This window comes from Henckelia pumila, chromosome 4 (assembly GCF_033568475.1).
Source record: "Henckelia pumila isolate YLH828 chromosome 4, ASM3356847v2, whole genome shotgun sequence".
NCBI lineage: Eukaryota > Viridiplantae > Streptophyta > Magnoliopsida > Lamiales > Gesneriaceae > Henckelia > Henckelia pumila.
In genome coordinates, this window is record NC_133123.1 from 82858782 (window position 1) to 82930870 (window position 72089).

The following is a 72089-nucleotide window of genomic DNA, read 5'->3' on the forward strand; positions in this document are numbered from 1 at the left end:
CAAAACGTCGTCTCTAACCTGGAATTCAGACTAATGCCCAGATCTGACTTTTCCTACTGAAACCTGAATGCTCGGATCAGACCTCTGTGCTTCTTTGATCGCAATAAACAACTCCGGCTCGGCTTGAATAGCAAAACTCTGATAGTCTCCCTATCTGTTTCAAACTCTAGACCAGAAGTGCAACATTCATCGATCAACTGAGAAACACCGATAGTAGAAAGAGATAAAGAACAAAGATTTCGGCTCAAGGCATCTGCAACTGCATTCGACTTTCCCGGATAATACTTGATTTCATAGTCGAAATCCTTCAACAGATCTAACCATCTCCTCTATCTCATATTCAGCTCTGCCTGTGAAAACAAGTACTTAAGACTCTTATGGTCAGAAAAGATCTCGAAAGACTCACCATACAGATAGTGATGCCAGATCTTCAAAGCAAATACAATCGCAGCTAGTTCAAGATCATGAACTGGATAACGAGTCTCGTGCGGCTTCAGCTGCCTTGATTCATACGCTATCACATGCTTATGCTGCATAAGAACACAGCCCATGCCTCGACTTGAAGCATCACAATAGAGGGTGAAACCTCCAGTACCTTTCGGAATAGAAAGAATCGGAGCACTGGTCAATCTCCTCTTCAGATCAACAAAGATAGCCTCACAATCTGCAGTCCAGACAAAAGGCACATTTTTCTGTGTCAGCTGGGTAATCGTCTTGGCAATAGAAGAGAAACCCTTGATGAATCGGCTATAATAACCAGCTAAACCCATAAAGCTTCGGATCTCAGGTACTGATGTTGGTCTAGGCCAATTCATAACCGCTTCAATCTTGCTGGGATCGACAGAAATTCCATCTCCATAAATAATATGATCAAGAAAGACGACTCGATCCAGCCAGAACTCACACTTAGATATCTTGGCAAACAGCTGCTCAACTCGCAAAATTTGCAAGACGGCCCTCAGATGCTCTGCATGGTCAGTACGGTTCTTCGAGTAGATAAGAATATCATCGATGAAGATAATAACAAACTCATCTAAAAAGCGCTGAAAGATACGGTTCATCAAACCCATAAAAACTGCTGGAGCGTTAGTCAAACCGAACGGCATGACTATAAACTCAAAATGACCATACCTTGTTCTGAATGCGGTCTTAGGAACATCTTCCTCTCGCACTCTCAGCTGATGATAACCTGACCTCAGATCAATATTCGAATACACAGAAGAACCCTGCAGCTGATCAAAAAAGTAATCTATTTGGGGTAAAGGATACCTGTTCTTGACTGTAGCCTGATTCAGTTGACGGTAGTCAATACAGAGCCGCCTAAAACCATCCTTCTTCCGAACAAATAGAACAGGAGCACCCCAAGGCGATACACTAGGTCTGATGTATCTCTTGGCAATCAAATCCTCAAGCTGTTCCTTCAACTCTCTCAGTTCAACTGGTGCCATACGATACGGAGCTTTGGAAATAGGTTGAGTACCTGACACCAAATCAATGCTGAATTCGACCTCTCGAATAGGCGGCAATCCAGGAACATCTTTCGGAAACACATCAGCAAATTCTCTAACCACTGGTATATCAACCAAATCAGGGCTAGATTTCAGTACATCAATTGCATAGACCAAAAATCCCTCTGGACCTCTCTGTAACAAACGAGTCATAGATAACACTGAAATCAAAGGAATTCTAGATCGAGAACCCTTACCAAAGAATTTCCACTCGTCTGCCATTTCAGGTCTGAACCTGACAACTTTCAGAAAACAATCGACTGTTGCCCTGTACTTGGTTAAAGCATCTATACCAACAATACAGTCAAAATCTGATAGCCCAAGTACAATACAGTCGAACTCTAGAAAATTTCCCTCAGAACAAAGTTAACAGTTCCTGACTAATCTGACAGAAACAATTCCTCCACCCAAAGGTGAAGTAACAGCTACTACAGTAGGCAACAACTCAGTAGGCAAAGCATGCAATAACACAAATTTCTCAGAGATAAAGGAATGGGAAGCACCTGTATCTATCAAAACATGAGTAGAATAACCAAAAATCGAACAGTTACCTGCTATAACATCGTCAGGTGCTTCCTGAGCTTGATTCTCTGTTAGAGCAAAGACTCGTGCCTGTTGTATCGGAGGCTGGTTCGCACTAGGATTACCTCCCTGTCTGTTCTACTACTGAGGCTGGAAGGAGTGAACTGTATAAGGCTATCTCTCAGGCTGAGCTGTAGGTCTAGATGAACTCCCACTCTGAGCTCGATCTCTACTACGCTGAGGGCATACCTTAGAAAAGTGTCCCGGTTGCTGACAGGTGTTGCAGTTCCCAAAGACTCCTACACACTGATCTGGTGAGTGTCTACCTCCACACTTGCTGCAATACAAAGATGATGATCCAAAACTCTGTCCTGAACCGAACTGCTTGGAACCACTGGAACTAGAAGAACTGTTCCCATGCCTCTGGAACTGTTTCCCTCTTGCTTTGTACTAATCCTTTCTGTTTCCCCCACTGCTTCCACCTTCATACCTCTGCTTCTAGTTCTGATACTGAGGTGGCTGATTCTGATACTGAGACGGTTGGTTCTGAGACTGTCTCTGCGTTTGAGATACCATCTGATTTCCTCTCTGTCTCCACAAACCCGCTTCAGCTCCCTTTGCGTGATTCATGGCATCCGCAAAGTTATCAGGTCTAGTAGTGTTTACCAACGTTAAGATGTCGGGATTCAAACCGTTGATAAACTGATCGACTTTGGCTTCTTCGCTGCCATCAATGTGCGGTGCAAAGCGCAACAAGCTGTCAAACTTGGCTACGTACTCCTCAATGTTCAGATTCCCTTGCCTCAGATTGGCAAACTCTGCTCCCTTGTCCTTACGGTACGAAACAGGGAAAAACCGCTTATAAAACTCAGATTTGAAAAGAGTCCAATTAACAACTGTACCTCGGTTCTCCATGGATCTCTTTGTCGTGATCCACAAGTTCTTAGCAACACCACGAAGCTGATGAATGACTAACCTGGTTCGGCGGTCATCTGTATAATCAATGGAATCGAACAACTGATTAATGTCGTCCAACCAGCTTTCACAATCAACCGAATTTTCTATACCCAACAACAAGGGCGGATTAAACGACTGAAACCTCTTCAGCAAGGTTTCGGCGTCGCTGTAGCATCCAAATGATCGACTTCAGTACTAGCTTGCTCAGTCGTAGGAATAACTGGCGGTGGGTTTCTGTTTATAACTCGATGAGGACCCATCTGATAATCAAAGGTTAGAACACAAGATATCTCAATCGCTACAATTCGGTGCCCTTTACAACCTCTCAGAAATCGGATACCCGCCGATAACAAAAACAGTTATAACTCAAGTAGTCCATGCTTTATAATTTAAATCACATAATCATGTAATTCAAATACTTCTCAATTAATAAAGCATGCTCGCATGGAATTAAATAAACAATTAAATAACTCAAACACATGCGAGGAGCCAATACATGCGGAATCAAACTACCCCGCTCACTCTAGTTCAACCAAGAATCTTAACTCTCTGATACCACTTAATGTGAGACCTCGGTTCTAAACAACTAATCTCGGATTAAACAACAATTAAGCATACAAGATCCAAGACTAAAAACAAGGCAAGAATTTTTTATTTTTTTTAAAAGGGGGTGCGCTCGGTCTGCTAAAAACTTCAGACCGGGCGCCTCCAAAATCCTAAACCCTCTGTTTTGCTCAACAGGGGTTGCGCTCGGTCTTCTAAAAACAGCAGATCGAGCACGGCCAAAATAGCAGACTTTCTGGTTTGCTCAAAAGGGGGGCGCTCAGTCTGCTAAAAACAGCAGACCGTTCGCACCCTGCTCCAGAACAGAAAAACTAGAAATCAACTAGCCAACTCAAACCAGAAGCCATTCCATACATTCAAACCATAATCATGCATTACAAACACAGTTCCTCCAAATAATACATGAAGTTTTAGAGTTGATCAACCACTCATAAGGATAGAACATGCATCGGTTCTAGCTATTACAATCCGAATACGAAACATAAGAAGTTCGATTTCTAACATGCCTCAAAAAATAAACTAGGTAAACATGCTGGTTCGACTTGTAAACCGAGTCCCACTACTAACTCTCCTTTTGATGCTAACCAGGTCTTCACTGACTTGATCCTGCCCCACCTGTTGCCAAGTACACATACAAAACAAAGCAATAGCCAGATAATTTCGGTGAGAAAGATATTCCCAGTAAAAGAAACATAACAAGTAACATATCAACAACATTCTTTCAAGACAACATAATCAAATCAGACGAATGATATGCATGTCTTTAAAATAGGGATATCAATTCTGATAAACAAGGGATTGTTGCTGTGCTTTCGGGATACCGAGGATGAGATCACGTAACGACTCACCGACTCTCTCAATCGAGGTGGTGCCACGTATCCCACTCCTCTAGACTTTGGTGCGACTAGAAGGAGTATGCTGACTCTAGGTGAACCTCTACACCCAGGCCACTCACAGTATAGCCCCCAAAATGTCTAAACAAAAAGGGTTGTTCTGCCCGCTGAAATCAAAGGTTTGGCTCAAGATGAATGCATAATAAACCATAAACATTAAGCCATATAACAAAAGCTAGAATAACACAAAACACAAGTTCCACGTGCTAGAACAAGTATTGATGCAAGTATGTGATTTTAAGGGAAACTCGAGAACCAACTGTCCCGAGTATTCTATCCCGCTAACGATGACTGCTTTTACCTTTCAATGCAAGTAGCTCCAACTCTGGATAAGCTACAACAAAAGATTGTATCAAAAACTATACAACCAAAACAACACAACTGCTCAAGGTAATCTCTTTACCGCTCTTCGTCCAACTCTTGACGATCAAATTCTGCCAACACAGGGCTCGACAAACTCCAAACGAATCTGTACGGAGGCAAAGAAGATCAAAAACGACGATCAAAACTCAATAGCCAAAGTTCTACGATTCAAAACGGTTCAAAATCTCAAAACTCAAACCGGCGGCATAACGGCTATAAACTGATCAAACCGGAAACGCAGACAGCATTACAATAACGATACTAACTCATAACAAGGCTAAGACAACAATAACAAGGCAATTCCAACACATCTCAAAATCTCATTTCAAAAATAGGCTTCCAAAAATCATAACAAATCCGAACGTCGCTCTATTTCAAAACCGACTGAGTATAAACGATCAAAACTCTGCCAAAAACAACATACTTGAAACTCAATCGATTCTAACAACATCCAAAAATTATAATGTATCTGATCGTAGAAAAACTTACGATATAATGAAGCTCTCGCTGCAGTGATTGCTAATATGTCTTTAGAAATAAATTCTAACGGCCGGATCAAGCTCGGACTAAAATCCGAAAGCTTGAAGAAATCTTGGAGGCGCTTCAATGGAGGAGCTCGGCCAAAGGGAGGAGAAGGAATGAATAGACCAAGTCAAACCATTTTGCATAATATATAAAAACTCAATTTTGCACTTTAGTCCCTGAAATTTCCAAAATTTGTAAAATAGATCTTGATCAAAATCAAGTCGGCTCTTGAACTCTGAAAACTCTGATTATCTCAAATAAGCTCAATTAAGATAAAATCGGGGCATTACAAAAACTGAAACGACCCTAACCTCTAAACTTAATTAAATAATAAAGAAAATACGGATTTTTAAAAATTTTGCCATGACTTGTTTGAAAGTAAACAAAGTCACCCTGTCGCACACATCAATTATAAGTAAACGTGATAAAAAGACATCCAAACTGCGATAATCATAAACTGCGAAAGGAAAGGCAACCCCACACGGTTGCAATAATAGCGATAACAAATTTCAAGACTAATATTTAGGCACAGGGAAAACACATCCTGGCCAATACTGAAAGTACTCAGACTAAAATTCTTTATTTCAAACATATTCTTATGCGGAACTTAAAAGTAGCAACGGTCATAGGGCCTTGCACCGCCGGCGACCTCAACCTCAAGGATCCTGCCCCTCGATCTCTAGATACTCCTCCTCACCTGACAATCAAACAAGCATAGTAATTCTAATGACTCAGCAAGCATAAACAGTGTAATAACAAGGGTTTAAAAAATACCTGCAGTAATACTCAAAGTACTGTACATAATATACTTTGCAACTTAAACTGAAATATGCATGATACAAGAGAATGAGACAACCTGTAAACAATGAACTCACGCTATGAGACTTTTGATCTTTCTTAACCTAACATGAAACTGAACTTGTAACTGAACATGATACTTTCATAAACTTTCCTTGAACTTTACTTTCTTTTCTGAGAACTTAGATCATTGATTGTGACGTTTCTCCTTTAATAATTTGATCGATCATGGCTACAGTGCACTATGCCGGCAAGGACATTGAGATTACTCCCGATGCCGCATTGCCCCTTTTTTGTTAAGAAAAATCAGGATTTCTCCCAACTCCTCCAAACCCCTCTGTTGGCAAGGGAAATCAGGATTTCTCCCAACTCCTCCAAGCCCCTCTGTTGGCAAGGGAAATCAGGATTTCTCGCAACTCCTCCAAGCCCCTCTATGTCACAAATCAATTCATTTTATTCAAAACTTCACTTTCTTTACTTGTAACTTTAACCTTTCTTAAGATGCAAAAGAAGTGATACACTTTGCTTACTTTACTCGACTCGAAGACGAGAACTCATGCACACGAATATGCAACTATAGGAAATGAAACTCAACTAAAAAAAATGTGGGTGTTAAGTGTGAAAGTGGCTGCCCCTAGGTGGAAATACCCAACCTTAGCTCTAATTCTCACAAACAAGGCATAACCCGAGCAATCAAACCGAAAAGCCCTTATCTCGACCTTACCTTAACCGAATTCTACCCCGCTCGAACCGACACTCTCCAAACACTAAAAACTAACCATAGGACTAGGTTATGACTTCATTTGACATCCCAAGCAACCCAATCAACAAACATTTTCGGACAGCCCCTTTTTCCCTCAAAATTCTGCACAAACACCTTAGACTTAAAAGACCCTTAACCTATCCAAATCTTAACCGAAATGAGCTAATTTTATATCGACGCGACCACAACATCATAACCTTGATCTAGGACCATTCCATGACACGACCATACCTGATTTGATGCCTCCCCTGCCCCGAATTCAGACACCCCTGCCCAAAGAAAACATCACCCTACATCACTTCTACTTTGAGGAAACAATCCCAAGTCCTTTTTCCTTACTTCTACCTCCTTCCAAACCACCATATACACTTACTAACACCTCTTGGGACTTAACACAAACACCTAGGCAGCCCTCAACCTCTCTTCAACCCCACAATTCGAAAACACCAAGATTATGCACCAATGTGTCTTAAATTCTTGAACAATCAATGAAGCCAAATGCCAAACAACAAAATGCATACACAACCTTCAAACACAGCCCTAACACCATATAAATTCAAAAATTTAGGGCATGAATTTCTGAAAAATTCGAAATATGGTAATATGCAACAAAACCCTTCATGTCTCAAGACACAATTTACCATACAACTCTTTAAAACTCATGCATAACCAAAATTCGAAAATATAACATGACCCCTTGCTGAAAATTGTTAAAAACCGAACACAATATGTCAAAAACATAGGCATTTCAAAAAATTTCAAAAGATTTAGCTCAAGAACATAGATAGCTAGCTTGAATGCCCAACAAAAGTCTATACTTGCCTCTACCAAGAAAACTCAAAGAAATGAAGGAGAAAGGGTGCACAACTCGGCCCTAACACCAAGATGCACCTCCTACACACAAACACCGTTCAGCTACGGCGGCTTAGGGGCGGCGGCCGGAGGGCTGGAGGAGACGGAGGCCGAAGGGGAAGAGGGAAATGAGGAGAGGGGGGTGGCGGCTCAAGGAGAAATGGGAGGCTAGGGTTTGTAACAAATGATTTAATTTGTGTTTAAAAGTTTGAGTGTGTAGTGTGTACATGTGTGTGTAAGCATAGGTGTAAGTATATAAAAGTAGGTGTGAGTGTTGCTTTTAAGAAAGTACAACTTTAAAGTACTACAACTTTTGCCTACTAACTTACACTAATAAAATCCCTAAGTTTAAAAACCCCAAATTAAAAATATTATATTGGGTTTTACTTATTCGGGTTTAATAAAATTCTAACTTTTGAAAAAGTTAAAGAATAAGCCCAATATTGCGATATAAAAAAAATGATTTTTGATACCCGAAAACTTCTAACTTTCAAACTCTCATCTAATTTTCCTCCTTCCTCCCTACTTAACTTTTTAAAATAAAATCTTGGAATTTACCGCCGAAATCCACCATCGCCGAACACCGGAACCGGAAGTCACTGACTCAAAAATCTCAATAATAAATAACTTAAAATATTTGAGCACTTAAACTTTAAAGAAAACTTAAACAATTAATTCCAAGCAATTAAAAAAAATCATAATTATTGAAAAATAATTTAGGCATGAAATTTAAATTATTAAATTCTAGGTGCTACAAAAACATACTTGAGATGTTTTGAAAGCGTCTTCAGTTCGACCACTGGTGCCTGCAAAACAGATGGAAGGCGCCGAGTATTAGAGATTGGTGAAGATATATAAGAGACATTACCTGATTGAGGTAGCTCAGGAGCATTGTTCATAATTCTCTCAATCTTTTTCAATTCTTCACTGTATCCAATTCCATCATCCTGCTAAATGGGTGCAACAATAGCCACCTCTAGCTCATCTTTTCCTGCATGCTCACAATAATCTTATGCCAAGTAATCCACAATATCAACGTGATATACACAATCATCACTGTTGGAAAATTTCATGGCATCATAAATATTGAATTTCACAACCTCTCCATCAAATTCCATAGTGAGTGTGCCACTGTGAACATCAATTTTAGTCATGGAAGTTTTCAAGAATGGTCTGCCTAATAAAATAGGACTATTGTGATCACCGTTTTTCATGTCAAGCACATAAAAATCTGCAGGAAATACCAAGTCATTTACTTGCACTAACACATCTCCCACTATTCCCCTAGTATATGTATTAGACCTATCAGATAACTGAATAACAATTCCAGTTTTATTCAATGGACCAAGTTTCAAGGATGCATAAATAGAATATGGAATAACATTGATTGATGATCCTAGATCTAACATGGCCTTTTCAAGTCTAACATTCCCTATAGTGCATGGGATAGAAAACATACTCGGATCCTTGCATTTTGCGGGCAATTTTTGTTGGATCACAGCAGATACATTCTCACCTAGCTCCACTTTTTGACAACCCTTCAATGTCTGTTTCCTCTTTGATGTGCATAATTCTTTCAAAAACTTCGCGTATTGAGGTATCTGCTTAATAGCATCTAGCAACGGAATATTCACCTCACATCAACGAAAAGTATCATAAAGTTCCTTTATCCCTTCATCTTTTCTAGACTCCTTAAGTGCTAAGGGAAAAGGTGCAACAGGCTTATATTCAGAAAGGGGAGGAAACTTACCTCTTGGAGCTTCTTCCTTGGATGCTTCTCCATCATTCGCCTTTGGTTCTTCTTGTGGCTTCTCCTTGGGCGAAGCCTCAACTTCTTTCTCCTTGATTTTCAACTCCTTCCCATTCCTTAGAGTAATTGCACTTGCGTTCTCTCAGGGGTTCGAAATTGTTTGTGATGGTAAAACGTTGGAATTCTGTGCTTCCAACTTGTTGATTGCAGTGGCGAGTTGCCCCATTTGGGTGTTCAAGTTCTGGATGGTTGCTTGAGTTTCCTGTTGGAAAGACAAAGTATTAGTTACAAGATCCTTAACTGTGTTTTCAAGAAACTCACCTGGAGCTGGAATCTGTGGACGCTGTTGTTGTGCAGGATATGGTGGCCTATACGCTTGATTGTGCGGTGGTGCTTGAGGTCCAGGTTGATTTGCCTGAGGGTTTTCGTATCTCAGATTTGGATGATCCTTCCAACCAGGATTGTACGTGTTGGAGTATGGATCATACTTCCGCTGTGGTGGTCCAGGAAATCCGCCAGTGGAATTTACCTGTTCGATCGATTCCTCTTGAAGTGTAGGACACATATCAGTGGCGTGTCCCATTGCAGCGCAGATACCACATGCCTTTGCAGTCTGTCCATTCCCTACAGCCATCTGACGCACAAGAGACGTCAATTCAATTAATTTTTGCTCAAGGGAAGAGACATTTACCTCACTGTTCTTCTTTGGTACATGATCATTCCTTATGGTGCCAAATTGTTGAGAATTGGCAGCCATGTTCTCTATTAGATTCCTCGCTTGTACCGGAGTTTTGTTCACAAAAACTCCTCCACTGGCTGCGTCTAGCATACTCCTGTCATGAGGTAACAAACCATCATAGAAAAATTGAATCAATTGATTTTCACTTATCTGATGTTGCGGACAGCTAGCACACAGCTTTTTGAACCGCTCTCAATATTCATGTAGTGATTCCCTTGAGTATTGCTTGATTCCATAGATTTCTTTCCGGATGTTCGCGGCTCGCGAGGCTGGGAAATATTTTTCCAGAAAGATTCTTTTCATCTCCGTCCAAGTCGTGATAGAACCAGAGGGTAAATAGTATAGCCAATCCTTAGCAGCACTCTTCAAAGAGAAAGGAAAGGCCCTCAGTTGAATTTGCTCCTCTGTCACTCCATGGGGTTTCATGCTTGTGCAAACCACATGGAATTCCATCAAATGTTTATTAGGGTCCTCACTTGCAAGACCATGAAAAGCAGGTCATAAGTGAATCAAACCAGATTTAAGCTCAAAAGTAGCATTATTTTCTAATGTAGGAAAAGTAATGCATAAAAGCTGTTGATTGGGATCAGGAGTGCCCAATTATCTAAGACTCAGATTCGCATTAGCAGCCATCTCTTCTTCCAGAATTACTGTTCTAATCTCTTCCTCTTCTTGTTGCCTACAAAGTTCTCTCCTTCACCTGTGCAAAGTCCTTTCGATCTCCGGGTCGTAGAGAAAGTCTTCTTCAGCAAAATCACCTGAAAGCATGAACGAGAGAGAACTAGAAACAAAGAAAAGAGAAGAGAGTGAGATTAAATAAAACAAAATAAAAAGAAAAAGAACACAATAAATTAAACATTGTTCCCCGGCAACGGCGCCAAAATTTGGTAGCGCTAAGTCGCGTCACGCCCAAGTTACCCAACTCAATCAGATAACCAAGAATATGTAGTAGTGTGAGTAGGGATCGTTCTCACGAGGAAAGGAAAATTTAATGTGTTCTAAATAAAAAAAGGGGTTTTTGAGTTTTGGGATTAGCTACTAAAAATTTAAACAATTAAAGAGAAATATTATCACTATCATGCAAGATTGAGAATTAAACTGAAGAAATCAATAAGAGACAAGCTTTGGTATCGGTTGACTACACCCTTGATATTTATTCATTCAATCATCGATTGCCTAAAAATAATTAATCCTATCAAATATTCATCATTGAAAATCAAATTCCTGTTTCACATTAATCTTAGTTAATTAGACACCAGCGTTTCAAATTAACCCTTACCAATAAATTAACCCGGATTCCAGCGATCTAGATTTAAATTTAAGGTAGCATTCAAACAAGTAAAACTGATAAACCTAGACAACACAAATACCAGCGATTGTATTTAGCCTAGTCAAGAGTTGTTCCTACGACTTAATAAATTCAACAGCAGAAAATATCAAACGTAGTTGCTTCGCAAATTAGTTGATTCAAACAATTACGGATTTGAATTCTAATTTAGTTATAGATTGTATAGTGAAATCCTAAGATGGCCAATCCGAAAATCTCACATACAAGCATGAAATAAAACAGATCAACTATTGATACTCAACAAGGATTAAACCATGAAAATCGAATCTCATGAATAAACAAAATCAAGAACTTGTCTTCCTCAACCAAGTATAAAAGTTTAGCTACAAAGATTCATGAAAAACTCAAGAAAGATTAAAAGAAAGGAAGAAATCTTGATGAAAGTTGTAATACAAAACCTTGCCGCCAAAGAGAGATGCAAAAAGTCTGAGAATTCTCTCTGAAAAATGGAATAAAAGCCTAATAAAAGCTAGAGTCCAAAATAAAAGAGTTTCCAAAAATAACAATTCCTTTTCGAACAGCGATGCTCGCTCGATCGGTTAAAGTCTGCCGATCGAGCGAGCAAAAATATAGCTTCCTACTATTTTCAAAATACGGCAGCCGCTCGATCGGCTAGATCTTGCAGATCGATCAGCCGAAAATTCCTTAGCTTACTGTCTTCACATCAACATCCTCCGCTCGATCGGTTAAATATCGCAGATCGATCGAGCACTTTTCTTCAGAATAAATCCAGCATTTCCATTACTCCAAAGTTCCGTCCATGTATCCTCCAAAACACATAACCTAACCACAAAACCGAGGAACACATCATGCAAACACAGAATATGAAATACTAACAAAATACATAATTAAAACACGTAAACGAATGCAAAACAACAACAAAATAACATTAACATATGCAACAGAAACACAACTATCAGCAACCCAGTGTTTTCTTTCTTTTTTATGTTTTTTTTTTATTTTTATTTTTATTCTCTTTCGCTAATCAAACGCCTTACTCGTCGCTTTTATATGTGCAGTATGTTGCCCCATTAAGAAAATTTGTTGTTGGAGTTTTACAGCCGGAGAAAGAGGATGAATCTAAAATCAAGGGAGTGTTATTTTTTTTTCATTGTGTTTATATTAGTCTTTGCATTTGTGTGTTTGTTTTTGCATTCTGTTCATTGTTTCTGAAGAATTGAGGGCAATGTTTTGGATAAGTATGGGGTGTAGACTAGTTTATTTTATTGTTTGTCATGTTTCTGTTGCATATGTTAATCGTTTAGTTTGTTTGCATATAGTTCATTTCGTGGTTGTTGTGTCTTTGTCGTTTTATTGTTTTTTTCCATGTGTGTTGAGTAGTATGATGAATGTGAGCCAATGATGATATGAAATTATGAATTTTGTGAAAAAATAATTTTGTGATCGCTCTTGACTTGACATGAGATACTGTAGGTTGACGCGTGAATATTTTTAATCACTTATGTTAGACCAGTGAATTGTAGCGAAATATTTGAGGAAGTTTCTGTCTGTTTGATCATTGTACAACAATAGGTGTTTTGTGGAGCTTAACTGTGTTCTGTGAATTTTGATGAGTCTTTTACATTGCAGTTATGATCTTGGGTGCACCAAAATTTTTGAAAAAAAAAATTGAAAAAAAAGTTAGTTTTGAAAAACTCAACTCCATCCGGGTCATGGACGATGAATTAAAATCCTAATTATCACGTCCAAGGCTAAGTATGCGGATTCAATGAGGTTGATACTCCATCCGGGCTATAGACGAGGGGATTGAAATTCTAATCCTATCTAGTTATAGCTAAGTTTGCAGGTAATTATTGGGGCTTAAGAAAGTATGGTGCAAAATCCGGCGGTGTGTAAAAATAATCTCAAGGAAGGTGTGTTTGTAAGGGGTCGTTGGAAGAAATGAACACTTGAGAGTGAAACTTGAACTAATATGTCATAGGTCGCTAAGCAGTCTTGAAACTGATTCTCTCTAAGTTGCATTAGATGGAATAACATCGCGCACACACACATTCACGCTAAATCAAGGGTGTATTGTGAAAAGTTGAGAGTGTTTTTAATTTTGGAAAAGAAATTCACTGAGGCTGTTACTTTCCATGAATCGTTCCTACTTTTGTTTGTGCTGTGTTTTTGTAACATTGTTTTTCTTGCTCGAGGGCGAGCAATGTTTAAGTATGAGGGAATTGATAAGTTCATTTTGTGTGCATTATTTAGTGTTATTTTTATGTCTATTTTGTATGCATTCATATTGTTTTATGTGTATTTTTATGTGTTTTATTGCATGTGTGTGCATTTCACTATCTGGTTTTAATTGTAGGAAAGATGAGAAATTAAAGGAGTTTTGTGCAAAATAAAAGAAAAGAAAAGAAAAGAAAATAAAATAAAGAATGAATGAAGCACAACGCCGTGAAGATGAAGAAGTAGAGATGTTGTATATAGCTACAGCTCTATACAACAACTCTAGGAGAGAGAAGAAAGTAGAGCTACAACATAGCGCTATTGCGCTTTGAAGATTGTGTACAAGTAGCACTATTGCGCTAATGAGGGAACTACTGCGCTTGATGATGTGCTATGAAGAAAATATCAGGATGAAATCATCTCGCTCGAGCGCAAGAACATCTGCTCGAGCGAGAGTTGTGAAGCGTGAAAAAAATAATTGAGGCAGAAAGTTGCTCGCTATGCGCTTGAGCGAGAGATCGCGGAGCAGAAAAAAAACAGAATTTCCGAAAATAAAAACTCTTATTTTGCGGGCTTTATTTCATGAGCTTTTGTAGCCATATAAAAGGAGATTTTCAGACGTGAGAAACGAGGGATTCACGCAGACAGAAGGGCGGCTAGGCGGAGGCTTGGAGATTGGAGATCTGCTCCATCTTCTTTAGAGTTTTCTTCCTTTCTTCTTTAAATTTTTAAACTTTTGTTTGAATATTGTTTTCATTATTTGATTAGTTTTTATTCAACCAAGGCCACGTATTGGGCCGAGCAAATCTATGTAGAAAACTTGAATGTTTATTTGAGAATTTTCAGATTTGGTTTTATATTATTGATTTTTGGATTCAAATTTGTCTTGTGAATAATCTGGCCAATTGTTACTTGCATATTAATCGATTCCAAGTCGACAGAGGAGGAATTGATTTCGATCACTCCATATATCAACACGAGGTTAAATTGACTAGAAATAGTATTCGATTTCATTGTGCGGTTTTAGGTGCAAATTGAATTCTCAAGATTCTCAATGCATTCGAATTTGATTTGAATTAAGAAAGATTGATCCGTCAATATTTGAATAGGTTTAATTATTTTAGAAATATACCTTTAAACAAGTTAAGAGAATTCATAGTAATTTAAGATTTAAATCTGAGTCCTGAATTGACTATATGTTACAAGATTTGATCGGTACCTGCGTGTGTCTTGGTTGGCTTATTTTAATTATAATTATTATTGAGTTCTAGTTTTTAGTTAATTACATAATTATTTATTATTTTAAATTCTTATTTTATTCAATTCATACTCTTTTTTATTATTTTGTCTAAATTAAGTAAAATAATCAAATTTTGAGAATTGACAACAGTCCCTGTGAGATCGATACTTGGACTCTCTGTCCATTTACTATAACTTGACCTAGTGCACTTACTAGTAAATACCGAATTAAGCGGTCACATACATGAACATTGTCCCCTACTCTAGTGGAGTTGGAAGCTTGATGTATATCATGGTATGCTCAAGGCCAGATTTGGCATATGCTGTAAGTATGGTGAGTACATTTATGGCAAATCATGGGATTGAACACTGGAAAGCTCAAAAATGGATCTTTAGATATCTTAAAGGGACTCTGATGTTGGTTTGAAGTTCAAAGGAACTGAACGTGAAAATGGAATTATTGCTGGTTATGTTGACTCAGACTTCGCGGGTAGTATAGATACAAGAATGTCACTCACAGGGTATGTTTTCACCGCATATGGCACATCAATAAGTTGTAAAGCTATGCTGCAACCTATAGTGGCTTTATCTACCAAGAGGCGGAATATATAGCCACCATATAGGTTGTCAAGGAAGCTATATGGTTGAAGGGTTTGTTAAAAGATCTCGGGTGTGAACAAGAGACTGTGATTGTACATTGCGACAATCAAAGTGAAGTTCATTTATCAAAGAACCAAGTCTTTCACGAGAGAACAAAGCATATTGATGTGAAATTTCACTTTGGATTCCAACTGAATTAGCTCACGCTAAAAAGTCGGTCGCTTCATGCATGTTCTAGATTTTGATTTGTAAGAGAAATTATTGAGTCAGGGGTTGTACAAGTTTAGAAAATTAGCACCAACCATAATCCAGCGGAAATGTGCACCAAAAAACACTATCAGTGGTCAATTTCAATTACTATTTGGACTAGATAGATGTAATAAATGGTGCAAGGCCCTGAGCAAGGGCTTGAGAAAACTCTATCAAGAGCATAAGGATTAGTGACAAGGTGGAGAATTGTAAATAAGTTTCAGAGTAATCCTAAGTGTTGGTTAATACTAGAGGTAGCCACTTAAATAATTCTATTGGGAGTTATTGGGGATCAAGATTTTTCCATCAATTAACAAGCTCGTAAGATGATTATCAACTGTTTTTGGTTCACTTGCTATAAAAGGATAATGCACTGCTGAAAGAAGTATCTCTTTCAATGCTGTGAGTTGCTACCGGAGAAGTGTTGAACAATTCAAGAGAATTCTGGAGAGTTATTTTTGTTTATCATCGAAGAATGACTGAGTGAATTGGAGTGATTTGTTCTTGTATCTAAAACAACTAGTATTGAATCAACGATAGAGTCTCAGGTGGATGTAAGCATCTTTTTTGGCCGAACCACCTTAAGTCTTTGAGTTCTTTATTTTTCTTGATTGATTTTTATTGATGTGGGTGATTGCATGTTGGATTTTTGTACGTTGCTTGATCTATTTAAGATTTGGTTCTTGTGAACACTAGATTGAAGAGAAAATTCAACTACAGCCTCCTCGCCAAAATGTAACTAAAAATTGACATTATAAAAGTTCTGCTGTAAATCAAGTGTTATGAGTCCTCCAATGCCTAAAATAAGGCTAGAATTCCTCAAAAGATTGGCAAGTAAAAGAGGAAATACAAGGAGGCGTATTTATCAGCAAACACGACGATCCAAATGTGTAGCACCTTGTGGCTTGAGCACAACGTGACAAAATTCAATCTGAGGGAACCAGCGATATTAGGGAGCCGAATATATAAAGAAATTTAAAGGCATGCAAAGTTCGGGTGTTCAATGATATTTCTGAGAGTACATTTTCCCTCTAAAGTGCATCATAGTTGGTTCAAGGGGTTCTTGTTTAGAGATACAGAGCCACAAGTGTGATCTTGCTGGTCAAAACTTGAGACAAAAATAATCATCTTTATCAAAAATGATAATTTACAGATTTCTACGTGCCTGAGTATCCTTAATTTGAAATCAACAATGTTCTAAAAAGCGGTAGGCGGACGGTCACCCATCGCCTAGCATCTAGACGCTTAAGTGGTCGCCTAGGCGGGGCCTAAACGATTTTAAGTCTAAATATCTAATTATTTCTGTTCATCTTAATATTTTTTCAATAATTTTTTGTTATCGAATTCAACTTGAAAACATGACATTTCTCGTTTTCATCCGATACAAATTGATAGACAAATATGTCAAATAATCTTTTTAAAAAAAATTATAATTAAAAAATATATAAAATATTAGTTAATCTAGCGGCAAGCTAGGCGGATTTTGAGACGTGTAAGCGGCGATTAGGCGGCCTAGATAGTCAATTAATGTAATAACTCCAAAAATCTTTAACTGTCTGAAAATCGAGAAGGTGGACAACCGCCTACTACCTTGGCACCGCCTTTTATAACACTGAAAATCAAGATTTTAAATTTGTGATTTAAATTAATTGTACTTGTTTGGATTACTATGAAAACTTTGTAGTCGATTTTTTTTTGGCACCGTTTCAACTCCACCAGTTAAAATCAATTACAGCCTTTCACATATCCTTTGGTCCAATTTGAATCCACCAAACCAAACGCATCCTTGTGCAGCATTTAGATTGAGCTATTTTATTTGAAATGACTTGAATAATCGAAAATTAAAAAAGACATTTTGAAAATTACCCAAAGAATTTGAGTTGATTTGAAAATTTCAGATCCAAATCAACATAACATTACATAAAGTTCCTGTACATTGAATTAACCCTTGTCTAGATTTTGGGACCCTCCATTTTCAATCTGTTTGAGCTGCTGCTAATGGAGCAACGGTTAACTGGAAATGATTTGTGCTGGTTGCTGTGAAGGAGATGATGGGTTGTATTCTCAAAAAACAGATAAACATAGAAATGCAGCGTATGATGAGTAAGAGGATCATCTCAGGACTGCATCAAAAGATGATAGGAAAAGAAAACCTATTCGGGCTGGCCGGTTCTCTTGCAACGATCAACCTTTCCAGCTCACGGTCTTCCCCAAGTAAATTTGGACTGCTGTTTAACCTTGCCATGGTCCCAAAGATTGTAGGATTAGGTGTTCCTTCTGGCATTTTGCAGGATCATGCAAGAAATCTGTGGAATTCCAGCCAGAAAAATACGGCAAAGGCTGAAAGTACTCACAAGTGATCAATGGTGTGAAGTTTCTTGTTACAGTAAAAACAATCGATGGTGAATATAACAAAGGCAGCTTTTAAACAAAATACATCAAACTTGGCAACCAAATGAGAACCGCCAAAACTCCAAGCAATACAGCCAAACAAGTCTTTACATTGCGCAATGAATCAAAGCATGAAATACAACCAGTACTAACTTCGGGTACGAGATTACATAACTAAAACAAATCTCTGTATCCCTGTAATATATACCAAAACAGCGCATACATGGTCATCCTTTATTCATTTCACATGAACAGAAAACACAGAATATAGTACTTGTAATCAAGTGACTTCCTAACCGGTCCATCCTCTCTGAGAACCTCCAGAAGAGTGCCCATTCAGCCTATCGAGTACAGCATTGAAATCAATAGGCTGACCGCTCTCCTCCAGCCTTTGAATGACACCAACGACATGATCACCCCTATAACCCATGCTAACCAATTTCTCAATCAACTCGTTGTAGGGATGATTGCGGGTGGACTGAGGGGCAACCAAGTTGGTACCAGGAATGCGCTGTGCATTCAGGGGGATACTGGTAGGAGGATAAGCACCTTGTTGAAAATGAGGCTGTGGAGGAGCATGATGTGCCCTTCCTCCTTCACCGTCAAACATCATATAAGCAGTTCCAGGGGGAAGAGCTGGACGAGACCCACTATTCATGTATACGTCTCCTGATTGAGCAACAAAACCAGTTTTGAGATTTTGAGATGAAGGCTGTGGTTGAATTGGTCTGCTAGCAGTACCATAACCATATGATAATGCATCAGGACCAACAGAACCAGGCTGAGCTGCCCCCGCATAGGATACTTGCACAGGTATATTATTGGGAGTCATTTCTGTAGGAGTCTGATTTGATTGATTAGGAAGGTAGGATGAGTAAATTGCTGGCGACGAGGACCTAATCTGTGTTTGCATAACTGGTTGTTGGGATGGTTGAAGAGGCTGCTGCTGTTGCTGTAGCTGTTGCTGTTGCTGTTGCTGTTGCTGTTGCTGTTGCTGTGGCTGTGGCTGTGGCTGTGGCTGAGGCCACTGCTGCTGATATGGAGGTAACGACTGAACCTGGGGTCCCTGGTTAACATGAGATTGTGTTGGTTGTGGTGACATCCTAGAGAATTCTTGAAGTTGAGCTTGTGGAGGTATATATTGAGTCTGAGATGGATGGGAGGGGACAGGTTGATTAGTCATTTGTGGAGGTAAGTAATATGCTTGTACTTGTGGCATAGTTTGGGAAGGCATCGATGGAGGTGCCATAGATGGCTGCTGATACTCGACTGGTCGGGCAGGTAAAGACGGTTGAGGGGCCACTTGGTGTGGCACAAGGGCCAGTTGCTGACTTTTGACATCAGACGAGTTCACATTATTCTTTTCTTCAGAGGCAAGTGGAGAAGATTTCTCTTCATTACGTGCAGCTGAAGAGGAATCCTTCTGTGCAAGTTGAAGCTTAGCTAGCTCCTTCTGAGTATCAGCAAGTTCCTGCTTATCCCTTAAGATCTGCACAGACCTGTGAACCTGCATGTAAAACAAAATAAAAATGTGAATAAAAAATTAACATAGTAATAGCGAAAAACATTTATGATAAGGTTGACACTAATAAGACAATGTAAATAAAGCTGAAGTCAAAAAAATATAAAGGTATGATTTAGTGGGTCAAAAAGCATAGAAATAGAACATAATTTGCACCGTCATGATGCACCGTAAATACCATCTTTTAGCAAACAAACCTGTCTCTAGAAGTTCTATGAATTTCCAGAATACAGTATTCCCGTCACACCAACCTAAACATATAGAAGACTCGCATCATGCACAGAACAAGTGTTCTAAAAATTGCCCTAGGCGCTAGGCGACGGCCGACCGCACTGAAAAAGCTAGTCAGCCAGCCTTGGCATCCTTGGTATCGACTAATCAGCTGCCTAGCCCTAGGCGCCAAGGGACTGTAAGGCTTTCATTTTGGGCTTTCAAATTAAAAGCCCAATTTAAAAAAATTGAAAGTAATTTCCTTTAACTTTCAAGCCTATTTTTCTTTATTTGTGCTGGGCTTTAAACAACACCAAACTTCATCTTCGTCTTTCAATTTTCTGTTTGCCCAACTTTTGATCCAAGGGGGAGAAATCGATTTGCATCGACATATGGTGTGTGTGTGTTAACTGCATAATACAATTGATAATGTCAGATAATGCTTTAATTTCTGCTTAGCCCGTGGAATCCGCCCGGCGGCGCCAGGCACTGATCTGCTGCCCGACTAGCACCTAACGAATTTTACAACCTTGCACAGAACCTTGAGAAGTCGAGATGCATTATAGCAATATACGTGATTCAGAAACAGACCTCTTGCATGTGCTTTTCCAGAGACTTCAGCCTTGACTCCGACTCTTCATGATCACGAACTAGGTCGGTACGCATTTCTCCAATAGATTTGTCAAGATTATAACAATACAATTCCAACTGAGACAGCCTCGAACTAATTCCCTCAAGGAAGCGCATGAGATCATCGGTGTATTTCTTCATGGTCTTCTCAACAGTCAAGACAACATCTTGGTTAAATGAAGATTCTTCTGGTGGACTATATGTCGTGGCAGGATACACAGATGTCCTAGCCATTCTGCTTTTGTGAAACTCCTGCTTAATTTTGAGCAGAGACTCATGAATAATTATATATTTCATCAACAGTTTAAAAGTAATCGTGAATAAACAAATCAGGGCACAATAAAAAGCCAAAAAGCAAGACCATGGCAATAAGTTTACATGCAAGTTCAGGTAAGTGGCACTAAGATGAACTCATCTCTCATCCTTTTCTCATTGCTAGTCCATCACATAAGATGAAAACATAACAAACCTTCTTGGTTGCATGACTATAAAACTTTTTACGTCAAAGGAAACCTAAAACATGGAATACTCAGACATACTTGTTCCAGTAATCAACCAAGGAAAACAAAAGCACAGTTCTACCCAAGAAAAATAAAAATAAATAACTACTCTGAGTTAAAATATAAAAAGATGTAGCTAATTTCAGAAGATTCATTTAAATAAAACCCTAATCCGTATCAATCTCACAAACAAAGCAAAGTCAACACCAAATACCTGAAATGAATACTAAATTAAAACACAAAACCTTGACAGAATGAAAATAAACGATAAAGAATTAAGAAACAAACTGCCCTTTCCCCGAGAAAAGATCACAATAAGATAACAAGAAATCCAACAGGAGTTTACCTTATTGGGATTCGTTCCGATCGAAGAATCGGAGAGGGTTCCATTATTCCCATCCTGATTACCGTAATCCTCGTAGGAGCAGAGGATGTCATCAGATGCGAAATCGAATCCTTTCGAGCCCGAATTTCCTCCCCGACCCGATGACCCAGATGCCATAGCTGCTGAAAAACGCAGAGAAATTCCTCTTTCTTGCAGAAGAATAGTATTAATGCCAATGGTTTGCTTTTGCTTAGCCCGGAGGATTTGAAAACGAGGGTTTTCGTAAGGGTCTGTTTGGGGGTGACTGACTTTTATACACGCGGTTGGAATTAAGAGGAAAACGCTTAGCATCCAAAAGTCGTAGCCGCGATCTCATCAACAATTTTATTTATTTTTGTAGGGAACAAAAACGAATCATTGGATTTATTTGTTGTGCTTCAAATTTGAATTATTTTTTTGTTAGTATACTAATTTTGTACATTAACAATTTTATTCATTCTTATATCTGTACAACTACACTAATAATCGATCTATTATATCCGATTTAATTACATAAGAACCGAATAAAATAAGAAAATTTTATCTTGTGCAAAAATAACACATGTTTTCATATATTGTCCTCACGAATCGCAAAAAACTATCCAAACAATAAAATAAAATTCAAAATTCAACATTTCACCTGATTATAATTAACTTTTGCATTGATTTGATAAGTTCAATAGATCAGAAATTAAACTTCTCGGAGAAATGACGATTAATTACTATCCACAAGAAAAGGATCTACACTAACATGAAGAGTACACATGAGAAGCACAAAGGTGAATGAGAATCCTAAGGTGCTTGTGATAAGAGATGCCAATATTTTGGTGCAAAAATGAGGAACCACACCACAGATAGGTGGCCATTCCACATAAATGTTGCCATCTTTTAGTAGGAAATATGTTTGCCATGCAGCTCCAAGGCCCGTCCCACCAACTAGGATGTTCATAATCTATATATTTCCGAGGGAAGAATAATAATAAAAAAAAGGAATAATCAGAAAATAATATCTAAAATCGATAAGTCTAGAAATTAATCTTTCGGTATATTGCGGACAACACGTACTAAAACGATTTTGACCCCAAAATTATAAGAACATGATTCTTCAACTATAATCTCGCAAAAACTCCTATGAAAATGTCTAACATGTCAATTTGACAAATAAATCTCTGATCCAACCAGACTAATAAAAAAAAATTATTTTTTATGTAATTATTGTAATATGAATTGGATCGACTCGTCTAATTAACATACATACAAGAAGATTTACTCATATATCCTAACAAGAGATTTGAAAAGGATTTGGTAGGTGAGAGCTGGACAATCAATTTCCTTTGTCCAATGGAGAAGTTTTGATTCAAATTTCAAATACGTGTATATATATATATATATATATAGAGTTTTGCTATGCTGCCCACTTTCTGTGTTCACCTTCATGTCAACCTATGAGGTAACAATCATCTAATGGATGAGATGAATCATATACAAATGGTTCATCCAATGGATGATTGTCACCTCATAGGTGGACATGGAGGTGTGAACGAGAGGTGGGCATGGCATAACAAAACCTATATATATATAGATATATATAGCTCCATAAGAAATAAAAAATTTCTGGAGAAATTTTTTCATAAAATACATAAAAAGATATATATTAATTACGTACCACATCTAGGAGAACTATTGTTTTCCAAAGTTGACTACCGGAAGGAATGAATATGATTCCAAGGTTGTAAATGCATCCTATGCTACTAACAACTGCAGAAAACCTGCATATAATATACATACATAAATTTTTAATCAACAATTCTATATCTAATATAAAATTTTGGAGAATGCCAAACTACCTAAAAACAAATACAGATACTTTATGAAAAAGCTGAAAAGGATATGTTATGTTATGTATTATAGATATCATGTTATGATAGTTGGAATGTGATCAATATAATTATTAGATTTATATGTGGCCGGTTTGAATGAGAATCGTGAATTAGTTATAGCTAAAGGTTCTCGGAGAGGTTTCATTTATATCTGGGGGATTGTAACACGAGATTACTAGCCAAAAATTATAATTTTGGTGGGTTCAAAATTAAAATAGTGATATAGCTCGTTGCGCTCATGAAAAAAATAGATACAAGTTGTTTTCGTGTAATACAATTTGTGAGAGACATACTATTTTATGTTTTACGCTCACAGTTTTGGAACCACAAATGTCATTTCAAACGGGACACGTATGGGTTCGGGTTCGAGAAAAATTCAAATTCTCCGAAGTGGGTATACAACAAAGATTATATTGCGATCTCCAACCTAAACCTATCCCGAACCCACCCATTTATTTCTACATACAAATTATATGTATATATATATATAATATGTAATGATGTATTATTATATGTCATCTGGTGATTCCTGAATTCGGGTATGGAAGCAAGCATGTAGATTTAATCCCCAAATACGGAGACGAGGAATCCCGATAACAAAAAGAAAGCAGGGAAATCACAGTTATAACTTAAAAAAATTATAATAAAAATGATGAAATAATTAGGGGTATAAAAAAAATACTTACATGAATCCATTCCAATGGTTATATCTGGCTACGAAAGTTATAGATTCTGCCTCCACTTTTTGGTAGCTCGCAAAAGTCACAATAGCTGCTACCATAAGCGACACCACCGCTATTCCTCTCATTATCATTGTCATTACTGGCTTCTTTCCCTCCATTAGTAACGCTTTGCAACTTCAACTGCATCAACAACACACACAAAAAATAATTCAACACACTCAAAAATTATTACAAAATATATACGTAGAAAGCTTAATTAATACAGATCGATACCCCGATGAAAGCTTGGAATATACGAAGAAAATGCTATAAATTAAATAAATTTTTTTTAACTAGTTTTTGAATAATTGTGTAATGAAGTTCGTTTCTTAATTTATAGATAGATAAATTAGTCTTATGGGTTTTAATTAAATTGGAAACTTTGGGATTGATTGCTTAATTGGGAAATATGATTTAACGAAGTGATTTTCTTTGGGATGGGAAGGAAAGTGTATATTTTATTGTTATTGTTATTTTTCATATATAAGAATAAAAGGAAAAGAAATAAAACTTGGAAATAGTGTTGTTAACTGGGCCGGCCCATTACGAAAAGTTGGAAAAATAATGTGTGGAGAGTGGGATTTGAACCCACGCCCTTTCGGACCAGAACCTTAATCTGGCGCCTTAGACCAACTCGGCCATCTCCACTGCTTTGCTTAATTATTTCATTATTCTATATATACATGTATATGTATATGCATATTTTGTACATTAAAATTGCTAGCACATTAAAAATTATCATAAACTGTGAAGTACGATCAAAAAAGATTTGGATGTATTCATTATAATGCATTGACCGTATAGCACAAAAAGAATTATAAGTTTGAAAATCATTATTTTTTTATGAAAAATCAGATTTAAACAAGTATTTAGTTCTCAATGTATCGATTTCACGGAATAACATGTAATGAAAGATGAGATCGATTGTTTGTTCTAGTTACAATAATTCAGATTTTATACATAATTTTATCGAAAATAAACATTTCAAATGATCTCACGCATCCCTCACATCGTTCTCCCCGGCTCCACATAAACTCTAGATTTGCTCCTCGATCATCCATGGAGCAGCTGATCAAGACGTGATCAACAAAAAGAGAAAGTAGTTGCCGAAAATTGAAATAAAAAATTATATATATAGTATTGATAATTATGTTATGAAGATCAATTATCATGACTTGTTTCATTCTCACTCTAGCTCATTTTCACAAGTAAAAGATTTTGGCATATCTTTTACTATATAATTAAAGTTAAGAGCCTCTTACTCATTTTTTGATACGTTGGTATGACTTTTATTTGTTCTCAATAATACTCTCTAAATATTATGTATCGTTTTATATATAGAAATCTTCACTCGTGTGAGAAAAGAAAAACTTGCCTCCTACTCTCTCGCAAATTGGGTTGAAAACCCGCTGCTATTCTTTGAGAACATTCAATCAGTTTTCTTTTCATCTCCAAGACCTCTTAAATTCCATGCTAACCATATCATGTTTCTCCCTTCATTCTTTTTTTCAGAAGAGCGAGATGACAAAGAAAGCATCCTAAAAGTTGTGCACGACAGTGGATGAGACATTGGGTGTGAATTCATCCTCATGAAATGAAAGAAGCCGCCTCCTTCTCTAGGTTGAGTTTCTCACACTCAAAATTTAAAATTGTGTGTTTTTTAAGGGGTTGAGACCAATTAAATCTCCAAATTTTATTAGTAAATCTCCAAAAATCACGGATTTTTTTACATTAACCAGACTTAGCTTTATATAATTTGTAAATTTTAATGTGTTGTTCTCACACTGTTTGTTTACGGATGGACGACTTAGTCCTTCTCGAATTCATATATAAGATACATTTATTGACTTGCAGGTTATATACATTAGGGAGAATCACCAGAGTGGAGGGTTTGAGTTTGTTCAATGAGTACTGTGCAAGAAACCGAGAAGTCTGTGGAAATTATCCATCTTTATGTAAGTTTTCTGAATTTTCCTTTTATTGCGATGGTCAGTGGCGGTTGATTTTTATCTGCAAGAGAGGATAGGTACAATATAATGATGTAAAGTTGTAAACTTGATGTTGATAACTATTGATAATTGCCGCAGGATTTCTTGCTCTTGAAGATTTTGATGAATCAGAATACGGGTTAGAAATTACAAAGATCGAAGGAAATGTGAAGAAACAGATAAGTGATAAAAGAAAAAGAAATAAGAGAAAAAATAGTGAAATAAATGGTGATACTATGTTTGACGGTGAGAATGTTGGTGAACGTGATGGTGAAAATGATGGTGTCAAAGAGGATGATGGTAAAAGGCAAGGAAAACTGGGAAAAACGAAGAAGAATGTGAAGAAAATGAAAAATGAGGATCAAAAGAATGACAGAGAAGATGAAGCTGTGGAAAAAACAGTTGGTTGGTGTTTACTTACATATTCAAGTTCCTGTATTTTTAATTACTGTAATTATGATGTCGTTTGTTTTTTTAGACCATTGCATACAACACTGTTCGAACTATTTAAGGAATTTTATAGTATGATAGCATGGTATTTGAGAAAAACCAACCACCAAGCACACCTTCTTATCCTCAAAGCCACAATCCCTTATGTTACCACCACAACCAGACCTTCTTTACCTCTCCAGCAATATACCATCGCTCGGAGCCTCCAAGCACACACCAATTAAGGGACATATTTAGTTGATTTTTCTTTCATTAATCATGTTATAAATCTCAATCCTCTAATTATTCTCCTTTATCATTTGTAATATTCATACTTTTTCATAGTTTCTTTAATAAATAAAAAGGCTTCATAATAAATTTTCTTTCTTCATCTAATATTTTACATAAATTTATCTTAGAGTACACATTTTAAAAATGAGGGGAAGATGTTGGGAAACTCGGAGACCTATGTAGATTTTGACGTATGTTATCAAGGCTTCTTCACAACCTTAAAATTAGTGGGCGAAATTCAAATTTGCAATTTTAAGTTTTTGGAATTAAATATTTATGTATCTACACAAAACAACAATTGTCTCATGCAATATGTTACACACGCAATGCGTGTGCATCGATAGCTAGTATATATTAATGATCCCAATGATGAATCTAGGGAACCACATATTGATTTTGGCATTTTGTTTCAATTTGGATTCAAAGTATTTATGGATCCAAATTATTCCACCAACCCCCAAATAATTCACAATTTGAGTTTTGACATGCTATGACCAATTAATTTCGCTTATACAAAAAAGTAAAAAATAATAGATATTGCACATATATAATGTGTATTTGTATCATATAATTGTCTAAATTAATTAAGTAATTAGTGACATGCACTCAGAATCTCAATTTAGGACAAGGTGGTCTTGTTCCAGGAGTCCCAATCTCCTAATCATAGAAATACAAATTACTCCAGACCAGTTACAACATGATATATAAATAATCCAAGAAAAAAGTACAGAAAATTATAGGTACCACAAACATATATGTATGTCTTCCAAAGGAACTAAAAGCTCCAAGTTGATCATCATCAGCTATCTAGCTTAATATAATCATCACCAATCCTGCAATATTGAGCATCATCAATAAAACAGGCCGCACACCATCTTGGAAACCCTTGCTTTTTGGCGGTGGCGACTGCTCCACGGACTGACAATCGAGGCCTTGCTCACCCTCCTTGCACAAAGATGCAAAGAGCCCAGGAGGATATTTTCCATAAATATTCACATAACTGAAAAAGGTATCAGCACAGTTGCTCTTCAAGTCATTCACTTGATCTTTAACTGGGCACAACAACACCTTCAATGGCGTGCAGCATCGTTCCGGCGTGTAATTCGGGCCTTTGCACTGACTTGTGATCACTGAGTAGTTCATTTTCTCAAAGTCTACTGAGCAAGCTGCACATTTTATAAGTATTGTATTAAATGATTGATTGGTATATCATTTTCATTGGGGAGCAATACTTACTCCTGCTAGCTAGAAGAGTGATCAAAACATAATGTGTTTCTCGTTTTTTTTTTATTTTACCAAAATCCTTAGCTAGTGGATACGGTGCGATGGAACTCCAATCTTTTAAATTGTACAGTTGTCCAAACACAATGTTTGAATAGCTCTTTTGACAAGAAAAAGTTTCCTCTCCAGTAATCCCCTTGTCAATATCAATTACACTCATTCAATTAAATCATAATGATTACAAGAACAGGTGACATTGACTCTTAAATAACCAAATGATTATAACATTTTATATTTCCTTTTCACATATACATAATTAAAAGGTTGAAAGTTGTAGGCAGAGACTAAGAAAATTCCTTACTCGTTTTCTGTTGAAGGAGGGAACGACCCAATGGTACATGAGGCTCGACTACATCATCTGCATATATGCATAAACAAAATAAGAAAAATTAAAAACAAAACAAATTAAAATATCTTAACTTGAAATCATCGATGAAGAGATTAATTAGGAAGCAGCACAAATTTTTCTGAGAGAAAAATAAAAGGGTATTTCTCGTGTATATATATATATATACACACACATGCACAATACATAGTTTCTGGATCGGAAAACCCTAAATCAAATTCTTGACGGGTTCTTTCATGAAATCGATACATTTAAAATCGTAATAATAATAATAATATTATGCATGCATGCATGCGAATAATGTAAAACAAAATTTACTTGAAATGTAGGACGAGGAAGCCAATGACAAGCCGACCACAATGAAGAAAATAGAGAAACACAAGGATTCTTTGGAACTCATTCCCTCTTTCTCTTACTTTCTCTCTGGTGTAGTTTCACAAATTGTTGCACGAATCCTTATATCTTCAAAAATAATTTTTTTTAAAAAAATTAATATTTATATTCCTAACAACCCTCGATCTTCAGAGGGTTGATATTCATGTTTGTTTTCCTTTTACTTTTTCTTTAGAAAATATTTTTATGGAGATATTTTTCATTATTTTGTATCTGTGGACATTGTTAATGAGAGACACGAAAGGGTAATTCCGAATTCGATTGTGTTGAAAGATTCTGAGAAAATGACGGAGGAAGAATGGTGAAGGGACCAAAATCAATTAATCTTTTACACACACAAATATAAATAGTTACTTCCTTACTATATTTAATAATTGCTCAACACCTAACTGTTTTGTCCAAATTAATATTTAGACTAATTTAACTTTCATTAAAAATTTAATCACATACATACATCCAAGGCAAACACTTGTATGCAACCGTTGCACGGGTCATATTCGTGTGACGGGTCTCTTATATGGGTTATCAATTAAAAAGTATTACATTTTATGTCAAAAGTATTACTTATTATTATAAATATGGATAGGGTTGACCCGTCTCACGAATGAGACCATTGCACAGGAGTGTTACTCTACATCCAATTAAGATTCACAACCCACGTCAATCTCACTTCCCCTTTTAATATCTCAATCTTCTCTTTAACCAACTATTACATGAACTTTTTTTTCAAAAATTTTAAGAATATTCTTATCCAAAAAATAATGGGAAATCAGTTGATTTTTTCTCACGTTTTACCCCACTACACACATTCTTTGCTTAAATTCATCGTGCAGTTCTTTCTTTTATTTTTATTTTCTCCTCTGTCCAAATTACTCTTCTTCTTTCACAGTCATTTGATCACATTCTCAGGTATCTACAATTCTCATATTCTTTTAACCCATCAGATTTATTTTTTTATTTTCTTTTACTAATAATTTGTGTTGATTCTCCAGATTGACGAAATATAGTAAAAATTTATGCTCCAATTTCATTCAAATTTTCGCAACTGCAATCAAATTCGAAAGTGTTGAAAAGTGTTTCTGCTGACGTCGAGTGTTTGAATTGTAGCAACCACAAGACCTTGGCTTCGAGTCAGATTGTCCAGTTAAGTTATATTTTTGTCCATTGTCTTGCTCCACTTTTTTTTCCCAAAAATTGAAGTCGTTGCCTTCGGAATTGGATTTCTAAATTTTTTTTTTCCAACTGTGTTGCCAGATCTTTTTATTTGTCATCATTTGTGGAGGATTCAAGCCGTGCAAACTTCATCTCAATAAATCCTATCTCATCTAATGGTAATTTTCTTTTAATTGTTCATTTTTATTCTGTTCAAAAAATTTTGAAATATTATTTGTTTGGATATATAGAACACATGTGATGTAAGATAAATAGAATACATGACATTCATTAACGAATTTTTAATCATTTGAATCACACGCAACGCGTGTGCACCGTGACTAGTATATATAAAAACTACTTGTAAGACCATTTCACTGGTTAATTTTGTAAAACGTATATCTAAATCGAACTTATTCATAAAAATATTTTGATGTGACAAATATTTCACGAATAGATCGAACTAGTTGAGACAGTCACGTGCCATTCTTTGTGAAAACTTTGAAGACAATCGTGGGCTCCCTTTAAAGTAGGGAGGAACGCCATATATGATAATCACAAATGGAGAGACCCTAGTATTGACCTCAAGTCCTCAAGTTTGTTATAAATATTCTCCTATAGAAGATCGAGATGATAAGATATTTAGAAAATTCGTTCAAAATATCCTTCCTTTGTTTTTGGGTCTTTCAGATCTTTAATTTGAGCACAATTTCAAATACATACACGTAAAATACAAGAACACATCACTAAAACAAAGCCATATGTAGGGATTTAAACAAGTCGAGCCGAAATCTTGAATGATTGAGTTTGACTCGTTTAAAATCTAGTCTAGCTCGGGTTTTTTTAACAAATATATTTACGACTCACGAATTTATTCGAACTTTTATGCAGCATAAACCAGCTCAATGGATATAAATTATGGATTTAAATGTTCATTAAATTTATTAAATACAAAAATTTATATTTAGAGAAAAATATAATATTCTTATTAAAAATTTATAATTTTGGTTCCAATAAATAAATTTATTAGTTTTTTATATATTTTCACAAGTAAAAGTATCAAATCTATAAAATCAAATATCAAAACTATTTTTTTTTCATCTATGAGCTGACTCACGAGCCTACTAACAAACTTGTTCATGAATTAACGAGCTGAATATTTTAAAACTTGAGATGTTTAGTTCGTTTATCTTAACGAGCCTCATTAAACGAGGTTAAATGAGTTTTTATCAAATCGAGGTTCGAATTTCTCACGAACAACTTGATCGGTTTACGTCCTATCAATAAGTTAATGTCAATGAAAATTAAATAGCATATGAGAATTTAAAATTTAAATTTCAAGGAAAATTATCATTTTGAACCTATATATTTAATGTTCATATTCTATCTTGGTTTTTATTTCTTTAAACAATTTCGATCCATTTTTCTGACATGATATTTTGGTGTTGACCTGATGCTAACAATATGGAAATTACATTGCGGTATCACATCAATATTCCCGACCACAAAAAACTAAATTTACTAAAAAAAAAGTTGAAGTCTTGGATTCTAACTCCATTTTGACTGTATAGATAATTAAAATTGAACGAAACATAAATGATAAAATTTACAATTTTATCTTTTCTATTTAAAAGATCGAGTTTAACTACAAATTTGACAATACTAGCGAACATAAAGGACCAAATTTACAATTTTAAAATGAATTTAACTAAAAATTCTACAATACTTTAGTTTTAACATAGTAAATACACACTCCAAAAATATTTCAAAGATTTTTCGAAGCTTTGCGAGCAGTCTTTCTAGGGTTAACTACCAAGAATAGTTTCTTTAACCTTAGAAATAGTTTAGACCACAAGAATAGTACGGATAAACAATCCAACTGTTTTTGTGAAATCATTATACTCACGTAGGAAATGATAACAAGATAGATAAGCAGTTAACTAATAAGCAGTTAAGGAAAGTAGGACAAGATATATGAAAGTTCGAAGCAAAATGCTTCTACATCTTTCCTTCTTCCACTTAAGAAAAAAATCACTAGAAGATTTTGGTTTATACACCATTTGTATACAACTCACTCCAATCGTAGGACTTATCTCTTGCCTATACTGGAGCTCCTAGTACACAACACAATATAACAATAAGTAGAGTAAAAATAATTGAATGAATCCTAAGATTCAAACTCATGAGCAACTCCTCTTCAACAATTTTGATACGAGCAGTCGGGATTTTACTCTCTGCCCTTAGTGATCCTGAATGATTAGATGAGTGGCTGTTATGAGTGGGCAATGTGAGCAAGTTGTAAGATGTATCTTGTAAAGTGCTCAGAAAATGATCAGAAGGCTTTGTAAATTGTTGTGTGAGATTCTTGTGCTTCTCTTGATTGCATCCTCTTATTTATAGACAGCTTAGATTAACGTTCAAATTCTGTCCTCATTAAAGGCTTGTCTCAGTCATCTTTAATTCTTCTACGTTCCCTCATAAATGTGAGACACATTCAATGCCGAAAATGGATAGTAGCAGTTCTGCGGAGTTGAAGTGAACTTCTTGCAGGTTTAGCTTTTGGTAATCTTTTGAACGTTAAATTCTTTCGCATTTATGACTCTTGAATGCTCTGATCTTTTAGGTGTAAATGTTGTGACTTAGCATGCACAACTTTTGATGAAGATATATGAGATTCATTGATGTTTTATTCGAGATATATATTTGGACAAATATAGTCGTTGAGCAGTCAATCATTCGATAGCCTATCTGAAGTATTCAGCTGGTCATATGTGTCTTTTGAATACCAGTCGGCCGATTGTTGAGCATTCGAACTCCTTGAGAAGTTCCTTTGATCATTTGGTAGTCTTCAACCTGTTTTACAATACATGGCAGTTCAAAATATAACAATGAGTACTTGTTTGTAATCACTAAAATTAAGGGTCCTAAAAAATAATACCAATTAATGTCACAACACCAATGTACCTTGCATAAACTAATAACATATTTTGCCACATCAGCCCATAAATTCATCTATACTTATAGTGATTGATAAGTGCAACTTATGAACTTAATTGTTATATGATTTAGCTTGGATTTTGTCATGAATCGAGTTTTATTACTCGTATTTTGCTATTGTATTTGTGGTATGAAGAAAGTAGACAAAAGAGATTAATTGCATAAAAAGAGATATGTTGAGGATTCAAAAAGTTGAAGAAGAAAAAAGGATAATATTTTGGAGCACAAAGGGCGAGCCTAAGCACTGAGAAAAAGAGCCTGGGCACTGCATCTCGGCACCTAGGCACCGATGTATGCAAAAGGGAATCACCTGCGCTCTAGTCCTTAGCGCCTAGGTTCTTAACTGTGCAGAATGGATAAACTGAGCAGTGTGTAGGCGCTGATACTTGGAGCCTAGGCGCTGCGCTGCGCGAGAAAAGGAAAGATAGAGTTTTCGAATTTAAAAAGATGGGATTTGTTGGGATTTATTCGACGGTCTTCGAGAAGATATACGAGGGAACTATTCTGACCGACGGAGGGGGAGAGACACACAACACAAATGATCGAGAGATCTTGGACGCAACAGATCGCAGAGATTGTTTGGGAAGAAATCACACACACAAGCCTAGGATTGGAAGCAAGAATCGATCGCAAAGACAAAGAACGCTGAATCTGGGGATAAAGATGCAACTTAGGCTTCGTTATTCTTTTCTTTTCTTTCAAATTCTGCAAATTGATGTCTAGATTCATAAACATGCATTGTTTTTGTTTATTTTTCATCATGAACTAACTTTTCGATTCTAGAGGAATGTTGTAGTTAGTTGAGATGATTTCTATGATTTTTTTTATTTGTGATTTAATTCCTCAATTTAATAGTATTTTCTTGATTTGATTGCATTCAATTAACTGATCACTAGTTAAATCGTTATATTTATTTGAAATCTAGCACTCGAGAGAGAAAATTTTGAACATGATAATAGAAAAATACATTGTTGAATGTTTATATAGTTCGGGAGGCGTATGACGTTAGCAAAGCTTGAGTAAGAACATCGTTTTCATATATCATTAAGTCTAGATTTTTAATAGAAATATATATTAGAATCAAAACTTAAATGATACATTATAATTTTTACTTGGAAAAGAGAAATAGAAATAAATAAGTGTTCTTGGATATTAAACAAGCGGAATTCATGAACATAAATTAAATAGAAGTAGTTGTTGTCGAAATTAAATTAAATCAAACCTCTAGATATTTTTCTTCCATTGACATTCTCTCAATTATGTTGTTTTCTTATAAGTTCTTCTAGTTAATTTATTTAAGTTTGAAATAATCACATTCTTAATTTTATAAATAAAATCTTGTCTATTTTAATTACAAGCATTAATATATTTTTAAATAGATACTCTTCGTGAGAACGATACTTTACTCACTTTCTTTATTAAAACTTGACATCGTGCGTTGCAAGCAAGAAAATACGCAACAAGTTTTTGGTGCCGTTGCCGGGGAGTATTTTATTTGAGTTTATATAGTATTGTTACTAATTTAGTATACATTTTAATTTAAAGTTGTTTTAAATTTTTTCAGTTACCGAGTCGTTTTCTCTGTTTTTATGCGAAGATCTCATAAACTTGATTCTTTGCTTTTTGATCCTGAGATCAAAATAATTGCAATATCCTTAAGGAAGAAAAGAAAAGAGGAACTTAAAGCAATGACTGAGAATAACAACGACAATGAACAACAGGCCCCCTTGGTGAAAATCAGAGATTACTTTAGACCAGTGATCCATACTCTTTATTCCGGCTTAGCTCATGAAACTGTCAATGCCAATAATTTCGATCTAAAGCCCGCATTGATCAACATGGTACAACAGAACCAGTTTAATGGAAATGCCACTGCAGATTATCATATGCATCTGAGGACATTCTTGGAAATCACAGATACGGTAAAAATGAATGGTTTTCTTGAAGATTTTATTAGACTGCGTTTGTTTTCATTTTCTCTCAGGAATAAAACAATGTGTTGGCTTCAATCATTACCGCTTGGAAGCACAACTACTTGGGAGTACACGATAGTGAAGTTTTTGGCAAAATACTTTTCTTCTGCTAAGTCCACTCAATTGAAGATTGATATCAACACATTCAAGCAGCATGATTCTGAACAGCCGTACGAGGCTTGGCAGCATTACAATGACCTGCTTAGGAGGTGCCCGAACCACAACTACCAAGATTTGGTGCAAATTGAATTGTTTTACAATTGACTGAATGCACCCACAAGGATATGTCTGTGGATTCAGCTACTGGAGGCACGATATTTGCAAAGGATCCTTCTCAGACATATGAGATTGTTATAATCCTCAATTCTCATATTTGAATATAAGAAACAAAACAAAGAATTGCATACAAATATGAATCCAAACACAAGAAAATCCCAGAGTAAGGCCTCTGTAGCTCCCTATCTAAGCTACTCAGTTTCCAAATGAAGAATATGTTGAATGAATCTCTACATTCTCCCACCCCTTAGAATATATTGGCTTTCGTAAGTATCTATCCAACCCAACTATCTTAAGCCCATAATAATATAGGCCCAATATTGGACTTCTAAGCCCAATTCTAAGGTACGTAACAATACTCCCCTCCAAATTAGCCTTGTTCAAGGCTAAGAGTCATAGGTTGATTCTTGTTCTCTTCCATTGCTTCAGCAGCAAGTTGTTGGAACTTGAATGCAGCCTAGCCTCCAGTGCCCATTGTGTTGTCATCACCGCTATCACAGTTACAAACTTCATGTCCATTTCTCTCCCATTATCTCCAGCCTATGTGATCATTTGAAACCAAACTCCCACCACCAGTACACCTATATCTTCCATTTGGATGAAGTAGTTGTTTACCATCATCATGTAATTTACTAATTGAACAATAAAATCGGCATATATCCATCTTCTCACCCACAATTTATTTTCATTGGCTCAGAGGGTAACTTCTTTCCTCTGTCCCATATCTTGTTAGCATCAATCAACCCATCAACTCGGATAATAAAGGAACAACCATTTGTGGCTAAATCAGTCCTTGAATAGCATGGATATCTGCAACTGGAAACATGCAAGTTTTCATCCCAATAACAATATGAACCCCAGCATGTCGATTTCCAAAAATTGGACAAAACCCAATTAGACCCTTCCAACCAACCTTAAATACTATTATCTCAAAATCAAGGTCAGTTAAGACATGACCAAAATCCAGAAATTGAAGAGGATCAACAACAAGAGTAATAACCTCAAATTTCACCAAGGAATTCAGCGACCCAATCAAATTGACTGTGCAACTTACTACATCTTCTCCTCCCATATCTTTTTGTCTTCTCAGTTTTGGTGCCCTAGCTTCTTCCCCCTGTTGTTCGGACAAACCCTTCCTGATTAATCGTGACAAAAAACCATGGGTTGTGTTGTTTCTCTCCTGGTCCTGATTGAAATTTCCTTCACGATTCTCGCCATTATTTGTATTTTCTCTACTAATAACGACCAACAGTTGTCCGCTTCCTTATCTTCCGCGTTAATTTGGGCTAGTTCGTGTCCATGTACTAAATTCCTAGGCTTGGCCTGGTTCCTAAATCATTTATTTAGGCCCAGCCGAATGTATATGTCAAGACCCAAACCTTTTCTTACAAATCCCTCCTCAAAGTCACGACTCATCTCCCAAACCCTAATAATTGTAATTCGACTCATCTCCCAAACCCTAATAATTTTAATTGGGCCATGGGCTTCTTCTTATTTCCAATAAACAACTCAAAGGCTTAATATAATAATGTCCCATGTATCTCTTTCCAGCCTTAGCCCACTCTTGGGCTACCCAATACTCATTCCTCACGATCTTTAGTCTTAACCTCTTACACTCATGTGCTCCCATCACAGTAGCAGTCAGCGAATTCATCACCTCACGGCCTTTGGATCTTTGGGTCAATTGAAACCATCAGAGCTTTGGGTTCACATCTAAAACTCTCACGGGAATGTGAACGTTTTGCCTCTCTTCTATCTTCAGTTTGGTCCATGATTCCATGGATGTTTCTACCACGAACATAGGATGCGTACCTTCGAAGTTGCTCTGCAACTCTTCTGCCATCTTACCGTTGGTGAAATCTTCTCCCAACCCCTTACTTTCATTTTGTGCTTTTTGTGATTCTCGGCGTTGGTTCACAGCTTGAATTCCAGCTTCCACTGGAATGAATTGTTCTACCAATGGCTTCAATCCCAGCAGAGATTTGAGAGATTTGTTAAGTTCTTCCATCTTGTCGGCCATGATTTTTGTAGTTTTTGCCATGATTCTCAATCTTTCCCTCATTTTTTTCAATGCCTTCTCCATGACTTTGAATCTTTCTTCCTCGCTGGTTGTCAGATCATTTTATTCCTCCAACCAATCCGGCAGGTCGAACCAATTTTTATGATCCTCAATTCTCATATTTCAATATAAGAAACAAAACAAAGAATTGCATACAAATATGAATCCAAACACAAGAAAATCCAAGAGTAAGGCCTCTGTAGCTCCCTAGCTAAGCTAGTCAATTTCCAAATGAAGAATATGGTGAATGAATCTCCACATTCTCCCATCCCTTAGAATATATTGGCTTCCGTAAGTATTTATCCAACCCAAATATCTTAAGCCCATAATAATATAGGCCCAATATTGGACTTCTAAGGACAATTCTGAGGTACGTAACATAGATGCTGAAACAAATGACTCTCGATAGATTTCAATGGCCTACTGAACGATTTGGAGTCAAGAAATCAGTTGTAGTATATGTCGAGGATCCTATCACATCTCTTTCTGCTCAAGTATTCGCGTTGACTACACAAATAGCTGTTGTAAACAAGGTGAGAACGGAAAATTCTGAAGTGTGGCTATCACCATAGAAGAGTCACATACTCTTGGAGAGGCACAATTCATCAACAACAGAGGCTATGAAGGATATCGAGGTAATCCTGTTCCAAATACTTATCATCCTAGTTTGCAAAGTCATGAGAACTTCTCTTATGCAAATAATAAGAATGTTGAATCCTTATCTGGGATTCAATGCAAATAAGAGCGAAGGTAAGTCGTCTTTTGAATAGCTAGTTGGAACTTTTTGGTGGAATATGGTAAAAGGATGGCAAAGGCTGATTATCGTCTTGATAGCCTGGAGACGCATATGAGTAATATGGGTGCCACGATGAAATATTTGGATACAGAGATTGGAACACTGGAAAATGAATTGAAGGATCAAAACAGAGGTCAGTTTCCAAGTAATACTGAAGTGAATCCAAAAGAGCAGTGCAAAGCATAACATTGTGAAGTGGAAAAGAAATTGGGGCTGATGAACCCAAAGCTGAGGTTGAGAAAGAAAAGACAGTTGAAGATGCTGAAGTTGGAGATAGTAATAATAGCGAGAGCAAGCATATGGAGTCAAAGACTGAATTTGAACAAAAATCTGTGCAAAATCCTAATCTCCCCTATTGACCGCTTATTTCGGTATTAAAAATAATTACTGACAAGCGTACCAGATCAAGTTATAGTAAGTGGACAAAGAGTCTAAGTATCGATCCCACAAGGACTGTTGTCAATTCTCAAGAATTAATTATTTTACTTAATCTAGACAAAATAATAAAACGAGTGCTAAGAATTAACTAAAATTTTATTAGTAAAATAAAATAAGAATTAAACTAGAAGAAGAATAAATTCAATTAAATAGAGACAACCAAGACACACGCAGGTACCGAACAATTCATGCAAACAAGTGACAAATATCGGATCCAGATTTAATCTTAAATCACGACGAATTCTCCTAATTTATTTAACAGTCTATTTTTAGAACAGTTAAACCTATTCAAATATTGGCGTATCAATCTTTCATAATTCAAATCAAATTCAAATGCATTTGGAATTTTGAGAATTCAGTTTTCACCTAAAGCCGCATACTGAAACCGAATACTATTTATAGTCGGTTTAACCATATGTCAATTATTGGAGTGATCAAAATCAATTCCTAAACTTTCGACTCAAAATTAATTAACAAGCAAGTAAATAATTGATCAGGTTATTCACAAGAAAGAATTTAAATCCAATAATCAATAATTTGAAGAAAGATATAAAAATCCCAAATCAAAATCCACAGTTTTAAAAAAAATCTATTCGGCCCAATCTCGCCATCTTGGTTGAAGAAAAACTAATCAATAATTGAAAACAATATTCAACAAAAGTTTAATAATCTAAAGAAGAAAGAAAGAAAAACTCGAATGGAGCGTTCTTCAATCTTCAAGCCTTCTAGCCGCCGCCTCTCTGATGCGATTCGAACCCCCAAAATCACATTCTGAACTCTCTTATTTATATGTCTTTAAAATCCCATAAAATAAAACCCGGCAAGTTAGGAATTTTAATTTCCGAAACTTTTATTTTTTCTAATTCTGCGACATGCACGGACCCTGGATAAGGGTCCGTTCCCACCTCCGGGTGCCCACTGCCTCAAATTATTTTTTTCCTCGCGACATGTCCGGACCCCGTGCCACATCCGTGCATGGGTCCGTGCATACATATGTGTCAGCGCGCAGTTTTCTTGAAAAAATCATATCTCGAGTTCTAGCCGTCGGATCGAGACGAAATTTGGACAGCAGCTTCAAAACATCTTGAGCTGGATTGTGAATGGTGAAGATCGGATTTAAATTTTCCTAGCATTAAAAATAGATTTTTGACCATTGCTGCTCCGTAATTTATGCTTGCGGCTCTTCTCTTGCTCCAAAAATAATGATTTCTTCAATATGTCTACAAAAATCAACCCGAAGAGTGAAATGCACACACATGTAATAAATCATGAATAAAACTTATAAATAATATGAATGCATGCAAAATAAACATAAAAATAACACAAAATAATGCACACAAAATGCACGTATCAACTCCCCCATACTTAAATCTTGCTCGCCCTCGAGCAAGACAAACAATGCAACAAGCACACCACAAAAACAAGAGTAGGAAAAATTCATGGGAAGCTGCCTCAGAGAAGCCATATGTCAACTTAAAACACGAATGCTCTCAACCTTTCATAATACACTGTCGATTTAGCGTGAACGTGCGTGTGTGCTTTGTCATTACAGTTTCATGCAACTCAAATAGAATCCGTTTACACGACTGCTTAGTGACCTATAAACACATCAGTGCAAGTTCCTTCTAATGTAACCATTCCTTCCAGATAACACTAAAATTTACACCTCCCTCAAGATTTTGAAATAACAAAAAAAATAAGGGTGATTTATATTTTTAATGCACCTCCGCCCCATAAATTACCCACATACTTAGCTACAACTAAGATAGGATTAGGATTTCAATCCCCTCGTCTATAGCCCGGATGAAGCTCCAACCCCATTTCATCCGCATACTTAGCCTTTGATTTAGGGATTAGGATTTCAATCCTTTTTTTTTTCATGGCCCGGATGGATTTTTTTTCCAAAGTGCATATACAAATCACTCAATTTTGAAGTTACAAAAAATAAATCCGAGATCATGAATGCACTTATTAGAGTATCACCAAAATTCACAAGAATACAATCGAGTTCCCTAATCACCTAGTGTCGTGCAATGGTCAAGCAGTAAAAAAAAACATCATCAAATCCTTCGCTACAATTCACTGGTTTAACATGAGTGCTTAAAAATATTCACGGTTCAACCTATGGTTTCTCATGTCAAGTCAAGAGCAAAACTAAAATTTTTTCACAAAAATCATAACTCATATCATCATTGGCTCCCATTAATCATCCTACTCAACACAAATTCAAACAATGACTAAAACAAACTAAATGCAAATAAACTAAACGATTACTAATACAACACAAACATAACAAACAATGCAATAAACTAGTCTACCCCCCATACTTATCCAAAGCATTGCCCTCAATGCTTCACAAACAATGAACATAATGCATGAACAAACACACAAATGCAAGATGAACACAAACATAATGAAACACTCCCCTGGTTTATGCTTCGTCCTCTTCCTCCATCTGTAAAACTCCAACGACATCTTCTTAGCGGGGCCACATACTGCACATATAAAGGCGACGGGTAAGGCAGTGGATTAGCAAAAGATAAATAAAAAAACAATAAAAAGTAAAGAAAAGAGAACACTGGGTTGCCTCCCAGTCAGCGCTAAAATTATAGTCCATAGCTCGACTATGCAGAAGCAGTCATCAAAGAGCGGCTGCCGCCCATAGTAAGAATCATACGACTCTACGTATGAGTCTTGATTTCCTACGCCCTCAAGCTTGGCGTGAAATTGACATGGAAAGCTTGTCGGTCCAACAACACTCGGCATGAACTTATTATTTTGGGAAGAGACTCGGAATCTAGGCTGACGCTCATAAATGATGTAATACTGTGGAGTTGGCGTCAATGGCAAGAACAGATCTTCTGATGGTATACATGTAAAGTCCATTGACGAGGTCATATCTTTCTCCTTGTATGTTTCTTCCTCCTCCACTGTCACTTTTGGCTCTTTTTCGCATGAAGATTCCTCAAAAAAAAATTTCATCTTGATCTGGCTCAATTACGGTTGCAGGATCACATTCACATGCAAATTGATCAACACAAATCGCTTTATTCTCTTGGTTGATATCTAGAACGGATTGCATCTGAAGCTTCATTTGTTCATCCAAGAAACTCACATAATTGATGTGAGTTTCTGAAAATTTCTGGTTGATCTCTGACTGTTTATTAACAATGCCCTGCAACTGATTCAAAAATTCTTCAGAGTATGCTCCATTCTCCACGTTATGCTCAAGAGGTAGCTTTGAAAACTTTGGGTAGTGGGGTGTTGGAGGATATTGGTGACTCCAAACCTACAGAGAAGAATTCCAATGCCAATGATAGTCGAAATGTGCCATATCATTTAACAAGTGCATCACACTGTTGTAATCTCTGTTGAACATGTGACTTCTAGTGGCCAAAATTCCACAATCTACCCAACTTCTTGTTGTCTCATCCAAACCACCATAGAAAATCTGAGTTAGCGTGTAGTTTGAAAAATCATGGTGGCGAAATCTGTCTGCCAAATCATTGAAACTCCCCCAAACAGCAGAAAATGGATCCGAATATTGTTGGCTTAACCTTGTGAACACTTGTCGATCATCCATCTTCAAGTACCTCACAAGTAAGAAAAAATATAATTAATAATTAAAAATAAAACAAATGCAAGAAAAAAAATGTCTAGTCTCAAGAAAATAATCTATCCTAATATTAACTGAACAGTCCCCGGAAACGGCTCCAAAAACTTGACCGCTTATTTCGATATTAAAAATAATTACTGGCAAGCGTACCAGGTCAAGTTATAGTAAGTGGACAAAGAGTTCAAGTATCGATCCCACATGGACTGTTGTCAATTCTCAAAAATTAATTATTTTACTTAATCTAGACAAAATAATAAAACGAGTGCTAAGAATTAACTAAAATTTTATTAGTAAAATAAAATAAGAATTAAACTAGAAGAAGAATATATTCAATTAAATAGAGACAACCAAGACACACGCAGGTACCGAACAATTCATGCAAACAAGTGACAAATCTTGGATCCAGATTTAATCTTAAATCACGACGAATTCTTCTAATTTATTTAACATTATATTTTTAGAACAGTTAAACCTATTCAAATATTGACGGATCAATCTTTCATAATTCAAATCAAATTCAAATGCATTTGGAATTTTGAGAATTCAGTTTTCACCTAAAGCCGCATACTGAAACCGAATACTTTTTCTAGTCGGTTTAACCATTTGTCAATTATTGGAGTGATCAAAATCAATTCCTAACCTTTTGACTCGAAATTAATTAACAAGCAAGTAAATAATTGATCAGGTTATTCTCAAGAAAGAATTTAAATACAATAATCAATAATTTGAAGAAAGATCTAAAAATCCCAAATCCACAGTTTAACAAAAATCTGTTCGGCCTAATCTCGCCGTCTTGGTTGAAGAAAAACTAATCAATAATTGAAAACAATATTCAACAAAAGTTTAATAATCTAAAGAAGAAAGAAAAACTCGAATGGAGCATTCTTCAATCTTCAAGCCTTCTAGCCGCCGCCTCTCTGATGCAATTCGAACCCCCAAAATCACATTATGAACTCTCTTATTTATATGTCTTTGAAATCCCATAAAATAAAACCGGCAAGTTAGGAATTTTAATTTCCGAAACTTTTATTTTTTCTGATTCTGCGACATGCACGGACCCTGGATAAGGGTCCGTGCCCACCTCCGGGTGCCCACTGCCTCAAATTATTTTTTTCCTCGCGACATGTCCAGACCCCATGCCACCTCTGTGCATGGGTCCGTGCATACATATGTGTCAGCGCGCATTTTTCTTGAAAACATCATATCTCGAGTTCTAGCCGTCGGATCGAGCCGAAATGTGTACAGCAGCTTCAAAACATCTTGAACTGGATTGTGAACGGTGAAGATTGGATTCCATAGCATTAAAAATAGATTTTTGACCATTGCTGCTCCATAATTTATGCTTGCGGCTCTTCTCTTGCTCTAAAAATCATGATTTCTTCAATATATCTACAAAAATCAACCCGGAGAGTGAAATGCACACACATGCAATAAATCATGAATAAAACTTATAAACAATATGAATGCATGCAAAATAAACATAAAAATAACACAAAATAATGCACACAAAATGCACTTATCACCTATCCGTGGAGATTCAAGAAAAAGCGTTGGATGAGCAGTTCGCCAAATTTCTAGAGATTTTCAAGAATATCCACATCAACATCTCATTTGCTTATGCATTGTAGAAAATGCCGAATTATGCAAAATTTATCAAAGATGTGATGTCGAAGAAGAGGAAGCTGCAGGAGTACGAAGTAGTGAATTTGACTGAAGGTTGTAGCGCCATCCTCCAAAAGAAGCTTCCACAAAAATTAAAGGATCCAGATTGTTTGACTATTCCATGTTATATTGGTAGATCTCATGTAAGTATGGATTTATGTGATTTAGGAGCAAGTATTAACTTGATTCCATTTCTGTTTACAGAGACTTGGAGCTTGGAGAAGTTAAACCAACCACTATCACTTTACAACTAGCAGAGAGAAGTCTCACGTATCCACGTGGGATTGTAGAAGATGTCTTGGTGAAGGTGAACAAGTTTATTTTTCCTGCTGATTTCGTGATTCTGGATATGGAAGAAGATCACAACGCTCCTTTGATATTTGGGAGGCCGTTTCTAGCCACCAGTAGAGCATTGATCGAATTGCAAAAAGGAGAGCTCACCCTACGAGTTTGGGGTGAAGCTGTGATATTTAATATCTATCATCCCATGAGAGGGCTCAATGAACAAAATACATGTAAAATCATTGAAGTCATTATTTTTTTTGTTTCTCTTGAACATGCAGGTAGAAGAGACCCGTTGGAGAGGTGCTTGGTGAGTTCCACTGAGGCTACAACAGAGGATGATTGGGAACTTCATGAGAAAGAATTGCCTCTCAATAGTTTTCCAATAGAAAATGAGCTGAGCTCAAAAAGAGAAGATGTGTTAGAACAATGAAAAATTGAGGTACCATTAGCTACTCATGATCTCAAATAATTGCTTGACCATTTATGCTATGCATTCTTAGGTGAGAGTTCAACTTACCCGGTAATTATCTCTTCTTCCCTTACTTTGGATGAAAAAGTTAAATTATTGAGAGTATTGAGGAAGTTTAAAACTGCTTTAGGTTGGTCGATTTCTGATATCAGAGGAATTATTCTCACTATATGCATGCATAAGATTTTAAAGGAAGAATCATACAATTTTTATGTTGAACATCAAAGGCGGTTGAATCCCGCCATGAAAATAGTTAAAAATGAGGTTCTAAAACTGTTGAATGCTGGAGTTATATATGCTATTTTTTTTATAGTATTTGGGTGTCTCCTATGCATGTAGTGCCTAAGAATGGTGAGATGAATGTGGTAAATAATGAAAATAATGAATTGATTTCTACTCGTACTGTAACTGGTTGGCGAGTGTGTATCGATTATAGAAATTTGAACAAGGCCACTCCTAAAGCTCACTTCTCACTTCCTTTTATTGATCAAATGCTTGATAGACTTGCTGGTTATTGCTACTGCTTTTTAGATGGTTATTCACATTACAGCCAGATTGTTATAGTACCAGAATATCAGGAGAAGACTATATTTACGTGTCCCTACGACAATTTTTCTTTTAGGAGGATGCCCTTTGGGCTTTTTAATGCAACTGCTATGTTTCTGCGGTGTATGATGGCCATATTTGCAGATATGGTGGAAGAAATCATGAAAGTTTTCATGGATGACTTCTCGGTATTTGGATCACCATTTGATCACTGTTTGCATAACATTTTCCTTGTTTTGCAGAGATGCCAAGAAAAGAACCTATCTTAATTGAGAGAAATGTCACTTCATGATCCTAGAGAGAATTGTCCTTGGACATAAAGTGTCATCTAGGGGATTAGAGGTTGACAAAGCCAAAGTGGTGATAATTGAAAAACTTCCACCACCAAGGAACAATAAGTGTATAAGGAGCTTCTTAGGACATGCGGGGTTTTACCGCAGATTTATCATATATTTCTCTAAAATTACTAAGCCCCTTTTTCATTTTCTTGAGAAAGAATCCACATTTAGTTTTGATGATGACTGTCTGCAGGAATTCAAAAGATCAAGAAGGCATTGGTGAAAACACCTATCATGATAGTTTCGGACTGGAAGGAGCCATTCGAGTTGATGTGTGATGCCAGTGATTATGCAGTTGGAGCTGTTTTGGGCCAACGAAGAGACAAAATTTTTAGGGAAATCTGCTATGTGAGTAACATTATGGATGCAGCACAGAAAAATACACCACCACTAAAAAGGAAATGCTTGCAGTAGTTTTTGCGTTCGACAAATTTAGGCCCTGTTTTATTGGCACAAAGATAGTTGTCTACACTGACCATGCATCTATTCGATACCTGTTTGCCAAAAAGGATGTGAAGCCGCGTTTGGTAAGATGGATCTTTCTATTACAAGAGTTTGATTTTGAGGTCGAGGACAAGAATGGGGGTGAGAATCAAGTGGCTCATCACTTGTATAGGCTTTAATTGGAGGGAAACAAAGAAGATGAAGCAATCAAAGAAGTTTTTCTAGATGAATAACTCTTTGAGGTAAATTCAAATCTCCCATGGTATGCTGAAATTGCTAATCTTCTGTCTTGTAGTGCTTTGCCTCCAGAATTGAACCATCATCAGAAGCAGAAGTTTTTTCTTGACATAAAGTTATTTCTGTTGGAGGACCCTTATGTATTCAAAATATGCGCTGACCAAGTGATCAGGAGATGTGTGGCGGGTCAAGAGGCACGTGAAATTATGAAGAAATGTCATTCTACGCCATATGGAGGGCATTATGGAGCCGCCCGAACTACTACCAAGGCACTACAGTCTAGTTTTTATTGGAAAAATTTACTAAGGATAGTTATGCCTTGGTAAAATAATGTTATAAATGCCAAAGAGTTGACAATATTTCTCGACGTCATGAGCTACCACTGACAAATATTTTGGAGGTGGAGCTCTTTGATATATGGGGGATTGATTTTATGGGATCATTACCACCATCTTTTGGCCATTAATATATTTTATTAACAGTTGATTATGTGTCAAAGTGAGTGGAAGCAATATCCACCAGTACTAACGATGCTCGTGTTGTAGTAAAATTTCTGCAAAAAAATATCTTCACAAGATTTGGGACGCCATGAGCCATTTTAAGTGATGAAGGTATGCACTTTTGCAAATAAAATATCTGATTCACTTTTGACTAAATACAATGTGAAGGATAAGGTGGCACTGTCCTATCATCCACAATCCTATAGAGATGAAATTTCTAACCGAGAGATCAAACAAATCTTGGAGAAAACAGTGAACACTAACCAAAAAGATTGGGCGATCAATCTTGACAACGAATTGTGGACGTACCGAACTGCATTCAAGACACCTATTGGGATGTCTCCCTATAGGTTGCTTTATGGGAAAGCTAGCCACCAACCACCTAAATTGGAGCATCGATATTTTTGGGTCATCAAGAGGCTAAATTTTGAAATAAAGTCTGCTAGAACACAGAGATTGCTTCAGTTGAATGAGATGAAGAATTTCACAATGAGGGTTTTGAGAATGTCAGGATCTACAAAGAACAGACAAAGAAATGGAATGAAAAAATAATCTTGCGAAGGGATTTTTCACCTGGACAACAAGTGTTGCTCTTTAACTCTCACCTAAAATTATTCCCAAGTAAGCTTAAGTCGCGATGGCCAGGACCGTTTATAGTGGAGAAAGTATATAAACTAAAAGAGTTGATGCCCCGCTAGCCAAGTTGTGGCTAAGGGCTTTGAGAGTCTCTTATTGTAAACAATCTTTGTTTAATATAATTTACATTCATTAATGGCATTTTCTTTATCTTTCTTCATAATGTTATATTGTGATATACTATTGTTGTTTTGATAAAGACCTTGAATATACTATAGTGTAAGTAAGATGAGATAGTGAATAAAGAGAGATCACTATCATGAAACACATCTTATAGTCACTGTATATTCTAAACAGTTCCTAGTCAATTGAGCCGTCCGCAAATAAGGATAAGGATCGCTCGAGATCGAGACTAGCATTTGCGATGCCAAGTATCATGTTTCATTGGTATGGGACATAGAGATGTTCAAAGCATGCAAATGGATATTCATATGATGAATGATCGAACTACCCTATTTGGACTTTCCAAGTGGTTATTATTAATTGAGTGGATAAGTCCGCGGTTTTGGTTGTACACCATTAGTCCTTACTACTTGAAACATCATGGAGACTCTATATGCTAGTACTATACTTTGACTCATTTACTGACTCTATGAGGGTCATCAGGTGTCGGGATTGGGTACAGTTACGACACATATAGGAGTCGATGCTTTGTTATCAAGGATTTACCACACGCTTGCGAGTTTGGATATCCTATGCGATATGAGGAGATATTAGTGTGACAAATCTCTGACCAGAGTACTCGATGTGATTTAGGTTACTTGGTTTCCTAGTAGCACATGCGATGTCACTATTTGATCTTCAAGATGCATTGCATAGTTATCGAATCTCGAACGACTCTCGATGTACCAATGGTTGTTGATTCGATCGGGATATATGGATGAAGGGACCGTACTGTACGCTAACCAAAACCTACTGGTTCTTGCAGGCACTATCAGTGATACCTAGGGAATCATGGGGAGATGTTGCTAGGCGCTCTTACCATGATTCGATGGGTAAGTCGGAAATTGTTGTTCCGAGTCACAAGGAGTTGTGAGCCCACGGATAGCTGTATCCCTGAACCATTGAGGGTCACACAAATAATGGATTACTAATCCCCGTTGAGATAATTAAATTTAAAGAGTTAAATTTAGCGAAAGAGAAGTTGAACTTCTTAACTAAAGGGAGTGAAATTTCCTAAAATGACATAGGGATGAGCATTTTTGGAAATCACTGAATTCGGATTCAGAAAAATTATCTTGACTTTAAAAGGTGCAGAAATGGTTTCTATGCACATTGGTAAAATAAGTTTATCAATCGGAGTCATGATGAATTTTATATTAATTTCTATAATAACAGGCTTGGCTTGTTGGGCTTAAGTCATGGATTATGGGCCCTAAGGAGTTAGTGTCCTAATAGACATATAACTTAATCCAGTCTAGAAATTATATATATATATATGTGTAATTTTCGAAAAACATGATTATTTCCATCTTGAAATTTTTGAAAATCACATTTAAATATTAAAAGGAATTTTCGAAAATTTGAGAGAGTGTCTCAAGAGAATTTTCGAAATCCCTTCTCCTTTTTGAGAGAATTCAGTCTGTGATTTTTCTGAAAAATTACATTCTGAATTGACAGATCAAATCTGTTTAATCTCTTCGATAAACATCTGATTGATTTCTAGTGCAATCAATCAGAGGGTTTCTGTTTTCTGTTCGTGGACCTAATTCAGGAGTTGATCGAGCAAGTCATCAGTTCCTGGGATTTACAACAAGAGCAGAAAATTCTGTTGGTGTCCATAATCAAGCCATAGCTTGAAAAGGTAAAATATTAATTGTTATTATTATTTTGCATGTTGATTTTAATCGTTACAATTTGATACCCATGATATGGAATTGTTCCATATAAGAAAATAAAATTTTTAAACTTCCGCTGCACCGGATATCAGATCACATCTTTGATCCGAGAACGCGTGTTTCAACAGTGGTATCAGAGCCAGGTTGCTCTCAGATCAAACGATTAAAATTAATCTATTGTACAAAATTTTTAGCCTCGATTTTTGAAACAAAAACAAAATTTTAAATTAAAATTTTTTGAAGGGCAAAACGGGCAGCGATTGTCGCTGCCCGTGCGCCGCCCAGGGCAGCGCCGCCCAGGGCAGCGCCGCCCAAGGGCAGCGATTTGATCGCTGCCCAAGGGCAGCGACGAGCTGCCAAGCTCCACGTGGGTAGCCCTGTCCCACGTGGAGGCGGGGCTGCCCGGGAACGTCCCGGGCAGCCCGAAAAATTAAAATTTGATTTTTTAAAAGAATTTTAGATTTTTGAAATTTAGTTTTTGGTTCGATCGAAAATTGTTTTTGATTGGTCCACGAGGCTTCGGGTCAAATTGTTTGAGTCCAAAATTTTTAAAATTGATTTTTGGATAAATTTGAATTTTTGGAAAATTTATAAATTTTATCCGTTAAATTAGATTTTATAAAATTAATTATTTTGGTACAATTGATGATAAGATATGATCTTATGAATATATTAGATAAAATTTTATTTTATCTTTTTTTAATTATGTTGCCATTGCATGTTATCAAATTATTTAATTATTGAATTAATTATTGGATTAAAGGATGATCGATTGCCATGACCAATTTCGTAGGTGTATGTTAGGTTGTTTACATTTGGTTTTATTGTTGTTGGGTTTTATTAATGAGCTTGGTTTATGACCCAATTTGAATTGTCATTTGTAATAAAAAGTGGGTCTGGTTTATGGCCCGTTCCCACCCTTAATTATGTATCCCCTACTTGTCATCGAAATTTATTATACTTAGTGGAAGATAAAGATTTGAAGACAATGGTGGGCCCAGCAGACAATAAAGACCGAAAAAATGTAAATTGGAAGCTCAATGTAATAGGATTGCATTGCATACTTGAATATCATCTAGGATTGGACTTAGACTCGTGATTGGCAACCACGGGTCGATTAGTTCTTGGGATCGATCATCCTTTAAATAATATATATGATATTATTGTTGTATGCATGTTTAGACTAAATTGCATGAATCCCGCAAGCATACAAAGATTGAATGATGAGACAAATTTTCAAAATAAAATCCCTCATTTTAAATATGATTTAAAATTGATATCAAGATAAACAAAAGGGAATTTAAATATTGTTTAAATGTTCCTACCTTCCATCAACAATCAATGTATGAGATGCTACCCGCGAGCACGGTCCGGCTCATATTATTGGGGGGGCTCGTTCGTCGGAAAGTTGTACATTGGATCGACACATGTTGTAAGTTGGGTGGAACTCCCATGGGATTGGCTCATATTATTGGGGATCCACATGGCGATCGTCCATCACAACTTAATATTGATGGGTCATCTTGACATGTCACAATAAACGGCGTCATATTATTGGGCTCTTATTGGACATGAGGTAAAAACATGGGGATTGCTTTGGAAGCAATTGGGCTCTACCTTTTGAAAATTATGGTTGGATGATATTATTCGGGACTATGATTTGTCAATTGGACTCCATGTTCCCACTAAAAAAAATAGTTTCTCATTTTCACTAGAGGGTAGTGAAATCGTTAAAATAGTGGGAGTGAAATTCATAAAATAAATCTCGCCATATTTTATGTCTTAGTAAATTAATTAAGCAATCACCGATAATTATCTGCTTTCATCTCAGTATATCATTATGATGAATCTTCGTAATCCACATGTCTCAATTCTCGAACAAAACAAACTGACTGGCGCAAACTATACGGAATGGTTCCGTAAGTTAAAAGATTGTTCTGAGTTCGGAGAAGATTTTCTACGTGCTAGAAAAGGCTCCTCCGAAAACATCCCCGGCTGATGTAACTTCGGAAAGGTTGGCCGAACTAGAGAAATGGTAGGACCATGATCTCAAGGCCAAATGTTACATGCAAAGATGGACAATTCTAAATAAGTTTGCCATCACTGCAAGAAACCCGGTTACTGGAAGCGCAACTGCAAAGAATATATATATCGAGTAGTTACAAACTGCTAAGGATATATTTTATAATGAAATAAATGTTTCACTTAATACTACTTCTTGGGTATTGGATACCAGATGTAGATCTCACATTTGCAATGAGTTGCAGATAATGACAAGTAGTAATAGGCTAAGGATGGGTGAGACCCAGTTAAGGCTCGGGAATGATTCCAGAGTTGAATCCAAAGCTATGGGAAACATTTGTTTGATTTTGCAAAACAATTTTAAGCTATATTTTGAGAGAGATGTTTTTTATTTGTGCCAAGATTTCATTAAAACATTATTTCTATTTCTATTCTTGATAGAGAAGATTTTTCTTGCAATTTTGCGAATGGGATTTGCAATATTTACAAGAATGAATGTTTGATTTGAAATGGACAATTTAAAAACGATCTATATAACTTAAAATTAAAAGACGTACCAATTAATTATGTTGATAAACCGGCAACAACAAATAAAAGGAAAAACGATTGTCAAAACCCGGCAAACCTTTGGCATGCTAGGCTAGGTCATATTTCCTCAAGGAGGATGAACAAGCTAGTGGGAGAGGGCATGTTTGATATGTCTGATATTAACTCTCTACCAACTTGTGAGTCCTGCCTAAAAGTAAAAATTACTAACACTCCTTTCAAAGGAAAACCTGAGCGTAGTCAAAATCTGTTGGATTTGATCCATACAGATGTTTGCGGCCCATTTAGTATTGGTACTAAATTTGGTCAGACCTACTTCATTACCTTTACTGATGATTATTCTAGGTACGGGTATTTATATTTGATGAAATATAAGTCTGAATCATTTGAAAAGTTCAAAGAATTCAAGGTTGAAGTAGAAAACAAACTAGGTAAAAGTATTAAAGCACTTCGATCGGATCGAGGTGGAGAATACTTAAGTACCGAGTTTTTGAACTATCTAAAAGAGAATGGGATTCTCTCTCAGTGGACTCCTCCTATGACACCTCAGCTAAATGGTGTTTCGGAGCGTCGCAATCGAACTTTGTTGGACATGGTTTGATCTATGATGAGCTTCACTGAGCTCCCACCTTCGTTTTGGGGCTATGCACTTGAAACGACGGTATTGTTGTTGAACAATGTCCACACTAAAGCAGTGAATAAAACTCCATACGATTTATGGAATGCAAAGCTCCTAAGTATTCATACTTAAGAATTTGGGGATGTCCAGCTCACGTGAAGCAGACAGTGGGAGAAAAGTTGGATAATCGATCCACCTTATGTTATTTTGTAGGATATCCGAAGAACTCAATCGGATATTATTTCTATCATCCTACTGAGACAAAAGTGTTTTGTTTCGAGGAATGCCACCTTCATGGAGAAGGAGTTCTTACTTGATAAGAAAGGCAAGATGATGGAACTCGAAGAAATTCGAGAAGAACCCGAGATACAAAATAATGATCCTACACCTCAGGAACCATTAAACGACACGCCTCTTACTAGAAGATCCGAGAGGACTTCTAGACTGTTGGATTGCGCGGCGTTCAGATCAAACAGGATTGATACCCGGTGCAGCGGAAGTTTAAAATTTTTATTATATGGAACGATTCCATATTGGGTATCAAATCTTTACGATTAAATTGTGTGTGTAAAAATTTAAATAACTATTATAAAATTTTTACCTTTAATCTCGAATCGAGATTCTGGACACCAACAGATTTCTCTGCTCTTGTTGTATCTCCCTGGAACCGATGGACGAACAGTTCTTCAATCAGGTCCACGAATATAGATTTAATCCCTCTGATAGATTGCACTAGAAAATCTATCAGAAGTTTTCTACGAAGAGAGTTAACGAATTTGATCCGTTAAACCAGACTGTAATTCAAAATCACAGGCTGGAATTTTTCTCGAGTAGAGAGAGGGAGAGGGGGCGGCCACTTTAAGAAAAATAGCTTAGGGTTTTCGAAAATTTTGTGCCTATTGTGTGTAATTTCTGTACTGCAATAACTTATTTATAATGCAGGCCACTAACAGCTTAGGGCCCATTAGTCATAAGTTCAAGCCCGACAAGCAAAGCCCGCATGTTCAGAAATTAATATAAAATTCATCGTGACTCCGATTGATAAACCGATTTCACCAATGTGCACAGAAACCATTTCTGCACCTTTTAAAGTCAAGATAAATTTTTCTGAATCCGAATTCAGTGATTTCCAAAAATGGCCATCCCTATGTCATTTTAGGAAATCTTACTCCTCTACTCTTAAATAAGAAGTCCAACTTCTTCGTTCATTAAATTTAACTCTTTAAATTTAACTATCTCAACGGGGATTAAAAATCCATTACACTGTGTGACCCTCAATGGTTCAGGGATACAGCTAGCCGTGGGCTCACAACTCCTTGTGACTCGGAACAACAATTTCCGACTTGCCCATCGAATCATGGTATGAGCTCCTAGCAACATCGCCCCATGATTCCCTAGGTATCACTGATAGTGCCTACAAGAACCAGTAGATTTTGGTTAGTGTACAGTACGGTCCCTTCATCCATATATCCCGATCGAATCAACAACCATTGGTATATCGAGAGTCGCTCGAGATTCGATAACTATGCAATGCATCTTGAAGATCAAATAGTGACATCGCATGCGCTACTAAGAAACCATTTCTTAAATCACATCATGTACTCTGGCCAGAGATTCGTCACACTAATATCTCCTCAGATCGCATAGGATATCCACACTCGCAAGTATGTGGTAAATCCTTGACAACAAAGCATCGACTCCTATATGTGTTGTAACTGTACCCAATCCCGACACCTGATGACCCCAATAGAGTCGGTAAACGAGTCAAAGCATAGTACTAGCATATAGAGTCTCAATGATGTTTCAAGTAATAAGGACTAATGGTGTACAACCAAAACCGCGGACTTTATCCACTCGATAAGTGATAACCACTTGGTAAGTCCGGATAGGGTAGTTCGATCATTCATCATATGAATATCCATTTGCATGCTTCGAACATCTCTATGTTCCTTACCAATGAAACGTGGTACTCCGCATCGCAAATGCTAGTCTCAAACTCGAGCGATCCTTATCCTTATTATCGGACGGCTCAATCGACTAGGAACAGTTTAGAATATACAGTGACTATAAGATGTGTTTCATGATAGACATCTCCATGTTCTACCACATCTTACATACACTATAGTATATTCAAGGTCTTTATCAAAACAACAATAGTATATCACAATATAACAATATGAAGAAAGATAAAGTCATTGCCATTAATAAAAGTGTAAATTATATTAAACAAAAGATTGTTTATACAAAGAGTCATCAAAGCCCTTAGCCACAAGTTGGCTCACTGGGCACCCACTCTTTCAATCTCCCACTTGCCCTATAGCCAACTAGTCATACTACGTAGACCCATTGCTTCGCGATGTTTGTCAAATAATGGTCCTGGCAAGGGCTTAGTAAGTGGATCAGCGATATTGTCTGCAGAGGCCACTCTTTCGACAGTGATGTCTCCTCTTTCCACAATCTCCCGGATGATGTGGTATTTCCTCAGTACGTGTTTGGATCTTTGATGAGACCTTGGTTCCTTTGCCTGAGCAACGGCACCCGTGTTGTCACAGTACACCGGGACTGGACCAACAACTTCAAGAATGACGCCCAACTCTTGGACGAAATTCCTCATCCAAACGGCCTCTTTAGCAGCAGCTGATGCTGCAATGTATTCAGCCTCAGTGGTGGAATCCGCTGTGGTGTCCTGCTTGGAACTCTTCCAAGAGACAGCACCGCCATTGAGCATGAACACAAATCCAGAGGTTGACTTCGAGTCATCCACGTCACTTTGGAAGCTAGAGTCGGTATAGCCTTCCAATTTTAGTTCTCTTCCTCCATATACCATGAACATATTCTTAGTCCTTCGTAAGTACTTAAGAATGTCCTTCACGGCTTTCCAATGCATTTGACCAGGATTAGCTTGATATCTGCTCGTGACACTCAGAGCAAATGCTACATCCGGTCTGGTAGATATCATCCCATACATGATACTACCTATGGCTGACGCATATGGTACATGTGTCATTTTCTCTATCTCTTCATCTGTCTTGGGACACATAGACTTGGATAGAGAAACTCCATGACACATGGGTAGATGTCCTCTCTTGGACCCATCCATTGAAAACCGTTTCAATATGGTGTCGATGTAGGTTGATTGAGTGAGTCCTATCATTCTCTTAGATCTATCTCTATAGATCTGTATCCCAAGAATATAGGATGCCTCACCCAAATCCTTCATCGAAAATCTACCTGATAACCATATCTTTGTTGACTGCAACATCCCTACATCATTTCCAATGAGTAGGATGTCATCAACATAAAGTACTAAGAATGTCACAGCATCCTTAACTACTTTCTTGTACACGCATGGTTCCTCCGGATTCTTGATGAAACCAAAATCTTTTATTGTTTCATCAAATTTTTGGTTCCAACTTCTTGATGCTTGTTTTAGACCATAAATTGATCTCTGAAGCTTGCATACCTTATGCTCGCTTCCCATGGATGTGAACCCCTCAGGCTGCTTCATATAGATTTCTTCCTTAATGTCTCCATTAAGAAAAGCAGTCTTCACATCCATTTGCCATATCTCATAGTCATACCATGCTGCTATGGCAATAAGGATTCTTATGGACTTGAACATTGCAACTGGTGAAAAGGTTTCATCATAGTCAACTCCTTATCTTTGAGTATAACCTTTTGCCACCAATCGCGCCTTGTAGGTCAATACCTTACCATCAGGCCCAAGCTTTCTCTTGTAGATCCATTTACACCCTATTGGAACAATTCCATCGGGAGGATCTACTAAAGACCAAACTTGGTTTGTATGCATCGAATCTATTTCCGACTGCATAGCTTCAAGCCATAAATTTGAATCCGCATCAGAAATTGCTTCCTTGAAGTTTCTTGGATCACATCCAACATCGGGTTCACCTTGATCCCCTTCAAGAAGAAGACCATATCGAATAGGAGGTCTAGAAGTCCTCTCGGATCTTCTAGGTACAGGCGTGTCTATCAATGGTTCCTGAGGTGTAGGATCGTTATTTTGTATTTCGGGTTCTTCTCGAATTTCTTCGAGTTCCATCATCTCGCCTTTCTTATCCAATAAGAACTCCTTCTCCAAGAAGGTGGCATTCCTCGAAACAAACACCTTTGTTTCAGCAGGATAATAGAAATAATATCCGATTGAATTCTTCGGATACCCTACAAAATAACATAAGCTGGATCGACTATCCAACTTATCTCCCACTGTCCGCTTCACGTAAGCAGGACATCCCCAAATCCTCAAGTACGAATACTTAGGAGCTTTGCCATTCCATAACTCGTATGGTGTTTTGTTCACTGCTTTAGTGTGGACGTTGTTCAACAACAATACCGCCGTTTCAAGCGCATAGCCCCAAAACGAAGGTGGAAGCTCAGTGAAGCTCATCATGGACCGAACCATGTCCAACAAAGTTCGATTACGACGCTCCGATACACCATTAAGCTGTGGTGTCATAGGAGGAGTCCACTGAGAGAGAATCCCATTCTCTTTTAGATAGTCCAAAAACTCGGTACTTAAGTATTCTCCACCTCGATCCGATCGAAGTGCTTTAATACTTTTACCTAGCTTGTTCTCTACTTCAGCCTTGAATTCTTTGAACTTTTCAAATGCTTCAGACTTATATTTCATTAAATATAAATACCCATACCTTGAATAATCATTAGTAAAGGTAATGAAGTAGGTGTGGCCATATTGAGTCCCAACTCTAAATGGACCACAAACATCTGTATGGATCAAATCCAACAGATTTTGACTACGTTCAGGTTTCCCCTTAAAAGGAGATTTAGTCATTTTTCCTTTTAGGCAGGATTCACAAGTAGGTAGAGAGTTAATATCAGACATATCAAACATGCCCTCTCCCACTAGCTTGTTCATCCTCCTTGAGGAAATATGACCTAGCCTAGCGTGCCAAAGGTTTGCCGGGTTTTGGCTATCGATTTTCCTTTTGTTTGTTGTTGCCGGTTTATCAACATAATTTATTGGAACGTCTTTTAGTTTTAAGTTGTATAGATCGTTTTCAACTTGTCCATTTCCAATCAAACATTCATTCTTGTAAATATTGCAAATCCCATTCACAAAATTGCAAGAATAACCATCTCTATCAAGCATAGAAACAGAAATAATGTTTTTAATTAAATCCGGAACAAATAAAACATCTCTTAAAAGTAACTTAAAACCATTCTGCAAAATTAAATAAACATCTCCCACGGCTTTTGCTTCAACTCTGGAACCATTTTCGAGCCTCAGCTGGGTCTCACCCATCCTAAGCCTGCGACTTCTTGTCATCACCTGCAAATCATTGCAAATGTGAGATCCACATCCGGTATCCAATACCCAAGAAGTAGTATTAAGTGAAACATTTATTTCAATATAGAACATACCCTTCGCAGTTCGCAACTGCTCTAGATATTCCTTGCAGTTACGCTTCCAATGACCGGGCTTCTTGCAGTAATGACAAACATCCTTGGATTTTTCATTGTTTGAAGCCTTTGTCTTGTACTTCTTCTCGGGTTCGACTTTCTTGGGTGGGGCAGAACGCTTCTTGCCCTTTGTACTTGGCCCCTTCTTAGCAGAAGAAGAGGAGCCCACCAAGAAAGCCGGTTTATCCTTCTTTAATGTGGATTCATATGTCACAAGCATATTGACCATCTCTTCAAGGGAGGCCTCTATCTTGTTCATATTGAAATTTACCACAAATCCGTCAAACGAAGAAGGAAGAGACAGAAGTAGTAAGTCCACGTTGAGTTCATGCTCCAACACCAAATCAAGGGTTACCAACTTCTGTATGAGCCAAATCACTCGTACCCCATGATCACGGACTGAAGTCCCTTCACGCATGCGACACGTCATTAGCTCCTTTACAGTAGCGAACCTTTCAGCCCTCGATTGAGCCCCAAAAAGTTCCTTGAGTTGAACGTGAATGTCAGCAGCATTCACGGTGTCCTCAAATCGCCTCTGGAGTTCATCAGACATCGAGGCTTGCATATAGCATTTGGTCTTGATATCATGGTCCCACCATGTATCAAGTTTGGCTAACTCCTCTGGACTTACGTCAGCTGGTGCTTCCTTCGGAGGGGATTTTTCTAACACGTAGAGCATCTTCTCCGAAGTCAAGACAATCTTCAACTTGCGGAACCATTCCGTATAGTTGGCGCCAGTCAACTTATTTTGTTCGAGGATCGAGAAAAGTGGATTACGCGAATTCATTGTATGAAATACTGAAAAGAAACAGACAAATATCAGTGATTGTTTAAGCAATTTACTAAGACATAAAATAGGCGAAATTTATTTTATGAATCTCACTCCCACTATTTTCACGATTTCACTACCCTCTAGTGAAAACGGGAAACTGTTTTCCTTAGTGAGAACATGGAGTCCAATTGACAAACTTATAGTCCCGAATAATATCAGCCAACCATAATTTTCAAAAGGTAGAGCCCAATTGCTTCCAAAACAACCTCCACGTTTTTACCTCACGTCCAATAAGGGCCCAATAATATGACGCCGATTATTGTGACATGTCAAGATGACCCATCAATATTAAGTTGTGATGGACGGTCGCCATGTGGATCCCCCAATAATATGAGCCGATCCCATGGGAGTTCCACCCAACTTACAACATGTGTCGATCCAATGTACAGCTTTCCGACGAACGGGCCCCCCCAATAATATGAGCCGGACCGTATCCGCGGGTAGCATCTCATACATTGATCGTTGATGGAAGGTAGAAACATTTAAACAAATTTAAATTTCCTTTATTTATCTTGATATCAATTTTAAATCATATTTAAAATGAGGGATTTTTAATTATAAAAATTTGTCTCATCATTTTTTTTTAAAATTTTGTATGCTTGTCGGATTCACACAATTTTGTCTAAAACATGCATACAACTATAATATCACATATTATATAGGATGATCGATTCCATTTCTAATCGACCCGTGGTTGCCAATCACGAGTCTTAGTCCAATCCTAGGTAATATGCAGTATGAAATGCAATCCTATTACATTTGCTTCCAATTTACATTTCTTCTGTCTTTATTGTCTGCTGGGCCCACCTCCATCTTCAAATCTTGATCTCCCACTAAATCTAATGTATTTACAATAAATAACAATGACAAGTAGGAGATACATTTTTAAGGGGTGGGAACGGGCCATAAACCAAGCCCACTTTTATTACATATGACATTCATATTGGGCCATAAACCAGGCCCATTAATAAAACCAACAACAATAAAACAAATGTAAATTCCTAACATACACCTACAAAATTGGTCATGGCAATCGATTATCCTTATCCAATAACATTTAATTCAAAATTAATTTATTGGATAACATGCAATGGCAATTTAAATTTAAAAAGATAAAATCATATCTCATACATAAAATCTTATTTTACATATAAAATCATATTTTATCTTTTTATCAAATAAAATCATATTTCATCTATAAAATCCAATTTTATACATAAAATCATATTTTACTCAATATATCAATAAGATCATATCTTATCATCAATTGTACCAAAAATTAATTAATTTCAAAATTCAATTAAAGGATAAAATATTAAAATTTTCCAAAAATTCAAATTTATCCAAAAATCAATTTTAAAATTTTCGGACTCGAACAATTCGATCCGACGCCTCGTGGACCAATCAAAACAATTTTCGATCGGACCAAAATTATAATTTTAACATATTAAAATTTAATTTAAAATTAAAAAATAATTTTTTTTCCCGCGGGCCGCCCGGGACGTTCCCGGGCCGGGCAGCGATCACATCGCTGCCCATTGGCAGCGCCGAGCGCTGCCCTGCGCAGCGCCCAGCGCTGCGCCGGGCAGCGCCGTGCGCTGCCCGAGGCAGCGACCATCGCTGCCCCTCCCGGGCAGCGATCCAATCGCTGCCCGGGTTTTTGCCCGAAAAAAAAAAATATTTTTATTTTAAAATATTTATTTTGTTTCAAAAACCGAGGCCTAAAAATTTTTGTACAATCGATTAATTTAATCGCTTGATCTGAGCAACCTGGCTCTGATACCACTGTTGGACTGCGCGGCGTTCAGATCAAACAGGATTGATACCCGGTGCAGCGGAAGTTTAAAATTTTTATTATATGGAACGATTCCATATTGGGTATCAAATCTTTACGATTAAATTGTGTGTGTAAAAATTTAAATAACTATTATAAAATTTTTACCTAGCCTAGCGTGCCAAAGGTTTGCCGGGTTTTGGCTATCGATTTTCCTTTTGTTTGTTGTTGCCGGTTTATCAACATAATTTATTGGAACGTCTTTTAGTTTTAAGTTGTATAGATCGTTTTCAAGTTGTCCATTTCCAATCAAACATTCATTCTTGTAAATATTGCAAATCCCATTCACAAAATTGCAAGAATAACCATCTCTATCAAGCATAGAAACAGAAATAATGTTTTTAATTAAATCCGGAACAAATAAAACATCTCTTAAAAGTAACTTAAAACCGTTCTGCAAAATTAAATAAACATCTCCCACGGCTTTTGCTTCAAATCTGGAACCATTTCCGAGCCTCAGCTGGGTCTCACCCATCCTAAGCCTGCGACTTCTTGTCATCACCTGCAAATCATTGCAAATGTGAGATCCACATCCGGTATCCAATACCCAAGAAGTAGTATTAAGTAAAACATTTATTTCAATATAGAACATACCCTTCGCAGTTCGCAACTGCTCTAGATATTCCTTGCAGTTACGCTTCCAATGACCGGGCTTCTTGCAGTTTTGACAAACATCCTTGGATTTTTCATTGTTTGAAGCCTTTGTCTTGTACTTCTTCTCGGGCTCGACTTTCTTGGGTGGGGCAGAACGTTTCTTGCCCTTTGTACTTGGCCCCTTTTTAGCAGAAGAAGAGGAGCCCACCAAGAAAGCCGGTTTATCCTTCTTTAATGTGGATTCATATGTCACAAGCATATTGACCATCTCTTCAAGGGTGGCCTCTATCTTGTTCATATTGAAATTTACCACAAAACTGTCAAACGAAGAAGGAAGAGACAGAAGTAGTAAATCCACGTTGAGTTCATGCTCCAACACCAAATCAAGGGTTGCCAACTTCTGTATGAGCCAAATCACTCGTACCCCATGATCACGGACCGAAGTCCCTTCACGCATGCGACACGTCATTAGCTCCTTTATAGTAGCGAACCTTTCAGCCCTCGATTGAGCCCCAAAAAGTTCCTTGAGTTGAACGTGAATGTCAGCAGCATTCACGGTGTCCTCAAATCGCCTCTGGAGTTCATCAGACATCGAGGCTTGCATATAGCATTTGGTCTTGATATCATGGTCCCACCATGTATCAAGCTTGGCTAACTCCTCTGGACTTACGTCAGCTGGTGCTTCCTTCGGAGGAGATTTTTCTAACACGTAGAGCATCTTCTCCGAAGTCAAGACAATCTTCAACTTGCGGAACCATTCCGTATAGTTGGCGCCAGTCAACTTATTTTGTTCGAGGATCGAGAAAAGTGGATTACGCGAATTCATTGTATGAAATACTGAAAAGAAACAGACAAATATCAGTGATTGTTTAAGCAATTTACTAAGACATAAAATAGGCGAAATTTATTTTATGAATCTCACTCCCACTATTTTAACGATTTCACTACCCTCTAGTGAAAACGGGAAATTGTTTTCCTTAGTGAGAACATGGAGTCCAATTGACAAACTTATAGTCCCGAATAATATCAGCCAACCATAATTTTCAAAAGGTAGAGCCCAATTGCTTCCAAAGCAACCTCCACGTTTTTACCTCATGTCCAATAAGGGCCCAATAATATGACGCCGATTATTGTGACATGTCAAGATGACCCATCAATATTAAGTTGTGATGGACGGTCGCCATGTGGATCCCCAATAATATGAGCCGATCCCATGGGAGTTCCACCCAACTTACAACATGTGTCGATCCAATGTACAGCTTTCCGACGAACGGGCCCCCCCAATAATATGAGCCGGACCGTATCCGCGGGTAGCATCTCATACATTGATCGTTGATGGAAGGTAGGAACATTTAAACAAATTTAAATTTCCTTTATTTATCTTGATATCAATTTTAAATCATATTTAAAATGAGGGATTTTTAATTATAAAAATTTGTCTCATCATTTTTTTAAAATTTTGTATGCTTGTCGGATTCACACAATTTTGTCTAAAACATGCATACAACTATAATATCACATATTATATAGGATGATCGATTCCATTTCTAATCGACCCGTGGTTGCCAATCACGAGTCTTAGTCCAATCCTAGGTAATATGCAGTATGAAATGCAATCCTATTACATTTGCTTCCAATTTACATTTCTTCTATCTTTATTGTCTGCTGGGCCCACCTCCATCTTCAAATCTTGATCTCCCACTAAATCTAATGTATTTACAATAAATAACAATGACAAGTAGGGGATACATTTTTAAGGGGTGGGAACGGGCCATAAACCAAGCCCACTTTTATTACATATGACATTCATATTGGGTCATAAACCAGGCCCATTAATAAAACCAACAACAATAAAACAAATGTAAATTCCTAACATACACCTACAAAATTGGTCATGGCAATCGATCATCCTTATCCAATAACATTTAACAATAAATTAATTTATTGGATAACATGCAATGGCAATTTAACTTTAAAAAGATAAAATCATATCTCATACATAAATGTATATGAAAGGGAAGCGCCTAGGTGCCAGTCCTAAGTGCCTAGGCGCTTAACTGTGCAGAATGGAGAAATTGAGCAGCGACTAGGTGCTGATACTTGGAGCCTAGGCATTGGGCTGCGCAAGGAAAGATAGAGTTTTTTAATTTAAAAATACGGGATTTTCTGGGCTTTATTCGATGGGCTTCAAGGAGATATAATATGTTGGGATAAGTTTTGGTATTTGAAAAAACATGAAGAAATATTTTTGAGCAGTCGAGATGCATGAAGTTGAGGACTAAGCAGTCCAGTCGGACATTATATTGATACAGTTCAAGACTTGTTCACATATCTAGTCCAAGTATCAAGACTGGTGAGGAATCAACTTATTCAAGACATATTTCAAATATAAAGATTGTTGCAAGATCCAGACAAATTAATTGAAGAACGAGTAACATTATTAAAGTCCTTATAAAGACTTATTGAAGATCTAGAGGCAAAAGAGACATGCATTTATGACGAAGATGAACGTTGGACATATGCATATATAAATGTATGAGAAATTTTCAAATAAGGTGATAGCAAGTTAGTAAGAGTGAACTTAGAAAAACATATACAACAGAAAGAAATACGAAGATTCAAGCTGCTTGAGCACTCATAAAATTTATCTAATCTACTCAATCTTCCCACATATACAAGCCATTCAATTGATCTCTGAGATCATAAATGGCCAAAAATCAACTCTCAACTACCTATTTGTTTATAAGGAGTTGATCTATTATTTGATTCTACAGATTCATTCATCATTGTAATTTGATTGCTAGGACGGGGTGTCTTAACATGGTTGTGTTCTAGGAGTTTTGATCTAGGCAAAAGGTAAGTCCTAAGATTGGAGTGAGTTGTATACAAGACGTTGTATGTGAGATCTCAGTTCTAAACATGTAGTCTCGGATTAAATAATAAGTAAGCATACAAGATCCAAGATTAAAAGCAATAGAAGAAAAGAAATTTTTTTTAAAAGACATGCTCGGACCCCGTGCACACATCCATGCACGGGTCCGTGCATTTAACTAAAGCACACACGGACCCCGCACCACCTCCGTGTCCGGGTCCGTGCACTCAACAGAAAAACATACTCCAAGCTTGCGAGGGGACACGGACCCTTGCACGAACGGACCCTCACCCGGAGGTGGCACGGGGTCCGTGCACTCAACAAAAAAACATACTCCAAGATTGCGAGGGGACACGGACCCTTGCACGGACGTGGCACGGGGTCCGTGCCCTGCTGCACCAGAAAAAGATAAGTTCAGCAGAAAAAAAATCCATGCTAACACAATCCAATTCTTCCATTCCACAATGCTAAAAACTCAATACAACATGCATAAAGAGTACAAGGTAGGTCTAGAGTTGTACATTATTCAAACCAGTAGAATATGCATCGGTTCTAGATTACAATCCGAATACAAAACAAGTTCGACTTACAATTTGACTTCTAAAAACACCGAGTCCTCACTTCTACTCAACTCAACCCCTAGTATGCTGCCTCTGACTTGATCTTGCCCCACCTGTTGCCAAGTACACATACAAACAAAGAAACAGTCGGATAACTCCGGTGAGAATGATATTCCCAGTAAAAGGAACATAAGAAACAATAAAAGTAATATATTAACAACATGCTTTCAAGACAACATAATCAAGTAAAGATGAATGAAATGTATGTCTTTAAAATCGGGATATCAACTCTGATAAACAAAGAATTGCTGGTATGCTTTTGGGATCCCGAGGATGAGATCACGTAACGACTCACTGACTCTCCCAATCGAGGTGGTGCCACGTATCCCACTCCCTTAGACTTTGGTGCGACTATAAGGAGTATGCTGACACTAGGTGAACTTCTACACCCAGGCCACTCACAGTATAGCCCCCAAAACGTCTAAACAAAAAGGGCCGTTCTGCCCGCTGAAATCAAAGTTTTAGCTCAATATGAATGCATAAGAAAAACATAAAGCATTAAACCATATAACAAAATCTCAATCAACGAAATACAAGTCCCACATTCTGGAACAAGTATTGATGCACATATGTGATTTAAGGGAAACTCAAGAACCAACCGTCTCGAGTGTGCTATCCCGCTAAAACGATGACTGCTTGTACCTTTCGATATGAATAGCTCAAACTCTGGATAAGTTACAATAAAAGGTTATATAAAAAACTATACAACCTAAACAACAACATCGCTCAAGGTAAACTCTTTACCGCTCTTCGTCCAACTCTTCGACGATCGACTTCTGCTAACTCTAGGCTCGACAAACTCCACACGAATCTGTACGGAGGCAAAATATGATCAACAACGAAGAACAAACCAATGTCAAAGTTCTACGATTCAAACGGTTCAAAAAATCTCAAAACTCAAACCGATGGCATAATGGCTATAAACTGAACAAACTTGAAATGCAGACAGCAGTACAGCATTGCAAACAACTCAAATAAATTCTAAAACAACAAAAACAACAACAACAACAACAAAACAAATCCAACACATCAAAATCCCCATTTTTGAATTAGGCTTCCAAAGCACATAACAATTTCAAACGACACTCTATTTCAAAACCGACTGAGAATAAACGATAAGAACTTGTTCAAGAACAACATAACCGAAACTCAATCTATTCTAACAACATCCGAAAATAGAAGTGAAACTGATCGGAGAAAAACTTACTATAGAACGAAGCTCTCGCTGCCATGATCGCTAATCTGCCTTCAGAAATAAATTCTAATGGACGGATCGAGATCGGACTGAAATTTGAAAGTTTGAAAGGCGTTTGGAAGCTCAACAATGGAGGGGAAACGTCAAGAAGAAGGATAAAGAGGAAAGGAGACTTGGTCAATCTCATTCCAAGACCAAGTAATATAACAAATCCATTTTTGCCTTTTAGTCCCTAAAAAATCCAAAAATTGCAAAATAGACCCTGATCAAAATCAAGTCATCTCTTGAATTCTGTAATATCTGATTATCTCAACTCAATTAATATAAATTTGGGGCGTTACAATTCTCCCCCTCTAAGAAGATATTTCGTCCTTGAAATCAATAAGAGTCAATCACATAAGATAGAATAAAGAACAAAAGACAGTAAGAAGAACTCACGTTATCCGAATAGCTCAAGAAAACGCTGTCTCATGTCAGATTCCGTCTCCCAATTCGCTTCCTCGACTCCGTGATGGCTCCGCTGCACTTTCAGCAAAGGAATCGACTTGGTTCTGAGCTGCTTCTCCTTTCGGTCAAGGATCTGAATCGGTCGCTCAAAGTAGCTCAGAGTCTCTTCAAGCTCGGCTTTGTCAGGCTGAAGAATATGAGAAGGATCTGGATGATACTTCCACAACATAGAGACGTGAAAAACGTCGTGAATACCAGATAAAGAGGGAGGAAGTGCAAGTTTGTAGGCAAGATCGCCTAACTTCTCGAGAATCTCATACGGTCCGATGAATCTCGGGGATAACTTCCCTCTCTTACCAAATATGACAGTGCCTCTGAAAGGAGAAATCTTCAAGAAAACTCGGTCTCCCTGATCGAAACTCAGAGGTCTGCGTTTTATATTCGCATACTTCGCATGTCTATCCTGAGCTGACCTCATTCTCGACTGAATGACCTTTGCTTGCTCTGCCATATCTCGAAGCATATCCGGTCCCAAATCAGGTGACTCGGACACATCGTCCCAAAAAAAAGGAGATCAGCACTTCTTATCGTACAAAGCCTCAAAAGGCACCATGCAGATACTCGCTTGATAACTTTTGTTGTAAGAAACCTCGACAAGAGGCAAGGAATCCTGCCAACTAGTGCCAAAGTCTAGCACTACTGCTCGAAGAATATCTTCTAACGTCTGGATAGTCCGCTCTGACTATACGTCAGTCTGAGGATGATAAGTTGTACTAAGATGAAATCGAGTACCAAGTGCCTCTTGAAGACTGTGCCAAAAATACGAAGTGAATCTAGGGTTTCGGTCTGAAACGATCGACTTCGGCACACCATGCAATCTCACAAAGTTGCTAACATATAACTCAGTCATCTGGTCGTGATGATACGTCATTCTGTACAGAATAAAACAAGCAGACTTCGTCAATCTATCGATCACTACCCAAATAGCATCGCATCCTCGAACAGATCGCGGTAGCTTTGTGACGATATCCATCGAAATGTGATCCCACTTCCATTCAGGAACAGATAGACTGTGCAATAGACCACCCGGTCGCTTCCTCTCTGCTTTCACTTGCTGACAGTTCAAACATCGGGATACAAATCTCGCAACATCGCTCTTCATCTTCTTCCACCAAAATTGATTCTTCAGATCGTTATACATCTTACGACCTCCAGGATGAATATTGAACCGACTGCAATGTGCTTCTCGAAGAATACGCTGCCTCAACTCCGCAACATCAGGCACAACAATACGGTTATTTACAAACAAAACATCATCTCTAACCTTGAATTCAGACTGATGCCCAGATCTGACTTTCTCTACTGAAATCTGAGTGCTCGGATCAGACTTCTGTGCTTCTTTGATCAAAATAAATAACTCTGGCTCGGCTTGAATAGCAAATACTCTGATATTCTTCCTATCTATTTCAAACTTCAAACCAGAAGTGCAACAATCATCGATCAACTGAGAAACACCGATAGTAGAAAGAGATAAATAACAAAGCTTTCGGCTCAAGGCATCTGCAACTGCATTCGAATTTCCCGGGTAATACTTGATTTCATAATCAAAATCCTTCAACAGATCTAACCATCTTCTCTGTATCATATTCAGCTCTGCTTGTGAAAACAAATACTTAAGGCTCTTATGATCAAAAAATATCTTGAAAGACTCACCAAACAGATAGTGATGCCAGATCTTCAGAGCAAAAACGATCGCAGCGAGTTCAAGATCATGAACCGGATAACGAGTCTCGTGCGACTTCAGCTGCCTCGATGCATACACTATCACATGCTTATGCTGCATAAGAACACATCCCAAGCCTCGGTTAGAAGCATCACAATAGACGGTAAAACCTCCAGTACCTGATGGAATAGAAAGGATCGGAGCAATGGTCAGTCTCCTCTTCAGATCAATGAAACTAGCATCACAATCTGCAGTCCTGATAAAAGGCGCATTCTTCTGAGTCAGCTGGGTAATCGGCTTGGAAATAGATGAGAATCCCTTGATGAATCGGCGATAATAACCAGCTAAACCCATAAAGTTTATGATCTCAGGTACTGATATCGGTCTAGGCCAATTCATAACCGCTTCGATCTTGCTGGGATCGACAGAAATCCCATCTCCTGAAATAATGTGACCGAGGAAGACAACTCGGTCCAACCAAAATTCATACTTAGATATCTTGGAAAACAACTGCTCAACCCGCAAAATCTTCAAGATGATCCTCAAATGCTCTGCATGGTCAGTATGGTTCTTCGAATAGATAAGAATATCATTGATGAAGATAATAACAAACTCATCCAAATAACGCTGAAAGATATGGTTCATCAAACCCATAAAAACCGCTGGAGCATTAGTCAAACCAAATGACATGACTATAAACTCGAAATGACCATACCTCGTCCTGAATGCGGTCTTAGGAACATCTTCCTCACGCACTCTCAACTGATGATATCCCGACCTCTGATAAATCTTCGAATATATAGAAGAACCTTGCAACTGATCAAAAAGGTCATCTATTCGGGGTAAAGGATACCTGTTCTTTACCGTCGCTTGATTCAGTTGACAGTAATCAATACAGAGCCTCATAGAACCATCCTTCTTCCGAACAAACAGAACAGGAGCACCCCAAGGCGGCACACTAGGTCGGACGTATCCCTTGACAATCAAATCCTCAAGCTGTTCTTTTAATTCTCTCAATTCGATCGGTGCCATATGATAAGGAGCTTTGGAAATAGGTTGAGTACCTGACAATAAATCAATGCTGAATTCGATCTCTCGAATAGGCGGCAATCCAGGAATCTTATCTGGAAAAACGTCAGCAAATTCTTTAACCACTGGTATATCAACCAATTCTGGGCTAGATTTCAGTACGTCAACTGCATAAACCAAAAATCCCTCTGCACCTCTCTGTAACAAACGAGTCATCGATAACACAGAAATCAAAGGAATTCTAGATCGAGAACCCTTACAGAAGAATTTCCACTCGTATGCCATTTCAGGTCTGAATCTGACAACCTTCTGAAAACAATCGACGGTTGCCCTGTACTTGGTTAAAGCCTCTATACCAACAATACAGTCAAAATCTGATAGCCCAAGTACAATACAGTCAAATTCTAACAAATTCTCCTCAAATCGAAGTTCACAATTCTTGACTAATCTGATAGAAACAATTCCTCCACCCAAAGGTGAAGTAACAACTACTACAGTAGGCAAAACCTCTGTAGGCAAAGCATGCATCAACACAAATTTTTCAGAGATAAAGGAATGAGAAGCACCTGTATCTATCAATACATGAGCAGAATAACCGAAAATAGAACAGTTACCTGCTATAACATCGTCAGGTGCTGCATGTGCCTGATCCTTTGTCAGGGCAAAGACTCGTGCCTGCTGTCTCGGAGGCTAGTTCGCATTTGGGTTACCTCCCTGTCTGTTCTGCTGGTGAGGCTGGAAGGAGTGAACCGCAGAAGTCTGCCTCTCAGGCTGAGCTGTAGGTCTAGAAGAACTTCCACTCTGAGCTCGATCTTTACCTCGTTGAGGAAACACCTTAGCAAAGTGCCCTGGCTGCTGACAGATATTGCAGTTCCTAAAGACTCCTACACACTGATCTTGGGCGTGTCTACCCCCACACTTGTTACAGAACGAAGATGAAAATCTGGAACTCTGTCCTGAACCAAACTGCTTGGAGCCGCTGGAGCTAGAAGAACTGTTCCCCGGCTTCTTGAACTGTTTCCCTTTGGCTCTGAAGTGATCCTTTCTGTTACCCCCAATGCTTCCTCCTTAATACCTCTGGGGTTGGTTCTGATATTGCGATGGCTGATTTTGATACTGAGACGGTTGATTCTGAGATTGTCTCTGCTGCTGAGGTACCATCTGATTTCCTCTCTGTCTCATCAAACCTGCTTCAGCTCCCTTTGCATGATTCATGGCATCCGCAAAGTTATCAGGCCTAGCAGTGTTTACCAACGTGAAGATGTCGGGGTTCAAACCATTAATGAACTGGTCGGCTTTGCTTCTTTATTGTCGGCAATGTGCGGTGCAAATCTCAACAAACTATCAAACTTGGCTACATACTTCTCGATGTTCAAGTTTCCTTGCCTCAGAGTGGCAAACTCGGCTCCCTTATCCTTACGGTACGAAATTGGGAAAAACTGCTTATAAAACTCAGTTTTGAAAAGAGTCCAAGTAATGACTGTACCTCGATTCTCCATGGCTCTCTTCTTCGTGATCCACCAGTTCTTAGCAACACCACGAAGCTGATGAATGACTAACCTAGTTCGGCGGTCATCTGAATAATCAAGGGAATCGAAAAACTGATCAATGTCATCCAACCAGCTCTCACAGTCAATAGGATTCTCTGTACCCAGCAATAAAGGCGGATTGAAAGACTGAAACCTCTTCAGCAAGGTTTCCATAGGCGTTGCAGTGGCATCCATCTGATCAGTTTCAGTACTAGCTTGCTCATTTGAAGTAGTAACTGGCGGTGGGTTTCTGTTACTAACTCGAAGAGGACCTATCTGATAATCAAAGGTTAGGACACGAGATATCTCAATTGCTACAAATCGGTGCCCTTTCAACCTCTCAGAAAATCGGATACTAGTCGACAACAAAAACAATTATATCTCAAGTAGTCCATGATTTATAAATTAAATCACATAATCATGTAATTCAATTAATTTTTAAATAATAAAGCATGCTCGCATGGAATTTAATAATCAATAAATAACTCAATCACATGCGAGGAGCCAATACACGCGGACACGATCTACCCCGCTCACTTCTAGTTCAACCAAGTACTTATCGCTTTGATACCACTTAATGTGAGACCTCGGTTCTAAACATCTAGTCTCGGATTAAACAATAAGTAAGCATATAGGATCCAAGATTAAAAGCAATAGAATAAAATAATTTTTTTTAAAAAAAAACATGCGCGGATCCCGTGCACACATCCGTGCATTTAACTAACGCGGACTCCGCTCCACCTCCATGTCCGGGTCCGTGCTTAAACATTGCACTAAAAACCTAAGTTTCTGTCCAACTACACGGATCCTCACCCGGAGGTGGCACGGGGTCCGTGCACTCAACATAAAAACATACTCCAAGCTTACGAGGGGACACGGACCCTTGCACAGACGCGGCATGGGGTCCGTGCCCTGCTGCACCAGAAAAAGATAAGTTCAGCAGAACAAAAATCCATGCTAACACAATCCAATTTTTCCATTCCACAATGCTAAAAACTCAATACAACATGCATAAAGAATACAAGGTAGGTCTAGAGTTGTACATTATTCAAACCAGTAGAACATGCATCGGTTCTAGATTACAATCCGAATACAAAACAAGTTCGAATTACAATTCGACTTCTAAAAACACCGATTCCTCACTTCTACTCAACTCAACCCCTAGTATGCTGCCTCTGACTTGATCCTGCCCCACCTATCGCCAAGTACACATACAAACAAAGTAATAGCCGGATAACTCCGGTGAGAATGATATTCCCAGTAAAAGCAACATAAAAAGCAATAAACGTAATATGTCAACAACATGCTTTCAAGACAACATAATCAAGTTAAGACGAATGAAATGTATGTCTTTAAAATCGGGATATCAACTCTGATAAACAAGGGATTGCTGCTATGCTTTTGGGATCCCGAGGATGAGATCACGTAACGACTCACCGACTCTCCCAATCGAGGTGGTGCCACGTATCCCACTCCCCTAGACTTTGGTGAGACTATAAGGAGTATGCTGACACTAGGTGAACTTCTACACCTAGGCCACTCGCAGTATAGCTCCCAAAACGTCTAAACAAAAAGGGCCGTGCTGCCCGCTGAAATCAAAAGTTTGGATCATGATGAATGCATAAGAAAAACATAAAGCATTAAGTCATATAACAAAAGCTCAATCAACAAAATAAAAGTCCCACATTCTAGAACAAGTATTGATGCAAGTATGTGATTTAAGGGAAA

The 72089-nt window shown here is 37.5% G+C and overlaps 3 protein-coding genes and 1 non-coding gene across 4 annotated transcripts; all 4 read right to left on the bottom strand.

Moving 5' to 3' along the window:
- Positions 1 to 18329: 18329 nt before the first annotated feature.
- On the bottom strand, positions 18330 to 21695 carry LOC140863615 (uncharacterized). Its single transcript, XM_073267153.1, has 3 exons — positions 21448 to 21695; positions 20563 to 20853; positions 18330 to 19746 (listed from the first exon to the last, which is right to left on the bottom strand). Exons 1-3 carry the CDS (start codon positions 21601 to 21603, stop codon positions 18532 to 18534), a joined length of 1662 nt encoding a protein of 553 aa, XP_073123254.1. The 5' UTR covers positions 21604 to 21695; the 3' UTR covers positions 18330 to 18531.
- Positions 21696 to 22180: 485 nt separating this feature from the next.
- On the bottom strand, positions 22181 to 24186 carry LOC140861341 (CASP-like protein 1C1). The gene is made up of 3 exons (XM_073264344.1): positions 24032 to 24186; positions 23132 to 23234; positions 22181 to 22417 (listed from the first exon to the last, which is right to left on the bottom strand). Exons 1-3 carry the CDS (start codon positions 24184 to 24186, stop codon positions 22181 to 22183), a joined length of 495 nt encoding a protein of 164 aa, XP_073120445.1.
- A 448-nt stretch (positions 24187 to 24634) lies between these two features.
- Positions 24635 to 24715, bottom strand: TRNAL-AAG (transfer RNA leucine (anticodon AAG)). Its single transcript has one exon. It is a non-coding gene; the product is annotated as a tRNA-Leu (tRNA).
- Positions 24716 to 27337: 2622 nt separating this feature from the next.
- LOC140867500 (GPI-anchored protein LLG1-like) lies at positions 27338 to 28947 on the bottom strand. Its single transcript, XM_073272570.1, has 3 exons — positions 28721 to 28947; positions 28358 to 28414; positions 27338 to 27941 (listed from the first exon to the last, which is right to left on the bottom strand). Exons 1-3 carry the CDS (start codon positions 28800 to 28802, stop codon positions 27583 to 27585), a joined length of 498 nt encoding a protein of 165 aa, XP_073128671.1. The 5' UTR covers positions 28803 to 28947; the 3' UTR covers positions 27338 to 27582.
- Between the last annotated feature and the right edge of the window lie 43142 nt (positions 28948 to 72089).

Coding starts and splice junctions, on each gene's coding strand:
- LOC140867500 (XM_073272570.1), bottom strand. CDS start 28,802: ATGAGTTCCAAAGAATCCTTGTGTTTCTCTATTTTCTTCATTGTGGTC. Junction 28,415..28,720: donor TTCCTCGTCCTACATTTCAA/GTAAATTTTGTT, acceptor GCATATATGCAG/ATGATGTAGTCGAGCCTCAT. Junction 27,942..28,357: donor CCTCCTTCAACAGAAAACGA/GTAAGGAATTTT, acceptor TAAAATGTGCAG/CTTGCTCAGTAGACTTTGAG.
- LOC140863615 (XM_073267153.1), bottom strand. CDS start 21,603: ATGGCATCTGGGTCATCGGGTCGGGGAGGAAATTCGGGCTCGAAAGGA. Junction 20,854..21,447: donor TCGGAACGAATCCCAATAAG/GTAAACTCCTGT, acceptor AAAATTAAGCAG/GAGTTTCACAAAAGCAGAAT. Junction 19,747..20,562: donor TGGAAAAGCACATGCAAGAG/GTCTGTTTCTGA, acceptor TTTTACATGCAG/GTTCACAGGTCTGTGCAGAT.
- LOC140861341 (XM_073264344.1), bottom strand. CDS start 24,186: ATGGAGGGAAAGAAGCCAGTAATGACAATGATAATGAGAGGAATAGCG. Junction 23,235..24,031: donor AACCATTGGAATGGATTCAT/GTAAGTATTTTT, acceptor TATTATATGCAG/GTTTTCTGCAGTTGTTAGTA. Junction 22,418..23,131: donor CAATAGTTCTCCTAGATGTG/GTACGTAATTAA, acceptor GGAAATATATAG/ATTATGAACATCCTAGTTGG.